This window comes from Beta vulgaris, chromosome 4, assembly GCF_026745355.1.
Source record: "Beta vulgaris subsp. vulgaris cultivar EL10 chromosome 4, EL10.2, whole genome shotgun sequence".
Lineage (NCBI taxonomy): Eukaryota > Viridiplantae > Streptophyta > Magnoliopsida > Caryophyllales > Amaranthaceae > Beta > Beta vulgaris.
In genome coordinates this window covers 30,200,495-30,272,583 of record NC_079205.1, presented here as the reverse complement: position 1 = coordinate 30,272,583, position 72,089 = coordinate 30,200,495, and the positions used below count along the sequence as shown (strand labels likewise).

The 72,089-nt window shown below is 35.2% G+C and overlaps 1 protein-coding gene across 1 annotated transcript; it reads left to right on the top strand.

Moving 5' to 3' along the window:
• The first annotated feature begins 46,892 nt into the window (after positions 1 to 46,892).
• LOC104884399 (hypothetical protein) lies at positions 46,893 to 58,421 on the top strand. The gene is made up of 10 exons (XM_010669040.3): positions 46,893 to 47,193; positions 47,561 to 47,609; positions 49,895 to 50,017; positions 50,619 to 50,713; positions 53,327 to 53,411; positions 53,566 to 53,625; positions 56,539 to 56,594; positions 57,372 to 57,477; positions 57,563 to 57,631; positions 57,917 to 58,421. The coding sequence occupies exons 1-10, from the start codon at positions 47,042 to 47,044 to the stop codon at positions 57,977 to 57,979; spliced, it is 858 nt and encodes a 285-aa protein (XP_010667342.1). The 5' UTR covers positions 46,893 to 47,041; the 3' UTR covers positions 57,980 to 58,421.
• The last annotated feature ends 13,668 nt before the right edge of the window (positions 58,422 to 72,089 follow it).

The window sequence follows — 72,089 nt, the reverse complement described above, 5'->3', positions numbered from 1 at the left end:
GTGAACTTCACATGGCTATACTCTTCCCTAAGTCTTCAATTCAGTAGGAGGTGGCACCAAAAGCAGCAAAAACCTTCCTAAGCTTGCTTAGAACCGGATTACAATGAAGCTAAACTAGCTTAGCTCTTAAAGCATGATTAACTTAACTTAAGTATGTAATTAGGCTACTAATCACTTACTAAACTTGATTACCAATACATAATGATGATTAAGGTGTCATTAAGTATTAACTAATCTTGCTTAAGTAGAGATTAACATAGGATTAGCCTAATCAAGTGTCTTAAGTAAGGTTTTAGATAAACCGAGCTAGTTAGGCTAGAAATTGAACTTCCTTTACCATGTTCTCCTTTTGATCATGTAGAAGAAGACCTTGATTGTTAAGCTAGATGCCCTGCATCATTCTCCTCAGGTTCGAAAAGGTCTTCTTGTAATTCAAAATCTTCAGCAAGTATGGAGCTAAATCACCAACATTGAATGTAGCAGAGATGTTCAGCACTTTGAAAGGACCATCACTTCGTGGCATTAGCTTGTTCTTCTTCCTTGTAGGAAATCTTTTCTTCCTTAGATGTAACCACACTAGATGTTCCTGTTCACTTTGACTATACACAAGAATATCACCAAAATAAACAACAACAAAGATACCAATGAAGAGCCTGAGTACCTCGTGCATAAGTCTCATGAAGTAAGAGCATTGTCAAACCACATGGAAGATCAATAGGAAAGACATCACCAAACTCCTTCACTAAGCTTAACCATTTCGTGCACTCCATCAAAATTCTCATCATTTCATCCCATAACCTTCCCCTTTTCTACAGCTTTGTCAAGTTTGGGTTTAGAAAGGATTAAGGTTTTTTTGTTTTGTGTTTTAGGTGGTGTTGTTTTTGGTTTTAAAGTATTCGGCCATGGACTAGGACTAAGCACAATTTTTCTCTTATTATGCATGAAAGTGTATGTATTAGTCCTACCATTATGTAAGGCTTCTTTATCAGATTGCCAAGGTCTACCTAAGAGTACATGACATGCATCCATAGGTAATACATCACATAAAACTTCATCTTATAAGAATCAACAAAAGAAAAGCTAATTAAAGCTTGTTTTGTTACCTCCACACAATTGCCATCATTAAGCCAATGAAGCTTATATGGTTTTGGATGTGAGAAAGTAGCATGATTGAGCTTGTCCACCATAGAAGATGAGGCAACATTAGTGCAGCTCCTCCATCAATGATCATCGAGCATATCTTCCCTCCAATCAAGCATTTGTTTGAAAGATTTGATCCCTTTGAGAAGGAACCAATTCAGCTTCTTTGGCATGAAGAACTCTTCTTAAAACAAGGCTTAAATGATCACCTTGAGTCACCTCTCCAACCTCCAAAGCATCATCACTTTCGGCCTCCTCTTCATGCTCCTCTTCTTGGTTTCTTCATGTTCAAGTGATTCTTCAATGTTTTTAATGTCAATTAAAGTCATTACTCTTTTATTAGGACATTGAGCTTGATAATGACCATAACCATGACACTTAAAGCACTTTACATCAGATTTTTTTGAGGTTTCATCCACTACTTTCTTCCCTTTATCAATACCTTTCAACCATCACTTTTAGGAGTGTAAGGAGATGTGTATGGTGTGTTAACATTAGAAACTCCCTGAGGATAGGTAGTTCCCTTCACAAAAGGTTTCTTCTTCTTCTCCTTAATGTTTTTTCAACTTTAAGAGCTAACTTAAAGAGTTCATCTAAGGTAGAATAAGGATGTAACTCCACCTTCCTCTTAATGTCTTTTTCTAAGCCTCCTAGAAATCTAGACATTGTTTGCTCCTCTCTCTCTGTACATCAATTTCATTAACAACTTTTCAAACTCATGGATGTAATGTTCTACCCCTTTATGGTCTTGAGAATTTCGGCCAATTGGTTATACAAATCAAGGGTGAAGTAGATGGTAAAAACTTCTCCCTCATTTTCTTTTTAAGCTTACTCCAACTCTTGATTTTAGGCTTTTGTTTTCTATCCTAGCTAATACAACATTCTCCCACCAAAGGGATGCATACCCCTTTAGCTTAGCTACAGCAACTTGAAAGATTTACATCATCATACTCCTTAATTCAAAAAATTGAAACCCACTCCAAATAAGCATCTGGATTAAGGTTTCCATCAAACTCAGGAACTTCTAACTTAATGTCTCTAAAATCATCTTTCTTTTGTGGTTTTCTCCTAGTTCTTGAAGATTCAGAAAGAACCTCCTCACTACTATCATAAGCTACACCTTCATCCTCCACATTTTCTCTCCTTAAAGGTCCTCTATACCCTTCTCTAACAACAGTCATCAAATTAGCCATTTGTTCACTAAAGTGGCTATTTGATTCTCCACTCCTACCAACCTTGCTTCACTCAAGTTCATGCCCTTCTAAACTGATTTTCTTCACCTCCACTCATGATTGATTCAACCTCAATGAAATATAGGCTAGAAAGAAGAAAAGAAGTGTGTTTGGCTTAGAATTAGGTTCGGTTTTGGGGGGATTGTGTTTGGGTTTTGTATGTGTGTTTAATGTGTTTAAGGGATGAATTAGAATGCTCTTAATCAACCTACAGCTCTGATACCAAATGATACTATGATTAAGATAATCAAGAGCATTCAAAGAAAGAAGCAAGAACAAAGAAAGAGAACATAAACGTTTGTTACAAACCGGTTCAATTAGATTGCACAACCACCACTTTCACTAACCAAATACCACCAATCTAAGATCAAGTTATAACAATAAGCTTCTAACTTGCATCACTTTGAGTTTCATTCACAATTCAACGATTAAGTGAAAGAATTAAGCAAAGATTTGATAATGGTCAAACTGACCGGAAAGACAATAAGCACACAGCTTAGTGTTTCAAGCATAAAAGCTTCAATTTTCATTCAAATGACTTATTCCAAAAGGAGTACAAAGCTAACTTATATTCTACCTTGTGTCCAAAATCAGCTGATTTGGACCACAAGAGCTACGCCAATTAAGCTAATAAAATACATGAAACAAAAATTACAAACTGTTCAGCACACTTTCTAAAAACTAGCTTAATTCCCTATTGGAAGTTACAAAACAGAAAACTACCAATGGAATACTAAAGTAAACATATTAAACTATAACTCCTCAAAAGCTTGTCCATTTGCAGCTCAAATGATTGCTGCCCAAAAGCTTCAAAGTGAAGGCATGCTGACGCTGTGAACGGGCAGTTAGATCCTTGCCATGAAGTCTCCTTGCTCATTTCTATGGCTTCTTTTGCCCATGTGAACTTCACATGGGCTTTTCTCTTCCCTAAGTCTTCAATTCAGTAGGAGGTGGCACCAAAATGCAGCAAAAAAACTTCCTAAGCTTGCTTAAGAACCGATTACAATAAGCTAAACTAGCTTAGCTCTTAAAGCATGATTAACTAACTTAAGTATGTAATTAGGCTACTAATCACTTACTAAACTTGATTACCAATACATAATGATGATTAAGGTGTCATTAAGTATTATAATCTTGCTTAAGTAGAGATTAACATAGGATTAGCCTAATCAAGTTGCTTAAGTAAGGTTTTAGATAAACCGAGCTAGTTAGGCTAAGAAATTGAACTCCTTTACCATGTTCTCCTTTTGATCATGTAGAAGAAGACCTTGATTGTTAAGCTAGATGCCCCTGCATCATTCTCCTCAGGTTCGAAAAGGTCTTCTTGTAATTCAAAATCTTCAGCAAGTATGGAGCTAAATCACAACATTGAATGTAGCAGAGAGTTCAGCACTTTGAAAGGACCATCACTTCGTGGCATAGCTTGTTCTTCTTCTTGTAGGAAATCTTTCTTCCTTAGATGTAACCACACTAGATGTTCCTGTTCACTTTGACTATACACAAGAATATCACCAAAATAAACAACAACAAAGATACCAATGAAGAGCCTGAGTACCTCGTGCATAAGTCTCATGAAAGTACTAGAGCTTGTCAAACCACATGGAAGATCAATTAGGAAAGACATCACCAAACTCCTTCACTAAGGCTTAACCATTTCGTGCACTCCATCAAAATTCTCATCATTTTCACCCATAACCTTCCCCTTTTCTACAGCTTTGTCAAGTTGTGGTTTAGAAAGGATTAAGGTTTTTTTGTTTTGTGTTTTAGGTGGTGTTGTTTTTGGTTTTAAAGTATTCGGCCATGGACTAGGACTAAGCACAATTTTTCTCTTATTATGCATGAAAGTGTATGTATTAGTCCTACCATTATGTAAGGCTTCTTTATCAGATTGCCAAGGTCTACCTAAGAGTACATGACATGCATCCATAGGTAATACATCACATAAAACTTCATCTTTATAAGAATCCCAAAAGAAAAGCTAATTAAAGCTTGTTTTGTTACCTCCACACAATTGCCATCATTAAGCCAATGAAGCTTATATGGTTTTGGATGTGAGAAAGTAGCATGATTGAGCTTGTCCACCATAGAAGATGAGGCAACATTAGTGCAGCTCCTCCATCAATGATCATCGAGCATATCTTCCCTCCAATCAAGCATTTGTTTGAAAGATTTGATCCCTTTGAGAGGAACCAATTCAGCTTCTTTGGCATGAAGAACTCTCCTTAGAACAAGGCTTAAATGATCACCTTGAGTCACCTCTCCAACCTCCAAAGCATCTTCATTTTCGGCCTCCTCTTCATGTTCCTCTTCTTGGTTTTCTTCCTGTTCAAGTGATTCTTCAATGTTTTTAATGTCAATTAAAGTCATTACTCTTTTATTAGGACATTGAGCTTGATAATGACCATAACCATGACACTTAAAGCACTTTACATCAGATTTTTTTGAGGTTTCATCCACTACTTTCTTCCCTTTATCAATCTCTTTCAACCATCACTTTTAGGAGTGTAAGGAGATGTGTATGGTGTGTTAACATTAGAAACTCCCTGAGGATAGGTAGTTCCCTTCACAAAAGGTTTCTTCTTCTTCTCCTTAATGTGTTTTTCAACTTTAAGAGCTAACTTAAAGAGTTCATCTAAGGTAGAATAAGGATGTAACTCCACCTTCCTCTTAATGTCTTTTTCTAACCCTCCTAGAAATCTAGACATTGTTTGCTCTCTCTCTTGTACATCAATTTCATTAACAACTTTTCAAACTCATGGATGTAATGTTCTACCCCTTTATGGTCTTGAGAGATTTCGGCCAATTGGTTATACAAATCAAGGGTGTAAGTAGATGGTAAAAACTTCTCCCTCATTTTCTTTTTAAGCTTACTCCAACTCTTGATTTTAGGCTTTTGTTTTCTACTCCTAGCTAGTACACATTCTCCCACCAAAGGGATGCATACCCCTTTAGCTTAGCTACAGCAACTTGAAAGATTTAACATCATCATACTCCTTAAGTTCAACACCTTGAAACCCACTCCAAATAAGCATCTGGATTAAGGTTTCCATCAAACTCAGGAACTTCTAACTTAATGTCTCTAAAATCATCTTTCTTTTGTGGTTTTCTCCTAGTTCTTGAAGATTCAGAAGAAACCTCCTCACTACTATCATAAGCTACACCTTCATCCTCCACATTTCTCTCCTTAAAGGTCCTCTATACCCTTCTCTAACAACAGTCATCAAATTAGCCATTTGTTCACTTAAAGTGGCTATTTGATTCTCCACTCCTACCAACCTTGCTTCACTCAAGTTCATCCCTTCTAAACTGATTTTCTTCACCTCCACTCATGATTGATTCAACCTCAATGAAAGTTAGGCTAGAAAGAAGAAAAGAAGTGTGTTTGGCTTAGAATTAGGTTCGGTTTTGGGGGGATTGTGTTTGGGTTTTGTATGTGTGTTTAATGTGTTTAAGGGATGAATTAGAATGCTCTTAATCAACCTACAGCTCTGATACCAAATGATACATATTGATTAAGATCAAGAGCATTCAAAGAAAGAAACAAGAACAAAGAAAGAGAACATAAAGTTGTGTACAAACCGGTTCAATTAGATTGAACAACCACCACTTTCATACCCAAATACCACCAATCTAAGATCAAGTTATAACAATAAGCTTCTAACTTGCATCTACTTTGAGTTTCATTCACCAATTCAACGATTAAGTGAAAGAATTAAGCAAAGATTTGATAATGGTCGAAACTGACCGGAAAGACAATAAGCACACAGCTTAGTGTTTCAAGCATAAAAGCTTCAATTTTCATTCAAATGACTCCTTCCAAAAGGAGTACAAAGCTAACTTATATATCTACCTTGTGTCCAAAAATCAGCTGATTTGGACCACAAGAGCTACGCCAATTAAGCTAATAAAATACATGAAACAAAAATTACAAACTGTTCAGCACACTTTCTAAAAACTAGCTTAATTCCCTATTGGAAGTTACAAAACAGAAAACTACCAATGGAATACTAAAGTAAACATATTAAACTATAACTCCTCAAAAGCTTGTCCATTTGCAGCTCAAATGATTGCTGCCCAAAAGCTTCAAAGTAAGGCATGCTGACGTGTGAACTGGGCAGTTAGCATCTTGCCATGAAGTCTCCTGTGCTCATTTGCTATGGCTTCTTTTGCCCATGTGAACTTCACATGGCCTTATACTCTTCCCTAAGTCTTCAATTCAGTAGGAGGTGGAACCAAAAGCAGCAAAAACTCCTTCCTAAGCTTGCTTAGAACCGGATTACAATGAAGCTAAACTAGCTTAGCTCTTAAACATGATTAACTTAACTTAAGTATGTAATTAGGCTACTAATCACTTACTAAACTTGATTACCAATACATAATGATGATTAAGGTGTCATTAAGTATTAACTAATCTTGCTTAAGTAGAGATTAACATAGGATTAGCCTAATCAAGTTGCTTAAGTAAGGTTTTAGACTAAACCGAGCTAGTTAGGCTTAGAAATTGAACTTCCTTTACCATGTTCTCCTTTTGATCATGTAGAAGAAGACCTTGATTGTTCAAGCTAGATGCCCCTGCATCATTCTCCTCAGGTTCGAAAAGGTCTTCTTGTAATTCAAAATCTTCAGCAAGGTATGGAGCTAAATCACCAACATTGAATGTAGCAGAGATGTTCAGCACTTTGAAAGGACCATCACTTCGTGGCATTAGCTTGTTCTTCTTCTTGTAGGAAATCTTTTCTTCCTTAGATGTAACCACACTAGATGTTCCTGTTCACTTTGACTATACACAAGAATATCACCAAAATAAACAACAACAAAGATACCAATGAAGGCCTGAGTACCTCGTGCATAAGTCTCATGAAAGTACTAGACATTGTCAAACCACATGGAAGATCAATAGGAAAGACATCACCAAACTCCTTCACTAAGGCTTAACCATTTCGTGCACTCCATCAAAATTCTCATCATTTTCATCCATAACCATAATCCTTCCCTTTTCTACAGCTTTGTCAAGTTGTGGTTTAGAAAGGATTAAGGTTTTTTTGTTTTGTGTTTTAGGTGGTGTTGTTTTTGGTTTTAAAGTATTCGGCCATGGACTAGGACTAAGCACAATTTTTCTCTTATTATGCATGAAAGTGTATGTATTAGTCCTACCATTATGTAAGGCTTCTTTATCAGATTGCCAAGGTCTACCTAAGAGTACATGACATGCATCCATAGGTAATACATCACATAAAACTTCATCTTATAAGAATCCCAAAAGAAAAGCTAATTAAAGCTTGTTTTGTTACCTCCACACAATTGCCATCATTAAGCCAATGAAGCTTATATGGTTTTGGATGTGAGAAAGTAGCATGATTGAGCTTGTCCACCATAGAAGATGAGGCAACATTAGTGCAGCTCCTCCATCAATGATCATCGAGCATATCTTCCCTCCAATCAAGCATTGGTTTGAAAGATTTGATCCCTTTGAGAGGAACCAATTCAGCTTCTTTGGCATGAAGAACTCTTCTTAAAACAAGGCTTAAATGATCACCTTGAGTCACCTCTCCAACCTCCAAAGCATACTTCACTTTCGGCCTCCTCTTCATCTCCTCTTCTTGGTTTTCTCTCATGTTCAAGTGATTCTTCAATGTTTTTAATGTCAATTAAAGTCATTACTCTTTTATTAGGACATTGAGCTTGATAATGACCATAACCATGACACTTAAAGCACTTTACATCAGATTTTTTTGAGGTTTCATCCACTACTTTCTTCCCTTTATCAACTACTTTCAATCATCACTTTTAGGAGTGTAAGGAGATGTGTATGGTGTGTTAAACATTAGAAACTCCCTGAGGATAGGTAGTTTCCCTTCACAAAAGGTTTCTTCTTCTTTCTCTTAATGTGTTTTTCAACTTTAAGAGCTAACTTAAAGAGTTCATCTAAGGTAGAATAAGGATGTATACTCCACCTTCCTTTAATGTCTTTTTCTAACCCTCCTAGAAATCTAGACATGGTTTGCTCTTCTCTTCTCCTGTACATCCAATTTCATTAAACAACTTTTCAAACTCATGGATTGTAATGTTTCTACCCCTTTAGCGTCTTGGTATGATTTTCGGCCAATTGGTTTATTACAAATCAATGCGCGGTGTAAGTAGATGGTAAAAAACTTCTCCCTCATTTTCTTTTTAGCTTACTCCAAACTCTTGATTTTAGGGCTTTTGTTTTCTATGCTAGCTAGTACAAACTTCTCCCACCAAAGGGATGCATACCCCTTTAGTTTAGCTTACAGCAACAAAGATTTACATCATCATACTCCTTAAGTTCAAATTTGAAAACCCACTCCAAATAAGCATCTGGATTAAGGTTTCCATCAAACTCAGGAACTCTAACTTAATGTCTCTAAATATCACTTTTCTTTTGTGGTTTTTCCTAGTTCTTGAAGATTCAAGAGAAGAACTCCTCACTACTATCATAGCACACCTTCATCCTCCACATTTTCCTTCCTTAAAGGCCTCTAACCCTTCTCTAACAACAGTCATCAAATTAGCCATTTGTTCAATAGTGGCTATTTGAATTCTCCACTTCCTACCTACCTTGCTTTCCACTCAAGTTCATGCCCCTTCTAAACTGATTTTCTTCACCTCCACTCATGATTGATTCAACCTCAATGAAAGTTAGGCTAGAAAGAAGAAAAAGAGTGTGTTTGGGCTTAGAATAGGTTCGGTTTTAGGGGGGATTGTGTTTGGGTTTTGTGTGTGTTTAATGTGTTTAAGGATGAATTAGAATGCTCTTAATTCAACCTACAGCTCTGATACCAAATGATACATATTGATTAAGATTACAAGAGCATTCAAAGAAAGAAACAAGAACAAAGAAAGAGAACATAAACTTTTGTTACAAACCGGTTCAATTAGATTGAACAACCACCAACTTTCACAAACCAAATACCACCAATCTAAGATCAAGTTATAACAATAAGCTTCTAACTTGCATCCACTTTGAGTTTCATTCACCAATTCAACGATTAAGTGAAAGAATTAAGCAAAGATTTGAAATGGTCAAACTGACCGGAAAGACAATAAGCACACAGCTTAGTGTTTCAAGCATAAAAGCTTCAATTTTCATTCAAATGACTTATTCCAAAAGGATACAAAGCTAACTTATATTCTACCTTGTGTCCAAAAATCAGCTGATTTGGACACAAGAGCTACGCCAACTAAGCTAATAAAATAATGAAACAAAAATTACAAACTGTTCAGCACACTTTCTAAAAACTAGCTTAATTCCCTATTGGAAGTTACAAAACAGGAAGAACTACCAATGGAATACTAAAGTAAACATATTAAACTATAACTCCTCAAAAGCTTGTCCATTTGCAGCTCAAATGATTGCTGCCCAAAAGCTTCAAAGTGAAGGCATGCTGGACGCTGTGAACTGGGCAGATTAGCACCTTGCCATGAAGTCTCCTTGCTCATTTGCTATGGCTTCTTTGCCCATGTGAACTTCACATGGGCTTTCCTCTTCCCTAAGTCTTCAATTCAGTAGGAGGTGGCACCAAAAGCAGCAAAAAAACTTCCTAAGCTTGCTTAGAACCGGATTACAATGAAGCTAAACTAGCTTAGCTCTTAAAGCATGATTAACTTAACTTAAGTATGTAATTAGGCTACTAATCACTTACTAAACTTGATTACCAATACATAATGATGATTAAGGTGTCATTAAGTATTACTAATCTTGCTTAAGTAGAGATTAACATAGGATTAGCCTAATCAATTGCTTAAGTAAGGTTTTAGATAAACCGAGCTAGTTAGGCTAAGAAATTGAACCTCCTTTACCATGTTCTCCTTTTGATCATGTAGAAGAAGACCTTGATTGTTAAAGCTAGATGCCTCCTGCATCATTCTCCTCAGGTTCGAAAAGGTCTTCTTGTAATTCAAAATCTTCAGCAAGGTATGGAGCTAAATCACCAACATTGAATGTAGCAAGATGTTCAGCACTTTGAAAGGACCATCACTTCGTGGCATTAGCTTGTTCTTCTTCCTTGTAGGAAATCTTTTCTTCCTTAGATGTAACCACACTAGATGTTCCTGTTCACTTTGACTATACACAAGAATATCACCAAAATAAACAACAACAAAGATACCAATGAAGAGCCTGAGTACCTCGTGCATAAGTCTCATGAAATATAGAGCATTGTCAAACCACATGGAAGATCAATAGGAAAGACATCACCAAACTCCTTCACTAAAGGCTTAACCATTTCGTGCACTCCATCAAAATTCTCATCATTTTCATCATCATAACCTTCCCCTTTTCTACAGCTTTGTCAAGTTGTGGTTTAGAAAGGATTAAGGTTTTTTTGTTTTGTGTTTTAGGTGGTGTTGTTTTTGGTTTTAAAGTATTCGGCCATGGACTAGGACTAAGCACAATTTTTCTCTTATTATGCATGAAAGTGTATGTATTAGTCCTACCATTATGTAAGGCTTCTTTATCAGATTGCCAAGGTCTACCTAAGAGTACATGACATGCATCCATAGGTAATACATCACATAAAACTTCATCTTTATAAGAAAAGCTAATTAAAGCTTGTTTTGTTACCTCCACACAATTGCCATCATTAAGCCAATGAAGCTTATATGGTTTTGGATGTGAGAAAGTAGCATGATTGAGCTTGTCCACCATAGAAGATGAGGCACATAGTGCAGCTCCCTCCATCAATGATCATCGAGCATATCTTCCCTCCAATCAAGCATTTGGTTTGAAAGATTTGATCCCTTTGAGAAGGAACCAATTCAGCTTCTTTGGCATGAAGAACTCTCTTAAAACAAGGCTTAAATGATCACCTTGAGTCACCTCTCCAACCTCCAAAGCTCATCACTTTCGGCCTCCTCTTCATGTCCTCTTCTTGGTTTTCTTCTGTTCAAGTGATTCTTCAATGTTTTTAATGTCAATTAAAGTCATTACTCTTTTATTAGGACATTGAGCTTGATAATGACCATAACCATGACACTTAAAGCACTTTACATCAGATTTTTTTGAGGTTTCATCCACTACTTTCTTCCCTTTATCAACTCCCTTCAACCATCACTTTTAGGAGTGTAAGGAGATGTGTATGGTGTGTTAACATTAGAAACTCCCTGAGGATAGGTAGTTCCCTTCACAAAAGGTTTCTTCTTCTTCTCCTTAATGTGTTTTTCAACTTTAAGAGCTAACTTAAAGAGTTCATCTAAGGTAGAATAAGGATGTAACTCCACCTTCCTCTTAATGTCTTTTTCTAAGCCTCCTAGAAATCTAGACATTGTTTGCTCCTCTTCTCTCTGTACATCAATTTCATTAACAACTTTTCAAACTCATGGATGTAATGTTCTACCCCTTTATGGTCTTGAAATTTCGGCCAATTGGTTATACAAATCAAGGGTGTAAGTAGATGGTAAAAACTTCTCCCTCATTTTCTTTTTAGCTTACTCCAACTCTTGATTTTAGGCTTTGTTTTCTATTCCTAGCTATACAACATTTCCCACCAAAGGGATGCATACCCCTTTAGCTTAGCTACAGCAACTTTGAAAGATTTTAACATCATCATACTCCTTAAGTTCAAAATTGAAAACCCACTCCAAATAAGCATCTGGATTAAGGTTTCCATCAAACTCAGGAACTTCTAACTTAATGTCTCTAAAATCATCTTTCTTTTGTGGTTTTCTTCCTAGTTCTTGAAGATTCAGAAAGAACCTCCTCACTACTATCATAAGCTACACCTTCATCCTCCACATTTCTCTCCTTAAAGGTCCTCTATACCCTTCTCTAACAACAGTCATCAAATTAGCCATTTGTTCAGTTAAAGTGGCTATTTGATTCTCCACTCCTACCAACCTTGCTTCACTCAAGTTCATACCTCTCTTAAACTGATTTTCTTCACCTCCACTCATGATTGATTCAACCTCAATGAAAGTTAGGCTAGAAAGAAGAAAAGAAGTGTGTTTGGCTTAGAATTAGGTTCGGTTTTGGGGGGGATTGTGTTTGGGTTTTGTATGTGTGTTTAATGTGTTTAAGGGATGAATTAGAATGCTCTTAATCAACCTACAGCTCTGATACCAAATGATACATATTGATTAAGATAGCAAGAGCATTCAAAGAAAGAAACAAGAACAAAGAAAGAGAACATAAAGTTTGTTACAAACCGGTTCAATTAGATTGAACAACCACCACTTTCACAACCAAATACCACCAATCTAAGATCAAGTTATAACAATAAGCTTCTAACTTGCATCACTTTGAGTTTCATTCACAATTCAACGATTAAGTGAAAGAATTAAGCAAAGATTTGATAATGGTCAAACTGACCGGAAAGACAAATAAGCACACAGCTTAGTGTTTTCAAGCATAAAAGCTTCAATTTTCATTCAAATGACTTATTCCAAAAGGAGTACAAAGCTAACTTATATTCTACCTTGTGTCCAAAAATCAGCTGATTTGGACCACAAGAGCTACGCCAACTAAGCTAATAAAATACATGAAACAAAAATTTACAAACTGTTCAGCACACTTTCTAAAAACTAGCTTAATTCCCTATTGGAAGTTACAAAACAGAAAACTACCAATGAATACTAAAGTAAACATATTAAACTATAACTCCTCAAAAGCTTAGTCCATTTGCAGCTCAAATGATTGCTGCCCAAAAGCTTCAAAGTGAAGCATGCTGACGTGTGAACTGGGCAGTAGCATACCTTGCCATGAAGTCTCCTTTCTCATTTGATGGCTTCTTTGCCCATGTGAACTTCACATGGCTTATACTCTTCCCTAAGTCTTCAATTCAGTAGGAGGTGGCACCAAAATGCAGCAAAAAACCTTCCTAAGCTTGCTTAGAACCGGATTACAATGAAGCTAAACTAGCTTAGCTCTTAAAGCATGATTAACTTAACTTAAGTATGTAATTAGGCTACTAATCACTTACTAAACTTGATTACCAATACATAATGATGATTAAGGTGTCATTAAGTATTAACTAATCTTGCTTAAGTAGAGATTAACATAGGATTAGCCTAATCAAGTTGCTTAAGTAAGGTTTTAGATAAACCGAGCTAGTTAGGCTTAGAAATTGAACTCCTTTACCATGTTCTTCCTTTTGATCATGTAGAAGAAGACCTTGATTGTTTCAAGCTAGATGCCCTGCATCATTCTCCTCAGGTTCGAAAAGGTCTTCTTGTAATTCAAAATCTTCAGCAAGGTATGGAGCTAAATCACCAACATTGAATGTAGCAGAGATGTTCAGCACTTTGAAAGGACCATCACTTCGTGGCATTAGCTTGTTCTTCTTCCTTGTAGGAAATCTTTTCTTCCTTAGATGTAACCACACTAGATGTTCCTGTTCACTTTGACTATACACAAGAATATCACCAAAATAAACAACAACAAAGATACCAATGAAGAGCCTGAGTACCTCGTGCATAAGTCTCATGAAAGTACTAGGAGCATTTGTCAAACCACATGGAAGATCAATAGGAAAGACATCACCAAACTCCTTCACTAAAGGCTTAACCATTTCGTGCACTCCATCAAAATTCTCATCATTTTCATCACCCATAACCTTCCCCTTTTCTACAGCTTTGTCAAGTTTGGTTTAGAAAGGATTAAGGTTTTTTTGTTTTGTGTTTTAGGTGGTGTTGTTTTTGGTTTTAAAGTATTCGGCCATGGACTAGGACTAAGCACAATTTTTCTCTTATTATGCATGAAAGTGTATGTATTAGTCCTACCATTATGTAAGGCTTCTTTATCAGATTGCCAAGGTCTACCTAAGAGTACATGACATGCATCCATAGGTAATACATCACATAAAACTTCATCTTTATAAGAAAAGCTAATTAAAGCTTGTTTTGTTACCTCCACACAATTGCCATCATTAAGCCAATGAAGCTTATATGGTTTTGGATGTGAGAAAGTAGCATGATTGAGCTTGTCCACCATAGAAGATGAGGCAACATTAGTGCAGCTCCCTCCATCAATGATCATCGAGCATATCTTCCCTCCAATCAAGCACTTGGTTTGAAAGATTTGATCCCTTTGAGATGGAACCAATTCAGCTTCTTTGGCATGAAGAACTCTTCTTAAAACAAGGCTTAAATGATCACCTTGAGTCACCTCTCCAACCTCCAAAGCATCTCACTTTCGGCCTCCTCTTCGAGCTCCTCTTCTTGGTTTTCTTCATGTTCAAGTGATTCTTCAATGTTTTTAATGTCAATTAAAGTCATTACTCTTTTATTAGGACATTGAGCTTGATAATGACCATAACCATGACACTTAAAGCACTTTACATCAGATTTTTTTGAGGTTTCATCCACTACTTTCTTCCCTTTATCAACTACCTTCAAACCATCACTTTTAGGAGTGTAAGGAGATGTGTATGGTGTGTTAACATTAGAAACTCCCTGAGGATAGGTAGTTCCCTTCACAAAAGGTTTCTTCTTCTTCTCCTTAATGTGTTTTTCAACTTTAAGAGCTAACTTAAAGAGTTCATCTAAGGTAGAATAAGGATGTAACTCCACCTTCCTCTTAATGTCTTTTTCTAACCCTCCTAGAAATCTAGACATTGTTTGCTCCTCTCTCTCCTGTACATCCAATTTCATTAACAACTTTTCAAACTCATGGATGTAATGTTCTACCCCTTTATGGTCTTGAGAATTTCGGCCAATTGGTTATACAAATCAAGGGTGTAAGTAGATGGTAAAAACTTCTCCCTCATTTTCTTTTTTAAGCTTACTCCAACTCTTGATTTTAGGCTTTTGTTTTCTACTCCTAGCTAGTACAACATTCTCCCACCAAAGGGATGCATACCCCTTTAGCTTAGCTACAGCAACCTTGAAAGATTTAACATCATCATACTCCTTAAGTTCAAATTGAAACCCACTCCAAATAAGCATCTGGATTAAGGTTTCCATCAAACTCAGGAACTTCTAACTTAATGTCTCTAAAATCATCTTTCTTTTGTGGTTTTCTCCTAGTTCTTGAAGATTCAGAAAGAACCTCCTCACTACTATCATAAGCTACACCTTCATCCTCCACATTTTCTCTCCTTAAAGGCCCTCTATACCCTTCTCTTACAACAGTCATCAAATTAGCCATTTGCTCACTCAAGGTGGCTATTTGATTCTCCACTCCTACCAACCTTGCTTCACTCAAGTTCATGCCCCTTCTAAACTGATTTTCTTCACCTCCACTCATGATTGATTCAACCTCAATGAAAGTTAGGCTAGAAAGAAGAAAAGACGTGTGTTTGGCTTAGAATTAGGTTCGGTTTTAGGGGGGATTGTGTTTGGGTTTTGTATGTGTGTTTAATGTGTTTAAGGGATGAATTAGAATGCTCTTAATCAACCTACAGCTCTGATACCAAATGATACATATTGATTAAGATAAGAAGAGCATTCAAAGAAAGAAACAAGAACAAAGAAAGAGAACATAAAAGTTTGTTACAAACCGGTTCAATTAGATTGAACAACCACCACTTTCACTACCCAAATACCACCAATCTAAGATCAAGTTATAACAATAAGCTTCTAACTTGCATCACTTTGAGTTTCATTCACCAATTCAACGATTAAGTGAAGAATTAAGCAAAGATTTAATGGTCGAAACTGACCGGAAAACAATAAGCACACAGCTTAGTGTTTCAAGCATAAAAGCTTCAATTTTCATTCAAATGACTTGATTCCAAGGAGTACAAAGCTAACTTATATGTCTACCTTGTGTCCAAAAATCAGCTGATTTGGACCACAAGAGCTACGCCAACTAAGCTAAAAAATACATGAAACAAAAATTACAAACTGTTCAGCACACTTTCTAAAAACTAGCTTATTCCCTATTGGAAGTTACAAAACAGGAAAACTACCAATAGAATACTAAAGTAAACATATTAAACTATAACTCCTCAAAAGCTTGAGTCATTTGCAGCTCAAATGATTGCTGCCCAAAAGCTTCAAAGTGAAGGCATGCTGACGTGTGAACTGGGCAGATTAGCATACCTTGCCATGAAGTCTCCTTGCTCATTTGCTATGGCTTCTTTTGCCCATGTGAACTTCACATGGCTTATTACTCTTCCCTAAGTCTTCAATTCAGTAGGAGGTGGACCAAAAGCAGCAAAAAACCTTCCTAAGCTTGCTTAGAACCGGATTACAATGAAGCTAAACTAGCTTAGCTCTTAAAGCATGATTAACTTAACTTAAGTATGTAATTAGGCTACTAATCACTTACTAAACTTGATTACCAATACATAATGATGATTAAGGTGTCATTAAGTATTAACTAATCTTGCTTAAGTAGAGATTAACATAGGATTAGCCTAATCAAGTTGCTTAAGTAAGGTTTTAGATAAACCGAGCTAGTTAGGCTAGAAATTGAACTCCCTTTACCATGTTCTCCTTTTGATCATGTAGAAGAAGACCTTGATTGTTCAAGCTAGATGCCCTGCATCATTCTCCTCAGGTTCGAAAAGGTCTTCTTGTAATTCAAAATCTTCAGCAAGGTATGGAGCTAAATCACCAACATTGAATGTAGCAGAGATGTTCAGCACTTTGAAAGGCATCACTTCGTGGCATTAGCTTTTCTTCTTTGTAGGAAATCTTTTCTTCCTTAGATGTAACCACACTAGATGTTCCTGTTCACTTTGACTATACACAAGAATATCACCAAAATAAACAACAACAAAGATACCAATGAAGAGCCTGAGTACCTCGTGCATAAGTCTCATGAAAGATAACTTGTCAAACCACATGGAAGATCAATAGGAAAGACATCACCAAACTCCTTCACTAAAGGCTTAACCATTTCGTGCACTCCATCAAAATTCTCATCTTTCATCATCTCATAACCTTCCCCTTTTCTACAGCTTTGTCAAGTTGTGGTTTAGAAAGGATTAAGGTTTTTTTGTTTTGTGTTTTAGGTGGTGTTTTTTGGTTTTAAAGTATTCGGCCATGGACTAGGACTAAGCACAATTTTTCTCTTATTATGCATGAAAGTGTATGTATTAGTCCTACCATTATGTAAGGCTTCTTTATCAGATTGCCAAGGTCTACCTAAGAGTACATGACATGCATCCATAGGTAATACATCACATAAAACTTCATCTTTATAAGAATCTCCAAAAGAAAAGCTAATTAAAGCTTGTTTTGTTACCTCCACACAATTGCCATCATTAAGCCAATGAAGCTTATATGGTTTTGGATGTGAGAAAGTAGCATGATTGAGCTTGTCCACCATAGAAGATGAGGCAACATTAGTGCAGCTCCTCCATCAATGATCATCGAGCATATCTTCCCTCCAATCAAGCATTTGTTTGAAAGATTTGATCCCTTTGAGAAGGAACCAATTCAGCTTCTTTGGCATGAAGAACTCTTCTTAAAACAAGGCTTAAATGATCACCTTGAGTCACCTCTCCAACCTCCAAAGCATTCACTTTCGGCCTCCTCTTCAGCTTCCTCTTCTTGGTTTTCTTCATGTTCAAGTGATTCTTCAATGTTTTTAATGTCAATTAAAGTCATTACTCTTTTATTAGGACATTGAGCTTGATAATGACCATAACCATGACACTTAAAGCACTTTACATCAGATTTTTTTGAGGTTTCATCCACTACTTTCTTCCCTTTATCAACTCCCTTCAACCATCACTTTTAGGAGTGTAAGGAGATGTGTATGGTGTGTTAACATTAGAAACTCCCTGAGGATAGGTAGTTCCCTTCACAAAAGGTTTCTTCTTCTTCTCCTTAATGTGTTTTTCAACTTTAAGAGCTAACTTAAAGAGTTCATCTAAGGTAGAATAAGGATGTAACTCCACCTTCCTCTTAATGTCTTTTTCTAAGCCTCCTAGAAATCTAGACATTGTTTGCTCCTCTCTCTCTGTACATCAATTTCATTAACAACTTTTCAAACTCATGGATGTAATGTTCTACCCCTTTATGGTCTTGAAGATTTCGGCCAATTGGTTATACAAATCAAGGGTGTAAGTAGATGGTAAAAACTTCTCCTCATTTTCTTTTTATGCTTACTCCAACTCTTGATTTTAGGCTTTTGTTTTCTACTCCTAGCTATACAACATTCTCCCACCAAAGGGATGCATACCCCTTTAGCTTAGCTACAGCAACCTTGAAAGATTTAACATCATCATACTCCTTAAGTTCCAACACCTTGAAACCCACTCCAAATAAGCATCTGGATTAAGGTTTCCATCAAACTCAGGAACTTCTAACTTAATGTCTCTAAAATCATCTTTCTTTTGTGGTTTTCTCCTAGTTCTTGAAGATTCAGAAAGAACCTCCTCACTACTATCATAAGCTACACCTTCATCCTCCACATTTCTCTCCTTAAAGGTCCTCTATACCCTTCTCTTAACAACAGTCATCAAATTAGCCATTTGTTCACTTAAAGTGGCTATTTGATTCTCCACTCCTACCAACCTTGCTTCACTCAAGTTCATCCCTTCTAAACTGATTTTCTTCACCTCCACTCATGATTGATTCAACCTCAATGAAAGTTAGGCTAGAAAGAAGAAAAGAAGTGTGTTTGGCTTAGAATTAGGTTCGGTTTTAGGGGGGATTGTGTTTGGGTTTTGTATGTGTGTTTAATGTGTTTAAGGGATGAATTAGAATGCTCTTAATCAACCTACAGCTCTGATACCAAATGATACATATTGATTAAGATTAAGAAGCATTCAAAGAAAGAAGCAAGAACAAAGAAAGAGAACATAAACGTTTGTTACAAACCGGTTCAATTAGATTGCACAACCACCACTTTCACTAACCAAATACCACCAATCTAAGATCAAGTTATAACAATAAGCTTCTAACTTGCATCACTTTGAGTTTCATTCACAATTCAACGATTAAGTGAAAGAATTAAGCAAAGATTTGATAATGGTCAAACTGACCGGAAAGACAATAAGCACACAGCTTAGTGTTTCAAGCATAAAAGCTTCAATTTTCATTCAAATGACTTATTCCAAAAGGAGTACAAAGCTAACTTATATGTCTACCTTGTGTCCAAAAATCAGCTGATTTGGACCACAAGAGCTACGCCAACTAAGCTAATAAAATACATGAAACAAAAATTACAAACTGTTCAGCACACTTTCTAAAAACTAGCTTATTCCCTATTGGAAGTTACAAAACAGAAACTACCAATGAATACTAAAGTAAACATATTAAACTATAACTCCTCAAAAGCTTGGTCATTTGCAGCTCAAATGATTGCTGCCCAAAAGCTTCAAAGTGAAGGCATGCTGACGTGTGAACTGGGCAGATTAGCATACCTTGCCATGAAGTCTCCTTGCTCATTTGCTATGGCTTCTTTTGCCCATGTGAACTTCATTGGCTTATACTCTTCCCTAAGTCTTCAATTCAGTAGGAGGTGGCACCAAAATGCAGCAAAAAACCTTCCTAAGCTTGCTTAGAACCGGATTACAATGAAGCTAAACTAGCTTAGCTCTTAAAGCATGATTAACTTAACTTAAGTATGTAATTAGGCTACTAATCACTTACTAAACTTGATTACCAATACATAATGATGATTAAGGTGTCATTAAGTATTAACTAATCTTGCTTAAGTAGAGATTAACATAGGATTAGCCTAATCAAGTTGCTTAAGTAAGGTTTTAGACTAAACCGAGCTAGTTAGGCTTAGAAATTGAACTTCCTTTACCATGTTCTCCTTTTGATCATGTAGAAGAAGACCTTGATTGTTCAAGCTAGATGCCCCTGCATCACTATCAATGCAAGTTGGCGTTGTCATAAATGTAGGGTAAAGCAAAAGCACTACTATGCACATGAAACTAATGAGAAAAGGTGGGAAAATCATCCAAAAACAGTTTTCGGTTCTGAATTTAAAGATCTTTTGGAATACTGGAATTGTTCACTAATTGAGGTATACGATTTTATGCTCTATGTAATTTTGTTCGTCTACTGTTGAAATTGTATATATTTTTTTTTTCTATTACAGAAAGAAGCAAAAATTAATAAGGGCAATCGTGGATCACTAGATGATATGCATACTATGGGTCCGAAGTCATACACAATGTTACGTCATAAGTTGGTAACAACTCAGTAGCTTCATTTATAGTTCTTATTGTTCTATCCTTCCATACTCTTAGAAAGTTATTGAACTACTAATTTGTATCACTAAAGCAACAAGAGGATCCGGATAAGCAAGAGCCTTCACAAGAAACGGTCTACAATGAATCAAGGAAAAGAAATCCTGAAAAGACATACCTCACCAACAACGAGAAATCTATATCCAATATTGTGAGTTGGCATGTTATTATTTGCATATTTTCTGACTTAACTTAGTATATGTAATAACTTAATCTTCTTTGAATAAGCCAAGATGGATGCTTTACAAAGTGAAAATGGAGAAGATGGTAACGTTAAGGATCATTACTCTGAAGTCATACAAGATCCGGTACGCAAAAATCGTGTACGCCTTTATGGAAGAGGTGTAACGAAGACTGATTTGAAAAAAAAAAAGGATAAAAATTCAGGTTTCATATTTCCACAAGAGTTTTTACAAAGTATGGAGACTCAATTGGTGCAAAAACTAGCACCAAGCGTGGCATCTGTCATTCTTTATCAAATTCAAGCCGCTAATCTAGGATTAGATCTTGTGATTCCTGATTTTTCAAGTGGTACAATACCAAGGGATGCATCTAGAGATCAACATCCAACTAGTGACTCAAATGGGCAAGCTTCTAATGGCCCGCAACTATTAGATCATGAGGTACCGTTCTTAGATCTTATATCTCTATGAGCATATCTGCTTTAGTTGTCACATGGATTAAATCTTCAATCTCTTTTTTAGTGAACAAGTTGAATTTATTTATACATCGATGATTGATCTGAAGAGTGATAAACTGTCATAGGAGCCCCTAACATTGTATAGTTTTTCTATGTTAGAATGTTTTTGAGATGCAAAGAGAAGAAAAACACTTCCTCTAAGCAATCATGAAGATATGAGAACTCCAAACTCTCTAATATTAGCACACCTATAGGGTAGAATGAGTTTTCCAACTTCACTTAGCTCGACATGAGTTTTCCAAGCTTCTAAAGACTGAAGTATGAAACTTCTATATATAAATACTTAAAAAAATAGATAAATGCCCAAAAAAATACAGAATTGTTAAACAAGTGTGACAGGCAAAAAAAGAAAAAGAAATAAAGCACAGAATTGGATTCAGAACTCAGCAATAGAACAAGACAACCCTTTACATTAACAATTCCCTAGAAGATGCAATGTTGAAGGAGATAGTTACCCTTCATGTTAGTTACCATTTCCAAGTACCTCATGGTTTTTACCTCAAGACTTCCTTTTAAGCAATAAATTCAAGGGTTTTCACTAGATATCTCCTAGATGCCATGGTCATATGCTGCAAAATAAGCTTTTAAATGCCTCAGATGGAGAATTACCTGTACCATCGTATTTATATCTTCATCTGGGTCATGATTATAATGACCATGACAAGCTTCTGTGATGAAGACCAAACTCTTCTCGCAAAAGTTCCGTGGCTGTTATTGAGAACTGACAACTACTTTTTCCCTTCTCTTTATTTGATCCAATCATTTGGGCAAGAATAATTTAAATTATTTCCTGAAAAAGTAAACATAACAACCCTCTGCAACCTCTGATTTCCACATGCATTTTCCATACAGGTAAAGGTCGTGCATCCAAAACTTTGCAAGTGTTAGTCTTTAGACTATAGTTTTGCAACTCACAAGAACACTAATTACTGTCGACACCTCACAAAACATGGACAAATCTGGTCCAACTATGTCAAACCTTAAGTGTTCCCGGTAATACCGTGATCCTGTTATGTAACATTGTCATGTACAGAGCATCTGACCTTTTATATATGAGAAGGATCATCATGTTCCCCAAATTAAAACATAATAGACTAACTGGTCAGATCAGGTATACCTTCATTCCATGACATACTTTCTGCCAATCATCATTAACAATATCTATTATATAAGCCAACTCTCGAGTAGGTTTGGTGTCAACCTAAAATACCTTAAATATACTTTTTTTTTACTATTTTAAAATTTCATATTAATATATTATAACTATTTTACACGTTTTTATAACTTAAAGCACACATTGCGTCCACTTAAATCTAGTACATGTCTAAGTTAAGCATCTGACTTGGACAACATCAACTGTTACTGGAGAAGTGGTTGGATTTTATCTATATATGTCGACTATAGATAGTTACCCTTCATGTTAGTTCCCCTTCTTTTTCCCCACGGGGAAGAGTTTTTTTTTTTTGCTTGATTTTCTTTGTATGGCTGATTGTGGTATGTAGGATGTTAAAACTACTTGGAATCTTTACACTTGGAATAACAAACAGCAACGGGTGGCTAGAGTTTATTCTAAATTGGATAGAGTCTTAGCTAATCAGGCTTGGCATGATTGTTATGAGTCTACTGAAGTAAATTTAATAAAGGAAGGAGATTCATTGTCCTAGTCTTCTCACTGTCTATCCAAGAAATCAGTGTGGGAAAAACCTTCAAATATTTCACAATGTGGAGAATGGCCTCTTAGTTTCATGAGATAATAAGGAGATGTTGGGATGCTACTGTTTCAGGAACAAAGATGTACAATATAGTGAGTAGACTGAAGCTCATTAAAAAGGATTTTAAAAAATTGAAGACTGGTTTCAATGATGAGCCAGTAGCCACCCTTTGCTAATCTGCTATTTGCTTGACTCAACATGTTAGAAAACTTCTTAGACTCCAAAAGATTTGGCCTTAAGGCTGCTGGGTAAAAGGGTAGTGGCTAGCTTCAAACCACATCCATAACAAATATTTATTAGTTCGGTTTGATTAAGTACATTAATTTTCGTACTGTAATTTTGTCTCTTTTATATTGTCATCTTCATCCCACATTATTCTTATTATAGCAATAATGCAAGGTACTGTAATTTTGTCTCTTTTTTTGTGTTGTTGATGGGTACGTTTACTAACTATTACAATGTTTGAATTTTTAGGTGAATGATGAACCAACTGGAGGAGATCAAACGTAGACGTCTCACTATACATACTATCAGCCAGATTTAGCTAGCTATATTATAGTGATGCGGTACTTGGTGGTTAGAAGGAAAATGATTTATATGTACTTATTAGAAGTATTTGGGGTACTAAAACAAATATTTATTAGTTAGGTTTGATTAAGTACATTAATTTTCGTTAATTAGGATTTTTCATGTATACTCTTAATTTAATTAATTTTGGAAATTATAATATAGATATGACAATTATTTTTGGCATTTCAAGAGTATTTTTGCATTTGTTGCATCGTTACTAATATATATCCAGGCTGTAATATTATAGGTTTTCGGTAGGCATCAGGAGGGGTTTTAAAAAAATTCCGTCATAAAGGCGTTGCAATAGCTATATGATAGTGTTGTAATATATTGAGAGGCGTTGCTATAGAAGCCAAAATGGGACACAATATGAATATTAGGGTCGTTGCAATAGTTATCGAATGGTGTTGCTATAGATATAGAGGCGTTGCAATAGACCTTATAGATGACGCAACGACTCTTTACATCTATTGCAACTGCTTTGTGGTAGCCGTTGCAATAGGTCCCAAAAGTCGTTGCACTAGGCCTATTGCAACGTCTCCAAATGCAATGCTTCAAAACCGTTGCAATAGGTCTACTGCAACGACTTTTGGGCCTACTGCAACGATTTTTGTGTGTTGCCTTTGCCTTCTAATGTAGTAACTAACCCGTCGCTAACCCGCGACAACCACAACAGCAACGAGAAGGAAGAGAGAGTTGAGAATAGAGTATATTCTCCGGCAAACTCGACAAATCACCAGTGAGGCGACGACGCCGGTGAGCGAGAGAAATGGAGGGGTTTACTGGGAGGAGACAGAAAAGGGTGAGAGATTTTGGGCATTGGGGTTTCCCACGAGAAGAGAGAGAAGCCCGGGTTTTGGGTTTCGCAGGTTGGGGGTTTAGAAGACAAGAGAAGGTTTGTGTTTAATTCCTCAATTCAACGACACAAAGGATTGTCGAGGTTTCCACATTTGGTAAAGAATGAACATAAAATGAGATTCTAGCTTAAGTTTCCTACTCAACCCAAATATCGTTTAACATATTTTAAATAGCTAAAAATCCATATTATATGAAATAATAAAATCTTTATAAAATTAAATTAATAAAAGCATTACATCTCAATTAAAATTAATATTCCAACTTAAATAAAATAAGATTTTCTGAAACATAACTAACTTAATAATTACAATTAGCTTTTAATAAATGCTTTTAAAAACAAGCCTGTTATAGATTCCCCAACAATTAACTATAAATGTTCAAGAAGTGATTACTAGAACCACTTCCCTAACTACACCGCACAATAGCAGATAGTTCAATACAATGAAGTCCCCCCCCTGAAAGTATGGTTCAACAAACTTTAATGGAGAATATTTTTTCGCTCAACTATTATGCTTATTTCAATTGTATCTTAGGGTTTGTAAGAAGTGCAAGAAATTTTTCAAATTACTTTGAATTTTTCTCTAGAAAAGCTCACTAAATTTCTTGTAGTATATTCGCTTAAGTAGGCCTTGAGTTGTAAAATAGGAATTGTCCTCATATAGAAATATATTTGTCTAAATTTCTATTCACAATTTTTTGCAAATATATTTTCCTTGACTTTATTCTGATTTATAATAATAAAATCAATAAGACAATTTCGATTTACAACTCATACTTAACTAGCAATACACACACGCGCAAAGTCCATCTTTGGAAACAAAATTTATGAAATTATCTTGATAGAATCTTTCCAAAAATATAACAGGATTTCGAAATTTAGAATGTAGTATAGTCAACTGGTCTAACATTAATCTCAAAAAAATTTACTAACTACATGGAAATGTATTTTATGATATCAAGTTTGCAACTTAACAATAAATTCCATAAACTTCTTTTCACACCTTATAATACACCTAATATTAGTTTAAGATTCACATAGACATTACATCATAAAGACCTAATAACTAAGTATTACAATCTTCATGATATCTTCAAAAGACACTTGTTCTAAGACTTCACTTGATTGACTTGGAAGCATTCTTGAACTAACCTTTTACAACCCATTGGCTGCATGAACATGGTTAGAAACACACATGCATATATCATATTGAACAAAACAAAGGATTAGTTTGTCATCATTCGAAATACAAGTTTAGGAACCCAACAAATTCCCCCTTTTTTTTTGATGATGACAAACAATAAAGTGTCACTAAGCAAAACAACAATTGGTTAGGAAAAAACTTATAAGAAATCCCTATTATTACAAGGAGCTTATGAACACCTGCAATCTTTTATATCTATATTGACATTCCTTTTCAATAGGAACAGAGAACCTGCAAGCATCATACATAGAGAATCCCCAACAATAAAGAATCAGTTCAAGCTAACTGACTAGTTTCAAAAGCTCTAAGCATTCTCCCTAGACTTAGTCTAGACACAACTGCTATCAGAAGGATCTTCCCTGCTTGTCAAGGAGTTAGAGAGCAATTAAAAAACAATTATAAAATTTGATATTAGAGAGGAAAACCAAAAGGAGTTTGATATTATAGAGTAATTATAAAAATATAGGCAGGGGAAGTAGATTATCATTCAGCATAGTCATCCTTAGTCTCATTGCCTTGATCATCATCACCATCATCTTGCTCACTTGCTTATTCTTGATCAGTCTTCTCTAGAGAACCCTTGTCCTTAGAAGTAGACTCTAATGTAGATGCTTGGGTAGCAGAAGAAGCCTTCAACTTTTTCTCAATCCTAAACGCATGAGCTTCCAACCTTTTCTATTTTTCCCCAAAGGCATTGAACAACTAGGTGACAAAACTAAACATTTGCTGCATCATAGAATTTTATTCATTGATCTGCTCACCATATACAAGGTGGCTTTCAAATTTGCAGTACTGGTCTCAACAATGGTTTTGCCACCAATTTCTTTCCCATCTTTCATCCTCAACACACCAGCAGCAAAGGTCATTTAGTGTTGACCTAACATCTGATTTGAGAAGGTGGGCATCTTCATTCTGTAGATAACTTTATTTGCTTTTTCTTAAGAACCAGGATCAACCAACCTTCATAAGGCAATCCATGATTAGCCTTCTCCAAATAGCCAACCATGTAAGCCAACACAAGTGTAGGGAGGTTAATTTAAATTCTTTCCAGAAGGAAATACATGACAACAAAATACATAATCCTACAATGAATCCTACCATAACCCCTAGATAATACAATCTTGAAATCCACAAAATGAAATACCTTGAACATAGGGTCTTTAAGTTGACTGATAAGATAACCATCCTTGTCATCAGGGGGAGCTGTAAACAACTGATCTCGAATATCTTGAGCAATGATTCCCCTACCGGTTGGCTAGCTATCCTTAGAGTAAAGATACACTCCTTCTCAAGGCATTCCTAGTGACTTAGCCAGGTCAGATTCAGTTAACATAAGAACAAAACCGTCAACTATTATTTTCACAGAACCATCAGCCTTATCATAAAAACTCTCATAAAACTCAACCACAATAGATTCATAGACATTCACACTTTTGGAAAACAAACCCAGCCAGTTTTGAAACCTAACATCTCTTTGAATTTAGACAGAAATCCTTGAGTTAACCAATCACCAGGATAAATAAACCCATATAATATGATATGGTCAGTCAAATCATACCTTCATGAGAAGAAGAAGCAACAAATTTACCTTTCTTGGGGGATTGGACTCTGTGCCTTTCCAAGGGTCCCTTCCCGACTTTCTCCAAATCAGAAGGAAGAATATTAACCAACATCTTCCTCTTTTCGTCCTTCTTTTTCTCATTTGTCTCCTTTTCCTCCTCCACAAGGTCTTCATCACCAGTTTCTTCTTCAACCGATTTTTTAGTAGTGGCATTCTTCTTTGGTTTAGGGGTGGAAACAATGATTTTAGGTTTTGGAGAGGGAAATTTTATGGGTTTGGTTTTACTTGATTTTCCTCTAGAGGACTTCTAAACCACTTCCTTTGCAATTCTAGAAATTTCTAGGTTTAAATCAGTTGAGGTTTCAATTTGCACACACTTCTTAGTTTTTTTCTTCACTTTATTCTCCTTTGGAAGAGAGGGTTTTGGGGCCTCAATTGTGAGTGGAATTTTTGTCTTTGGTACTTTTAGTTCCTCTTCTTTAGCGTGATGAGAGGAAACTGGTTCATATTTCTCAGGTTCATCCTCCTCTTCAGAGCGAGAAAAAGTGTGAGAAGGATCAGAGATTTTTGATGGGAATGAGTAGGTTCTTTGGGTTTTTTCTTTTGAAAGGTAGTTTTTGTGGTGGATTTTAGAGGTTTGGTTGCAGGAATATTCTTTTAAGGTGTATCAATTTCTTCCTCAACAATATATTTTGGTTTCCTCTTCTTCTCCAGAGATGGAGAACTGATCTCCTGAGATTCTTCACCCACATCCTTATGCAGACGAGTGTTTCTTCTTTTTAAAATTTTTGCAAACGAGTGAGAGACAATGAGACTAAATTCATCTCTGTGAATGATTATCAAGAGCACAAGAAATATGAGAATTAGAAAGAGAATTTTAAGAGAAGAGAATTCGGAACTGAATAAAAGAGAAGAGAGAGAAAGTTTTGAGGGTTTTATCAGAGAAGAAAACAAAATGATCAGGAAATCTTCTAGGACAATATAAAACCAAATAGCAACCATTACAATAAGGCAAATCACGATTATGGAAGATGGGAAGTGAATAACCGTCATTATGGAAAGTAAAGAACCGTCTCTTTTTAGCTGCCATAATTAAGTCTACAATTGTTAAATCACACAATTGATCTGCTACCCTATGCAATATTTTCCAAAAATAAAATACTTCTAGAGATTTTAGATTTCAAAAAGTAACCGCCTCAAAGGAGTGGTCTTCATGTGGTTTTCAATTATTCTGCGCAAAAATATAAATTAGGGCATTAACACTTGGCAACTTAGAGTATCAACAATAAGATTAACATCTAATGAGAACTTTATGAGTCCCTAACATAAAAAATATGATGCTAGATAATCACACAGCTATATACACAATACATGATCAATTTTCTAATCATAAGAGAAAAATGAAGATTTATACAATTACTCATCTAATCTTAACTAACCCTAAGAGAGTACGAAGCCTGACAAACACTTCCCCAGATAAGGGTTCTGTGAAAATGTCAGTCAATTGATCCTCTAATCTGCAAAACTCTAACTCAACATTACCTTACTCCACATTATATTTGAGAAAGTGATGCCTTATCTCAATATGTTTTGTCCTTAAATGTCAAACAGGAATATTAGAGATATTAGTGGCACATGTGTTATCACAAAGGATGAGAACATTGCTAAACTCAATTCCAAAACCCTTCATCCGAGTCTTTATCCACAACAATTGTGCATAACATAGTGGAACAACAATATATTCAAATTCAACTGTGGAGAATGTAACAAAATTATGTTTCTTTGACCCACCATGAAACCAAACAAGGGCCTAAGAAATGAGCTATGGCAGACATTCTCTTTCTATCCACAATAAAACCTGCAAATTCAGCATCAGTGTAACCAATCAAACAAATACTCTCACCTTTTGGATACCATAGGCATACATCATTTGTCCCATTGAGATATTCGAGAATTCTCTTCACAGCCTTAAGATGTGACTCTATAGGGTTATTTGAAATCTAGCACACAACCCTATAGAGAACAATATATCTAGTCTGCTGGCTGTTAAATAAAGCAATGACCCAATCATTCCTCTAAACAACTTACCCTCCACATCCTTTCCTTTTTAACCTAAACTCGACTAGGTTGAAGTACGAATGGGTGTGTAATAGGATTCACTATCTTGCATATAATACCTCTTAATCAGCTCATTAAGGTACTTTTGCTGATGGATCGTAATTTCATCATTACTTTATTGCCTTTGCAAACCTCGTAACCTAAGTTCTCATATCATGCTCATCTCATATTCACTCTTCATAAGATCTGCAAACTCATCACATACGATAGAATTAGTATCACTAAGTTAAACAATATATCATCAACATATACTTGGACCACTAACAGATCTGATTCCCTATTTTTTTAAGAACAAGGTTTTGTCAATTGTACCTCTATTGTACCTATTATCAATGAGAAGACGAGAAAGTCTCTCATACTAGGCTTTAGGTGCTTATTTTAAGCCATAGAGAACTTTGTCTGATTTGTAAACAAGATCTGGAAATTCAATGTTGTCAAAACCAGGGGGTTGCTCTACATACACATCCTATTGCAAATAGCCATTGAAAAGGATCCTCTTAGAATCCATTTGGAAGAGCTGCACATTTTAATTAGTAGCAAAAGCAATTAAGATCCTAATTATTTCAAGTCTAGCTGCTACTGGTGTAAAGGTTTCTTCAAAATCAATACCTACCTATTGATTTAACCCTTGAACTGCTACCCTGGCTTTATTTCTTACTACAATTCTTGAGTCATCTAATATTGTTTCTGAAAACCCATTTAGTTCCAATAACTAATGTATCCTTGGTTCTAGGTTCAAGGTGCCAAACTTAATTCCTCTCAAACTAATTTAATTCATCCTGCATAGCTAGAAACCAATCAAGATCATAGTAACTTTATGGTTAGTTGGTTCAATATCAGACAAGAAAGAGTAAAAGGCATAAAATTTTTGCAAATATTTCCTTGTTTGAACACCCTTTAAAATATCACTAATTATCAAATCATTAGGGTGAGAAGATTTATACTTGAAGGATATATTAAAGTCGAACTTATTTGTGCTAACTCTCTTTCTTCATTTGAGCCACTTTAAATGGTGATTCCCCCTGAGTTGATGGACTTATTTCTGGGAGAAGCAAATTGAATAACTTCCTCTACAGAGACATCGTTAGCTTTTTTCAGTAGAAGAGTTATTCTAGGGAACATTACTTCCATGATTTTCATTTTTAACTACTTCTTCAGGTTGAACCTCGTCAAAAGAGGAAGGATTTTGATTTGGCTTTGGTTCCCCCTCTAGCCTTTAAGCATTCTCGGCATTAACTCCAGTGTAATTTATCATGCGAATCTCACATTACTTTCTTGATTTTCTTTTTCAAATTCTTGTCAAACATGTTAGTTTCATCCAAAGGACCATGGATACTCTCTTCAACACACAATGTCCCCCTATTGACGACTCTATATGCTTACTGTGAGTGGATCGGAGTACCTAATAAACACAACTTCATCACTTCTAAGATTAAATTTATCAAGATTATCTTTCCCATTATTATGCATATAACAATTAAGCTCAATGATTTTTTGATGCACAATGTTATATGTTTCCTTCCTCTAAGGAGTTTATAAGGTGTCTTCTTCAATACTGGTCTTAAGATAACTCTATTGAGTATGTAACACGCCATACTCACAGCTTTAGCCAAGAAAGCTATTGGCAGACCACTTTCTAGTAACATGGTCCTTGCCATTTCTTCCATTTTATTATGGAAATCTAGGTGCTGAAAATTATGAGATACTCCATGATCCCGACAATACTCAATGAAGCTACCATTATCAAATTCAGAACCATGATCATATCGTATTGTTGCCATTTGAAGATTAATCTTATTCTGGACCTGTTTCACCAAATTTTCAAATTCATTAAAAGTTTCATTCTTAAACTTTAGAAAAATAGTCCAAGTAAAATGAGAATAATCATCAACTATAGCAAATACATAATAGTAACCACTTCTGTTGTGTACATGCATAGGTCCACACAAATCCATGTGGGTTAGGTCAAAGGGTCTATAAGTTCTTATCACATTCTTTGGCTTGAAGGAAGAATTAACATGGTTACACTTAGCACATCCATCACATATACGGTATGCGTCAAAATTTTTATTTAGCAAGCCAATGAACGGGTATTGAGACCTTAATTTATTCAACAATTATGTTAAACTTACATGACCAAGTCTCCCATGTCAAAGCCATCGATCATCCTCAACAACACTAAGACAAGTTGCATTATGTTTGGGAATATTACTCAAGTATGTTATATAAACATTATTATGTCTAGTTCCCTGAAAAACCCGTTCCTTGTCTCATATTTCACTACAAGATAAAGATTTCATTGAATTCAAGTTAATTTCCTTTGTCACACAGTTATGAAATATTCAAAAGGTTATGCTTTAAACCATCGACATGATAAATATTATTAATTGCTTGAGAAAGTGACTTACTTACCTTACCTATTTCTTTAATAAATGCTTTGGTGTTATCTCCAAGGGTCACGCACACTCCCTCCTTCAAAGGTTGTTAGTGAAAGAAATTGACTTTTATCTCTAACATGTTTCTTGACCAACCACTATCCAAATACCATAAATTTCTTCCTTTCATCATAACCTGCAAAAAACAATTAATGGTTAAGCTTAAGAAACCTAAACTTTTTTCGGTTCCTTATTCTTAGCAATATAGATTCATTTTTCATAACATTTATGATTGTTGAACCATATAACAGTTGGGTTTTCAGAACCTAGACTTGTTTAAATCTCTTCTTCTTGAGAACGGGCTTATTTTTTACACCGTTCTTAGCTGTTGGACCAGTTGACAATATGGTCTTAGGAACCCAGACTTTCTTTACATATGCTCTATTCTTTTTATCATGTTTATTCTTGGTCCAACATGTTTTAATTTTGTTAACATTTTTACCACAATAGCTACTTACCCCTCTTGGATTATGTTATCCAAGTGTTATCTCTACCCAAACCTGTCATTTGTGATGAACACTCACCTGAGTACCCTACACCAAACCTCTTAGGGTTTCAAGTTTGTGATGTGAGAGTAACCTGTTCAAGTTCCTCATACAATTTAACAAATCCCCTTACTTAGTTTCAAGATTCTTCAATTGAATCAATTTGGTCCAACTTGAATTTGTCCAATTCATATTGAAGGCTTATAACTAAGTTTGCATCAATTCTCCTAGTGTTCTCACAATCTTTTAATTTTAAAAGATGTAACTCTGAGTGAATATCACATAATATACCATCATATTCATTGTGAATCTCTTGAGTATTGACAATAAGTACACTAGGGGAACTGGTTGCAGTAGAGGCTTTCAGAGCGACAACTTCGATGTACAGGTCTTTGTTGTCATCCACAAGAATTCTAAAACATGTTGGCAAATCAAATCTGACAATGTATTTTCAATCCTTTTAATTGAATCAAAATAAATATCACAAGTTTTGGACTTACTTAATTAAATTGATAAATCATTTGTGTTCTATATCAACAATGTTCTCATTTACTTCAAGATTTTCAAACTTTATCAACTAAAGTTTAATTTCAGTAATGTCTAGTTTAATTAACTTCCAAATCTGAAAGTTTTTCTTTCATTTTATTACACATTAGTCCTAACTCAGTATTTTTCTTTTCACTTGTGACAAGATTTTGTTTCAATGAGTTAGCCTATCTTTTTTACTATCTAGCTTTAAGTAGCTCCAACTTTTATACTTTGACCAATAGCAGTTTCAAGACAATCAAGCAATTAATCCCTTTCAAAGAAATACATGTAATATTTGACTTTATCAAAGCTTACCTTTGAGTCACTAGATGAACTGTACTACCAGCTATTAGACACAGAATAATCTCCATGTTAGCACTGATCTGGGACTTGTTCACTTCTTCTATAAATTCGGTTAAAACCAAGTTTGCTCCTTGTGACTCCTCTTCATCATCTGAGTCAGAGTCACCCCACACAGAGGCTAATGTAGCCTTTTTAAGCACCTTTGTCTCTCCAAAATATCCTGACTTTGATTTTTCCTTCTTTTAGTCAGGACATTCCTTAATTTTATTACTAGGATCACCACACTTGAAACAACCAGAATCAGGAAGATGAAATTTTTTCTTTGGATTGAGACCTTAGGTACTTTTCAAATCGTTTTGCAATGAGGCTCACTTCATCTTCCTTATCGGACTCTTCTAGCTTCAGCTCAATACTTTTGGTCCCAGCACTAGTTTCTTCTTTAGAGTCAACCAACATCTCATGAGTCATGAGTGATCCAATCAATTGTTCCAAGGATAGAACTGACAAATCCTTGGCCTCTTGTATAATTGTTACCTTGGGTAACCATTTTCCTGAAAGACTTCTCAATAATTTTCTAATAGGATCCTAGTGAGTAAAACTTTTTCCAAGATATTTCATTCATTAATAATAGTCATAAAACGAGTAAACATATCACGAATATTCTCATCTGTAGGCATATTAAAAGACTCATATTTAGTCATAAGTAAATCAATCTTGGAACGTCTTACCTCGCTTATTCCTTCATATGCCAATTTTAAGGTATCCCAAATCTCATTGCCAGTTGAGCATGCCAAAATTCAATTTACCTCATAGTTAGTAATGCCTTGTTATAGAAGGGACATTGCCTTGGCAGTCTCCTCCATTATCCTGAAGTCTGTTAAGGAGTAATCATTCTCCTTTTTGGTAGACTTGTTTCCTTTGTCATTTGTTATCTCAGTGCTCAAGGGACCATCCTTTAATATCTTCAAACAATCATATTCAGTACCTATGATGTAATTCTTCATGTAGTTTTTCCACCAAGAATAGTTTTGGTCTATTGAACTCGGGCAGCCTTGAACTCGATCCTCTAGTTAAATGCTCAGCCATCTATTGATCCTTCTATAAGGCTTAAGCTTTGGAGTAGTTAGGCTATGATACCAAAAAAAGGCCGATATTTTACTTAATAGGAAGTGAATTGAGTATAAGAATAGATTTCACTTTTTCAATTTGAAGTGTTAATAAAAACAAGACTAGTAATCGATTTGATTTGTGGTAGCTAAATAAATATTAACACACATATTTTACGAGGTTTAGATTAACTCAATCCTACTTTCCATTACTCTAATCACTCTTATTAATCAACTCGGATAAATAAAAGGATTACACTCAATCCAAGTCTCCACCTATGAAGACAATGATCCTCAATAGTTAGCTATAAGTATTAAATGAAGTGATTCCCAGAATCACTTCCTCAACTACACTACGCGGTAGTTCAAGAAAATGAAGTCCCCTTGAAAGTATGCCTCAACAAGATTTAATGAAGAATAGTTTTTTCTCTATAATGTTGTGCTTATCTCAATAGTGTTTTAGGGTTGGTAAGAAGTTTACTCGGAATTTTAATTCTCTAGATAAGCTCACTAGATTTCACGTAGTATCTTCGCTTAAGTAGGCCTTGAGTTGTAAAATATGAATTGTCCTTATGTGGAAATATATTTCCCAACATTGTTATTCACAATTTTTAGCAAATATATTTTCCTTCACTTTATTCTGATTTATGAGAATAAAATCAATAAGACAATTTCTATTTACAACTCATACCACTAGTGGAAAAAAACCTTATATGTCACTTAGTAACAGATGCGGTTTTTATAAAACCGCATCCGAAAAGCAACAAAAAAATGAGAGGGAAAATTTGGCAAAAAAAATCTGACGCGGTCCCCGAAAAACCGCATCAGATTAAAAAACTGCTGCGGTTTTTTAAATCTGATGCGGTTTAGAGACCGCATCAGTTTTTGGTCTTATTAAATCTTCTAAAATCCCCGCGTCCCAGGTCCAGGCCCAATTCACTTATGGCGCCCATTTCTCTCTAACCCCCACCCCAACCCCTCCCTTATAACCCTAACCCTAAACCTTCAAATTCTCTCTCCTCTCTCTCTACTAAACGTTTGACTTTCTCTTTCATCCCTACTCCCTTCTCCCTACTTCCTTCTCCCTACTGAACCACCACCACGTACGTCGATCCCTCCTCAATCCTCCATCATCCTCTGCTCCTCAATCCTCACACGCGGCTGAAGAACCCTAATTCGCTAACGACGGAAACGCGAATCCAGCAGACGTGCGCGGCTGAAGAACGCCACCACAACCGCTACCACCTTAATCCTCTTTCTCCTCTACTCATCTCTCACAGATGAAGAACAGAAACGAAGAAGTGAAGAACGAGATTTCGGTTTTTTCATTTCTTTTCGATCTGAATTCCACTTTTATTTTTTTCGGTTTTTTCAATTTTTTTAGATCTAAACTCCTCTTTTAATTTTCTTTTTTAATTTTTGTTTTTTTAAATTTGTTCATTTTATGAATATTCTGTATTTTAGTTTGTTTTCACTCGTAATAGTTTGTTTTATTAATTTTCTGTATTTTATATTTGTTCGTTTTTTAGTTTTTTTTTCATTTTCTGTATTTTATTAATCTGTCATTTTTTTTGTAATTATCGTTTGTTTTCATGGTTGGACTGGAATTGTGTATATATGTGTTACTATGGTATATATGTATATATGATTTATTTATGGTTGGATTGGAATTTTCGTTTGTTTCATTCGTTCGTTTCATTTCGTCTGTTTTTTGGTCCGCTGGCCTGCTAGTAGCTTCTTTTTTTTTTCAAAAACCACAATCTAATGCGGTCATGTCAAGAACCGCAACAGATTCTTACTGTTCTGATGCGGTTTTTACCCGCATCAGATTTTTTTGTTAGCTGCTGCGCGTCCATCTGATGCGGCCCAAAACCGCATCCGTAAGCCCGGTTTTGACCGCATCATATGGGTTTTTTCCACTAGTGTACTTAACCGGCAATACACACGCACAAAGTCCATCTCTGAAAACAAAGTTAAGGAAAGTATCTTGTTAGAATCTTTGAAATTCATAGTGTAGTATAGTGAACTACTCTGGCAATCATATCAAAACAGTTTACTAACTACTTGGAAATGTATGTTTTGATATCAAGTTTGCAACTGATCTCATAACAATACATTTCATACACTTCTTTGCACAACTTGTAATAGACCTAAAATTAGTATAAGATTCACACAGACATTACATCATAAAGACATAATCACTAAGTATACAATCTTCATGATATCTTTAAAACACACTTGCTCCAATGACTTCATTTGATTGATTGTAAGCATTCTTGAACTAACCTTTTACAACCCATTTGCTGCACGAACATGATTAGAAACACGCATGCATATATCATACAGATCCTAATAATGGATTAGTTTGTTATCATTCAATATACAAGCTTAGGAACCCAACATTTTTCCCTTTGCATTTTTTCTGCATTTTCTTTCTCTTTGGAGGGAATCCTATTGCTATTAATTCAAATTCTAGAGGGCTCTTGTTAACATTTGGAATCTTACTTGTAAACCGGGAGATGGAAGCAGGAGTGGGATTTTGATTGAAAGATAGGGTTCTTGTGATATTTTCGGCTAAAAACCCTAATGGGGACCAAGGCTTGACTATATCATTTTCATCTCTACTTCTTTTTTGGTTTCTAGTATAGAAAGGGAAATAAGGATCTTCTGTTAGATATGAGTTTGGTGAGGTAGGAGCTTTGGAAAGATCATCAAGGATATCCATGAAATCCAAGTCTTCTAAAGTGGGGAAAGTCAGAATTCGCTGAGATGAAGGAAATTTATGAGCTGGGAGAATTTGGTGATGGTGGTGTACTAGCTTAGTTAGGGATAGGAGGCTGATTTTGAAAAACGTTATCTTAGAATTTTTCTTCAAATGAGCTTTGTAGATGTCAAAATCTTCTTGTTTCTCGTATCTGAAAATATGGCCTACCTCATCCTAGGAGTCAAAGGAAGGTGAGTTAAAAATCTCTTATTCTTGGGTTAGAAAGGTTGGGCTTGTGTTCGGATTAGCGTGTATGGGCCTCGAAGTTGGGACATTTGGGTGAAGACATTGCTGATTTCCAGGTAGTCTAATGAACTAAAATAATAAATGGGTTATCCAAGGGATTAGAAGGAAAGTAGAGCATGTCTCCCCTATTGAGATTCACTGAGGTGAAATGGTTAGCTTGGCGTGGCTGATTATTGTGCGTGTGGTCCATGTATGGATAAACATTGACTGAGGTGAACAAAAAACAAACAATCCTTTATATTTGTAGTATACCCATTATGACTCCCCATTCACGAAAATGAAAAAGAAGCTTGTAACCAAGGGGTCGGGTTAGACGATTTGGGTTATGACTTTGGCCCTTAAGAAATCCTTAATGCCAGGGAGGAGTCGCTATCAAAGTATAGGATTTTTCCTATTCTTTTTAATTAGAGGTCTTCTTACTCTGTGAGTTTTATTAAAGATTAAGGGCAACCCTGCAACCTTGATCCAAAGTGGTGCTATCAGGAAGGTGAATGATCTAAAATAGGATTTGGATGACATTTAGTGAATATAACTAATGCTCCTTGAAAGTTCAATGAGCCAAAAGTTATTAGATTTGCTCTATCTCTAGCATCTGAACATAGAAATAAGAAGAATTTTCCTACTTTTCTTACTTAGATTTCGTCATAGAAAGCCAATGTAGATTGATCCAATCTCTTATGTTTGTCTCTAAGAATTATCTTAGGTCTTGGACTTTCCCTACTACGGCATTGTAGAGTGAGTAATCTTCTTGGAATATTTCTCCTTCTTTCGGGGTTAGTCTTAGTCCCATTCGTCTAAGGCTTCCATTCTCTTCATCAACTGGAAGGTTGAGATTAATGTTTTGGTTGAGTGGAGTGTTGGCCATAACGATGGAGGGGAGGAAATATGGAGAGAGGTTATGGTTTGTGTGATACAGTGGGGTTTTATGAATTGCTTAGTCTCTTTCACTTTAAGTAATTAATTGATTAAACATCAACCAACAATTAAAACCAATAATAAAACACAACCAAATATTAAAGAATGCATTTTATCTATAATTAATATAGTGATCACAGAATAACTAATTTCATAACCATTAATCCCTTGAACCAAACTGTTGAATAAAATCAACAATAACCAGTGTCATTAAGACATACCTTTACACTTACTCTATCACAAATTTGCGATTGTGAAAGAATAATAAATAATAAAGTATAGAATAGAATACTATAATTAATTCAAGTTTACCTCACCACGGGTAATAAATATTAAACATAGATTAATACATAAATTAAATTCAATAGCCACCTTTACCTGTCAAAGGAATAAATAAAGATGATTAAGTAGAAAATCAAACCTCATAGATGCTTTGTATCAACAATGCATACAACAATACATTAAGTAATATTCACATGTTCACACACACAACAAACACATAAACATGATATTTTATCGCATACAATCTTGCCTAAGAATTATCAGAGTTCCTGAAGCATGACGCTAAGTACCGCAACCAAGTGCAAGATGTTATGTCCAAAATTGTTAGACATTCACGTACCTTGTATAAACTTTTGTTTGTGCCAATAGTCTTCTCCTACATGTAATGAAAATAACTATTAATCACCATCATAATAAAATTCTAGCACTTATAACAATATTTAAAAGCTCTCTGAAACATCTCAAAACTATATATTCCTTTAAAATTAAAGTTTGAACCTTCAAAATCACAAACATAATTGTAAAGTTAACTCTTTGCTAACTCATAATTCAACACTTTAGAAACCATAGAGTTTAAACCTTTAAATCTTAATTATAAAATATTATTGTTATAATCTATCTGATACAATTATAATGTTAATCTACTCTAACCAATAGTTCAACAATACTATAAATCACAACAACAATAACAACAACAATAATAATTTTGATAAACTCAAAAAAGGAAAAAAGGGAAACGAATGAAGGAGAGTGAGATAACCAAAGAGGGAGAGAGAGAGGAAAGGAAGAGCAGTAGTGGGAAGTGTTGCGGTGCGGCGCGCGACGGTATGCATGACTAGCGCGAGGAGGAGGAGAGAAAAGAGGAGAAAATCGGTAAGGGAGAAGAGGAGAGAGAGGTGAAAGAATGTGAGAGGAAAGAGAGAATTAAGGGTTGTAAAATTATTTAATGAAACAATAATCCTCTATATATAGTTTTTAGGAGATCTAGATACACCAAAATTCCTAAATACTTTTGAAAACATTATAAATGCTCTCCTAAGAATATTTAAATAATCTTTGACTTAAAAAAGTCAAAACTTATCAACTTCGAATATTTGAACTCCAATAAATAATAATAATAATAATAATAATAATAATAATAATAATAATAATAATAATAATAATAATAATAATAATAATTACATTTCTCATTAAATGAAATATAAATATATATATAAATACTCCTTCTGTATTTTTTAACTTTCTCATTTGAAATCTTGACATTATTCACAACTGCTTATATGTAAGCTGTGTGTGGTGACATTTTTGACTCAGTGTTGTTATTCGATCATAAAATAACATAAAATCGTTTGGTTGATTATAATTATAATTGAATCTTTATCATAGACATGTATGATTTCACCCACTTTATGTACGACTTTAAGAATTGTTACTTTTATTTTCTTTCTTAAAAATTGCATTGATTTGAATTATTTATAAGAGAAGTTGCACTTACATAACACTTTCTTGTAAAATTATAGTTCGTGTTGTCATCTGATCTCTTTGATTTTATGTTCAAAATCAATTAGAAAACTTTGTTTTCATTTCTTGATAATTCAAATTTTTTTCTCTTCGCATTATGTATATTTTTTATATTGAATATTATTTTATAGCCTAAAGTGCAAATTTTTTATTGTAATTTTACATTGCCTTTTGAAGACTATTGTGTGTTTATAGTTGTGAGTAATACTCATTCTTTTGAAACTTTTTTACTACTTATCTTTATCTAACATAATACTGGTTTAGTAAATCTATACTAATATATTAAAAGGCGCGCGTAAACGAGGAATGGTGCCACGTGGCGCTCTCCTTAGGGAGTTTTAGTTCATGTAATCCATGTACAATAAAAAAAAATTAGAAATTGCATAGTATAGGTTTTGATCCCATGACCTCATGGTTCATGTACTAAAGTTTTAACCACTAGACCAAGTTGTATTTAGTGGTATCATATCAAAATACAATATTAATAAATGAAAATTTTTCTTACCCGGGGCATAGCCTGGGCCTAATAACTAGTTTAGTAGGAAAACATGTGTTGTATACCAAGATAAACAAATTGCATATATACTTAATTGAAAGTATATAACGCGTCCGCAAATCGTGAAATTTATGATGTTCCAAAGCTCTTGTGTTTTTTCCTTATGTCATTGTAATTGAAAAAGGGATTGTTTTTTGAGATAAAAACATTCTTGAGATTGTAGTATTTCAATGTTTTACTTCGTATTTTGTATATTGTGTATGGTTTAATTAGTACATCATAACTTTTCATCTTAATTTTCTTTGTCAAATGTGATGTCCAAGTCCAATATGCCTTGATTGTGCTTGAACTTTAAGTAAGTTGTTTGATATACATGAAATTATTTAGGTAAGAGAAATTCCCATGATTTTCTTATTTGGATAGTTGTTTAATTGACAGGAAGTGGGGAAAATGGGGGAAATGAAAATTCATGCGGAATTGGAATTCCCACAAAACGTGGGAATTTATTTACCCACCCCTTGGTCATTCAAAATCTCCACATTAATTCATGGGAAGTACAAATGTCAACCAAACACATTAAGTACATTCCCTAGGAATAACATAAGGGAAATAACTTCATAGGAAATGAATGGGAATTAAAGTCCCATGTATGCCAAACAACCACTAAATTTGTTGATATGCATTGGTTGAGGAAGGTTTTGAGTTGATTAAGAATTTATTAGTGTTTTTTGTATATAATTATTATGTATGATGTTATTATCTCTTATTATTGAGGGTAGCTTTGTATTATAATAGGGGGGACATCATTGCCCACCTTCACTTATACTTCCTCCATTTAGAAATAGTTGCACCGTTTCTATTTGGCACATTTCTGAAGGAGGTATGGTGGGGTCATGAGAGGGGTAAGTTAATGAGAAAGATTAATAACAAAGGATAGTATTTAATGACAACTATTGTGGGGTCAATTGATGGGTTTTCTACTTTGCAAAATCTGATGAGAGAGAAAATCCAAAATGTACATTTATGAAAAAGCAACTTTAACTTAAAGTTTCACACTCCCTCCAAAATTTGAATAGCTGTACATGAAACACTCCCTCCAAATTACATATGATAGTGTAAATTTAATGAAAATTTCAAACTTCCCTCCAAACATTTAACGGCCCGTTTGGTAGTCGTTAATAAATTGCGGTAATGGGAATGAATTTTAAGTGTAATTTTATTAGGGAAGCACCCTTAAAATCTCCATGGGGAGGCATTTTTTCTCCATGGACAAACAATCTCACCCCTAAACTTGTGTTTTTGTCTCCAAGGGGAAGCAATTTTCATTACCACTCATTACCACCCTACAAGGTGGTATTGGATGGGAATGAAAATTCAAGAAGGAAAGTGGACACTTTAGGATAAATTAGCATTACCATGGTAATGGACAATGATATTTTTCACAAATTTACACACAAATTCATTCCCATTACCACCATTTATGACCAACTACCAAACGGGCCGTAAGAGCTTTAGAATTACAAAAAAAAATTCACTATAAAGTCTACAACAGTAAGTCAGTAACGTTGATGAAGCTTTAAAAAAAGTCTTCCAACAAACAATTCTCAATCACTCTGTACACACACTTCACAGTTAATTTTTTCTTTTGCAACACTTCTTTGATGGAGTTTGAGGTCGGATGAGTATGACAGATGGCTTGAAGATTTAATGTCTGGTTCTGATGAAGACATAACATTACATGAACTCATCCACATTGAAGAGAAGATGAACAACATTGAAGATTTTGATAATGACGAGCAGATGAACAACAATTGGTATGTTACTGATTCTGATGCTTCTGATAATGAAGAAGAAATAAATAATGCTGAAATTAATGAACAAGTTAATCTCAGGAAGAAATCGAAATTAGGGAGTAGACAAAAGGCTCTAATAGTGACTAGTTTGTTAGAAGTTGCTAAGAATTTAGTTATAGCAAGGGGAAAATTCAAATAAATTGCAACACGTTTTGGGGTTAATAGAAGCACAATTTATAGAATCTGGACAGAAGCTAAGAAACAAGCGATACAAGGCACTGAAATTAATATGCAGACAAAAAAAAAACAAGTGTGGCAGAAAATCAAAGTTCACTGATGATGAAGCATTAAGATTAGTCCCATTAGAGCAGAGAACAACGCTCAGGTCTTTTGCATCAGCACTTATGTGCAATCCTGCAACGATGTATAGGCTCGTGAAAAGGGGAATTTTTGGGTCTCATACCAAATCAATCAAGCCTAAAGTCACACACATTCACAAAATACAAAGGTTGCATTTTGTACTCAGCAAAACCTTACCAAGAATAGTGAGAGAAATCTCTAAATTCTCTTATTTATATAACATGGTCCACATTGACGAGAAATTATTTTACATGAGTAGAAGCACTCAAAGTTTTTATCTCATGTCAGATGAAGAAGACCCATACAGATATGTCCAATCAAAAAACTACATCATCAAAGTGATGTTCATGGGTGCTATAGCAAGACTTATGATTACTAGTGATGGAGTGATCATATGGGATGCAAAATTGATATTTTCCCATTTATTGAAGTTGTGGCAGGTGAAAGGTGGAGTGTGAACAGAGATAGAGGGACTTTAGAGAACAAAGCAATACAACACATCAGAAAGGAAGTGATCAGGAACATGATCATCACAAAGTTATTACCAACAATCAGAGCTAAATGGCTATCTTTTGGATGTAAAACTATTTGGATTCAACAAGATAACACAAGGCCCCACATTCAACCAAATGATCCATAATTTCTAGAGGAATCAACAAAGGATGGGTTTGATATGCATCTAATTTGTCAGCCTCCTCAATCACCTGATCTTAATTGTTTGGATTTAGGTTTTTTCAAGGCTATATAATCTCTACAACATCAAAAGTTCCCAAAAATCGTGGACAAGTTAGTTGAGAGTGTGAAACAAGCATATGAATGTTATGATCCAAGACTCATAAATTACACTTGGCTACAATTGATGTATGTGATGGTTGAGATTCTGAAGGTAAAGGGTGGAAACAACTACAAAAGTCCTCATAAAGGAAAGAAGAAGCTAGATAGATTGGGTCTTCTACCAACTGGAGTCACAATTTCTCTCGAGTTGGTAGATGACACAATCTCATACCTAAATGAGGGCGTGGTTACTATTAGAAGGAAAGTTTGTGAAGATGTATGTGGCTCAAATTCAGCATCTACAAGTACTGCCATAACATAAATGGTCAGACAGATTTCACAAGATACATGGAGATCACAAAATTCTCTAACTTGAGCAAGGTAAGGCTCCCTTATTTTGTTAATCATAACTTTTGTAACTTGAGCAAGATAGGCTCGTTTATTTTGTAAATCATAAACTGTTGTAACTAACTTGAGCAAGATAGGCTCATTTATTTTGTAAACCATAAACTGTTGTAACTAACTTGAGCAAGATAGGCTCATTTATTTGGTAAATGATAAATGGTATGGACCTTTTTTTTGTGGATAGAGTAATTAAGATCCAATATGCAAAACTACTGTGGTGAAACACTTTTTATCATAAAAAATCTAGCAACAATATTTTTGAAGGCAACTAGCAGTCAAGCAAACCAATTCTCAAAGCAACATTTTCAAACCCAAAACAACATTTTTTTATTATCAAATGCACGCTAGTAGTCAAGCAAACCAATTCTCAAAGCATGAAGCCAAATTTCTAGAAAACGTCTAACAACATTCACATCAATTTTCTCCATATTATAGGACTCACAAATTACTGTCCCAAAAAATTATGCTCACAACATTATACAACAACATAAAGTTCCAACAAAACCATATCAAAAACAACCAAAATAATCCCAAAATCATGAGCAACTTTATACTAAAACTGAGAAATAGATAGTAGATGCTTATCAAGTTGAAGATTCTGGCCAATTGTCAGGGGCTTGCATTTCATGTGAGTCGTATCCAATTGTTGGTGAAATGGTGGTGGTGGATATTCGGTTGGAGAGGGGGGATGAAAATACCTTGTCCTCTTGTTACTAGTGTCTCTTTCATGCTCATGTGTGTCAGGGGCTACTTCACCCACGAAACCCACTTCAATTGGTGATATTTTTGGGACACATTCTTCAACGTCGCTACTACTTTCATCTTCGCCATCAGATCTCCAATTATCGCAATAACGACAAAGTCTTTTCTCTCAAATAAGAAAAATCATCATTCTTCATGAGCAAGATCAAAGTCGTCCTCCTCTTTGAAGCTAGATCGATGTCGCATATGGTGCTTCAATTTCATCAATTATACGTATTCCTCATCACTTTCAGAAGAATAATGACTGTAGTAGGGATCCATAGATGAAAATTTGACAGAGAGAATGAGAGAGAAGATCGAATTTTTTTAAAAAAAAACTGACGGTTTCTAGGGTTCTTGAAGAGTGAATTGAATAGATCGAAACTCATAACAATGACGCATAACGAATTGAATAAGTAAATTCTCCATAGATCGGAAGAGAAAAGATCGAAATGGAGAAGATCAAAGTTTTAGGGTTCTTGAAGTTGAAGAACCGAGACTAGATGTTTCTAGATTTTAGTAAATTGGGGGTAAGGGGGGGTAAGGAAATTGGTTCATCTGATTTTCTTTTTAAAAGGAACAGGTAATGGGGAGATAGGTTGGTAGATTTAATAATGGTTGGTGAAATTAATAAATGGGAGGGAATGGTTAGTAGGTGAATAATTAATATTAGAAGTTAATAGTAAGGGAAAAAAGGTAATTTCATGCAATGAAAGCTTACCAAAAAAGGAAATGGTGCAACTATTATGAGATTTTCGAAAAAGGAATGCGGTGCAACTATTTTTAAACGAGGGAAGTATAATAGAGATTAGAGAGATCTCTTCTAAATTATTTTGAACATATAGGAAAAATTATAGTCTTGTGGGGTCTTGTTTAATTCCTCTCAATCAATACTTTATTAATATTCAATTATTAAACTTTTCACTAATACTCCCTCCATTTTTAAAATACTCAGTTACCCATTATCATAGATATGCACTTAAGGGCAAATTGGAGAGAGTGTGTGTAAAAAGTGGATTCCCTTGATTTTTTTAAACTTTTTTTTTAGGGTGGAGAGGGGGAGTGTGGGTTTATCATATTTGAAGGGAGGTACTGAGCATGGAAGAGAGAGAGTGTGGGTCAAAAATAATTAAATTCTTACATATATTTTGCCAAATGATACTTAATCTTAAATATTAAAATCACTTTCTTATTCCATCCGTTTTTTAAAGTTCTACTCATAATTATGTTCATATAATTAGGTAACTTTTCATAAGATTTCGAGTTCATAATATATAATCAAAATGACTTTAATATTTGAGATAAATAATCAAAATGACTTGACTTTAATATTTGAGATAAATGATCTACAATTCAGTGATGTTCACGCAGGTTTTTTTTCTCGCCCCACAATATCAACATGGCCCCACATCTTTTGCTTGTGCAAATTAGCTAACTTTAGCCAAGTTGCTAAGCAAAAAAAATTTCAGCAACCTACTCCAATGGTTAAGCTAGTTGCCCCATATTTTTTTTTTAATTGCTAGCAAGTCCTTCACCCCAACCATTGGAGTTGCTCTTAGAAACTTTGTGTAGGATATGTGGTTGTTGGATAATTGATGTACTTAGGTGGATCATTCGTGTATTTGAGTGATAACATTACTAATAATAAATGAAAATATATACATGATTGCATTGGAACACTTCGTGTATGGCATTATAAACAGTTTTGTCCTCACAAAGCAAACCGTTTATACACACAAAAGACACAAAACTCCTATCTCAGGATCCGTTTGTTATCGTTTTTTGTTTTCAGTTTTTAGTTTTTTTAAAAAAACTAAAAACCAAAAACAGGAAACCAAAAAAAGTGATTTTCACTTTTTAGTTGTCAGTTTTCAAAATCATCATGTTCCCAATAAATTTGACTAATTTTTTATTCATTATAGGACATATATCATATTACTTTGAAAATCAAAAAATCAAAAAACAGAAAACCACAGTAATACCGAACGGGCCCTCAATTGTCCGTTAAATCCACAAAATTTGTTATATGAGTATGAAATTTCTTTTAAAAAAATCAAAAACAACTACACATTAATTTTTTAATTATTCAAAATATACTTCTTCCATTTCATAATAAGTGAAACACTTATTATTTTAGAACGTTTCAAAATAAGTGAAACATATTTTAAATGGAATAAAGAAAGTAACAAAATGACAAGAGTACCCATTACAAACTTGTGTATTTTGTTTTTTTCTCTCCTTCTTTTGATAATGAAAAGAGTATTTTATGACTTTTTGCCTTTTGAAAGTGATGTTTATTAAATCTTATGCTTAATCTTTATATTTCACTTATTATGAAATGGAGAAAGTATGACAAATATTGTACCCCGCCATATATCGTGCTCCTCTAGTGTATTGACATGGTACAAGTTTTTTCTTTTAATCGTGACATGGTACAAGTTGGGCTAAAAAAAAAGTTGACACAAGTTGCGAGTTGTCCAATTGGCACAAAAGAAAAGATTATTCCCAAGACCAAAGATGAAAGACCACAACAACTAACAAGTAACAAGTGAAAGAAACGTCACTCCCTAAAATCAAAAATAATACTGGTGCTCCATTCATCTCACTCTCTTCTTTTGTCATCATCATTTTCTACCAATCCGCAACTTCAAGCTCATCGCAAGCAGAAAAAAATTGAGGCCATGGCTGCTACACATTCTTTCCTAACACCCACCATTTCTCTTCGTCGAGCCAGCTTGCTACATTCTCTACCTCGGATTTCTCGATTTCAGACTCACAACAAATGTTCTTTGATTCCCTTTTTTTCTGGTGGATTATCTCTCTCCAAAAAACCGTAAGTTTATCATATTATCTACCATTTCTTAGATTCTTAATACCTCAAAAAATAAATATTAAGAAAGATAACACATTGCATGCTGAAATCGCAGTGATTTTGTAGGCTAATCGTTGACTTGCTGTCAATTCTCTAAAATTAGTGACCTTTATTTTTTGTTTTATAAAAAGGGTATTGCGGATTTTCTTGTTTGCAAGTTCAGTGTTTTTGAGGTTGAATTAGAGTTTGTAGATGAATAATATATGCAGAACAATATAATGGATTTTCTTTTTTGGTTAAATAAAAATTATATTGCAAAATAATGGGTTTCCTAATAACTTCAAATTCATATCTTTGTTAACTTATTGTTTCCTGGGTGTTGGGATAGGAGTGTATGGCAGGCTTCTCCTAACAGTACAAATTCTACAAGTTCATTGGTAAGTTGCTGCACTTATATTTCCTTGCCTTGTTTTTTATGACCATTTTGTTAGAAACCATACATTATAATGAGATATTGCTGTGAAGAAATGATCAGATATGCTACTAAATTGGTTGTGAATATTCTTCGTTAGTATTTGGATGATTGAGGTCATGATTTTATTGCATCCTTTTTTGGAGTTTAATGAATTTTCTTTTTTCAAAGATACAAGGAAAGTTTAAAATTTCCTTCTCTCGTTGAGTTTGATGAAATGTTCTCCTTATCTTTAAACAATTGGATAAATGACCAAGATTATACTGATTATGTCATGCCGCAATTCGCCTTGAGAAAATCTTGGCCCTGTTTGGCAAATAGTGTTTAGAGTTTAGTGGTTAGAGTTTTGAGTTTGCTGTTAGAGTTTCGACTTTTTGTTCAGCAGATTTGACGGCTGATTTGACAATTTTTTTTATAAATGTGTTTGGTAACAATTAATTGATTGCTAAAAGCTTATTGCCATCTGTTTGTGTGAAATGACATTTATGGACATTCTAATACATATAGGTAGTATTATTTTTAGAGGGAAAAAAATCATTGAACATATTTTTACCTAATCCTTCTAAAGAAAAAGCTCATATTAGGAGCTTTTTCATTTTGAGAATTTTTATTCCAAAACTCTCTCTAAAACCCTCTTTTACCAAACACCTCTTTTAGAGTTTTTGACTATTAAAAACTCTAAAAGTGGTCCAAAACTCTCTTTTTGCTCCAGAATTCTAATTGTCAAACACCCCCCTTATAAGGTCTTTCACCGGTAAGACTAAACTTGTTTCAAGAATAAATTTAAAGTTGAAATATTATTCAGATATTCGTTGAATGGATGTATAGTTTTTTGGGCGTTAATATAGTGTATAGAAAGAGTTGTGAATTGTCCAAGGTTGTTGTGTAGTTTTTGGTTTCCGAACTCATGAGATCTTTGGTTGTCTTGCACCATCATATCCTTTGTATTCTATTGGCCATGATTTGTTTTTGGTAGTAGTATGATCTTGAATCTTCTTGTTGTCTGTAAAAACTGTTTATGATGTACCAAGGGCCTGTTCTCCCCAGTTTATATTCAGTTCAATTCAGTTCAGATCACATCAGTTCAGATCAGATCAGTTCAGTTTAGTTCAACTCTTGACAATACTTTTACTCTCACATATCACTATTCATTTCAGTTCAATTTAGTTCAGTTCAATTCAGTTCAGTTCAGCTGTTTTATGCCGAAGAGAAGAGGCCTTAAAACATCAGATTCCTTTTATAACATTTTATGCTTAGATAAGAGTTCTGATTGGAGGCTGAGTTACTTTGTTCCATTGTCTAAGCTCTTTGTTTTTTTGATGAAGGAATTCACAGCGCTGAAAATGGCCTTGTTAGATATGATGTTCTTTGTTGTAGTGTAATTAATATTGTCTGTTACAATTAGCACTTCCAAGGGATGGCAATGGGCTGTGTCAGACCCTTATATTCACTAGTTCCAGCTGGTTCAGGGTATAAAATTGGTTGAAAAATGACGCATTAAATTATACTTCCTCCGTCTTTTTTATAATTGTAACTTTTTTACTTTCACGCTTGCCAACACATGATTGTGACTATTTATATCTTTGATCTCCTATTAGTAAAAATCACAAGAGTTGATTAATTTGGAAATTGTAACATTGACGCTAACCCAACAACATATGACATGATAGGACTTACTCCAAATATATTAACAACAACCTATAGTCAAAGTTAGGATATAAATAGCGTAAAAGTCAAAGTGTTGCAGTTATAAAATAATCAAGGAAATATATTCTCAATTTTTCTGTGTCTCCTTGATCCTGCTATTTATTCCCTATCTCCCAATTTCATGTTTTCCCAATTTCTATGGCTCCTTGATCTTTCTATTTACTACCTCTATTCCAATTTTATTCCAACAACACTATAAGACATGGAACCACTACCTTGTTTAGTTCTGTAGTGTTCCTCACTCTACCACGACATGTATAAGACCATTATGGGTTATTATAAGATAGCTTGCAGAAACCGGGATTTTTGCTTTTCTATGGTTCCTAACAGATACTATTATTCAGATTATGATGTATATTGGCATCAAATTGCATTCTAGGCCCTATTACGTAGTTTATTCTACACCTTATGTTGTAACGTATGAATTTCTTTCACAATCCCATCTCAGATGCTTCACATTAAATGCTTCTAGCGTCCTCAGAAGTTGAGAAATAAGCCTGAGGTGTCAAGATTTACTGTATCTGCTCTGACTTACTTTTGCAGATGTCTGATGGGGAGTCTGATCCTATCCCAGTTCCCGTAGTTCTAATTGATCAAGATTCAGACCCAGTTTCAACAATTGTGCAGCTCAGCTTTGGGGATCGCCTTGGAGCTCTCATTGACACGGTGAACTTACATGCTTTGCTTCTATGCTCTTGCTTGAAGTGATATATAGGTCTTTCTCTTCTAGAGCCTCGAGCCTTCGAAGGATGTGTTGTTGAATGTCTTCTTTTGGTTTGTGATGGTAGATGCATATTTTTCTGGTTACATTCTATTGTTCTTCAATACCACTCCTGCAGCAAACTAGTTGTTTCACTTCTTGTTATTCTTATCTTTTTTTTATTGTGCTAAATAATATCTTAATGTGTTCATTCTTCATAGATGTTCATGGGAGTAAGATACCTTTTTTTATTCTGTCAGCTCCTTATTTTTTAACTTATATATTTTTTTATTTTATAAAAGACCTTCACTCTGGCAGCATATGCAATGATATATTCTTTGTTAGTGCTACTTTTAATTTGTAAAATTGCAACTGCAATGAGAAACTATTACAAGCAACTGTCTAATAGAAAGACTTATAGATGATTTTTCGTCAAGTTTAGTTATAATTTTTTCTTGTTAAGTGCTTCTCAATTGGGCTCGTTTATGAAAAGAGAAATTTGTATTTTTTATTTGTTTAATTTTATTGTGTTGACTTTTGACCTATTCTTTGTAATCCTTATTGCAGATGAAGGCGTTAAAAGATTTAGGTTTAGATGTCTCAAAGGGTACTGTTTCTACTGAAGGAGCTGTCAAGCAGACGAAATTATTCATAACACGACTGTACGTTATGGTTCTGACTTCTGCACAATACTGATAATTGCTAACTCCAACTCTGTTTTTGAGAGTTCAAAGAGCTTATGATGATGATAGATATCTTATCGTTGTTTAATTTCTGCCTTTTTCTAAGACAGAGATGCTTTTGTTACTTAAGAGTTTCGGTGACAACACTCTTATGGTGAGAAGCATGAGAACTACTTATCTAACGCAAAGTTAACAAGTTTAATAGTTGTAATCAATGTCATTGTGTAAATATACAATTTTCTTTAAGTTAAACCTAGTTTAGTGCCTTTATTTCTTTTTTGAGAAAATCTACAATGTATAGGTAACAAAGGGTTGTTGGTTATTGGTCAAATAAACATGGTAGATCCAAACACCTAGAATGATTGATTCTAGCTTATTTTCATCAATATAGATATAATATAACTTTATAACACTTAGAAAAGTCAAAAAATAGATTGACAATTAATCATTAATTCTCACCATAAGCATGGTTCTCTTATATATATATAGAAGTGAGTTCATATGAGAATGCATAGTTACATGAGAAACGAGAATGGATTTTACGCGTTATAACTCTAATGAACAAGTGATGTAACTCTAATAAAAAAAGTGATGTAACTCCCAAAAAAAAAGTACTAGAAAAAAAATTACAAAAAAAATATTTTTTTCGAGGCTCGAAGTTTTTTCGGGGGTATAATTCTAATGAACAAGTATTGTAACTCTAATTCAATCGTGTGGTTGAGATTTATTCTCATTTCTCATGTAAGGAGGCATTCTTATGTGATCCTACCCTTATATAGATATATATGTGTTAAAAGTATGAGATCCCCTCATTAAGCTATTACAGCTATTTTGTAAGATCCTAATATTACGGATTGCTTCATTCTACAACAGGAACGGAGTATAACTAGGATAATTTCGTGGAATTTTTGGTTACTATGTGACTTCACTATTACATCTATTTGTATTTTGGATGCAATTTTTATGTGGTTATCATTTTTAGATGCTATCAGATGCGCATTTCTTGTTGGAAACATAGTTTCAAGCTTATGATGAAATATCTAACAGTATTAGCCAAGTCTAGTCACGAGGCCTTTTTGTTTCTTAAAGAAATCTATAATTTTCTTTTATAGAGCTAGACACTGAAATATTGTAAGGACATGACGTAACATTAAGGCGACACTATGTCAGTGACTTTGAGGATAGCCGTCGAAGGAAAATCATAAAGTGATGGGATATGGACCTGACGCTAAATCGCCTGAATGTTAACACTGGGGAGCATAGCTCAAACTTGTTGGCACAAGCTTAATCAGGGGTAATATTAGTCTAGCTAGTTCGCAGGTTATTTGAGCTCAGCTTGAGATTTTCATTAGCCGAGCAAAGTTAAGTTTTATCAACAGGTTTATGAGCACGAGAGGTTATTGCAAAGTCTTGGAGCAGCTCTCCCCCTATACACACAAGCTCAAAGTGCTTCAAATCATTCTATATTACTAATTCTAACGTTTTAGTAAGCTTATTACTAATAGGAATGTTATAACCTAAAAGAGTATTTACATGACAATTTTCGAACCAAGTGAAGTTTTAAGTTTAGATGAACTTGAAAAGTTTCAAGTTCATACAAGCTTGACCCGAGATTAGATGTAAGCTAGAGTTCGGCTCATTATTACACTACCCTGTGTGCTCAATGGTTCAACACATCCGAAGGCTATTTGCTTACTGAAATAACTCACAACTGATATCTTAAGTCTAGCTGTCTACTAGTATAAGAGTTGGAATCTAAAGGGATATCATTTTTTTTTTCTAAAGTTTATATGTATTCAATGACGAGCTACTTATCTATATAATTCCAGAAGCTCAATGCTCCATGTTACTAGTGGTTCAGCTCAAAGATGTAAAAAATAAGCAACTGAAAGAAAGGGATATGAATGATTTTTTTCTTGTAGTGTGAACTTGAATAGCCAATTAGAACTAAGTTTTTGCTTCAATTAGTCTCCTTTGGAGCAGCTAACCTCCTTCAATTATTAAAAAGTTATCTGTCATTTCTGCTTTACTAATTCATGGTTTTAGTCAGTTTGGATAGTGCTGAAGCTACTCTCCTAACCATGAAGAATAACCTCTAAGCAGTGCGATCTTTACTCCTAACCTTGCCAACTAGTGTTTAATACTATGTGATTAGCTCTTGATTAAGAATATCCTCCCAAAAGAATAAAATGAGTAAAGTCTTCGAAATATCTTGCTGAGACGGATTTAGTTCCAGTTCTGCAAAAGGAAGCATAGTAGCACAGTACCAGCCACTGGGTGACTGATTATATCTTGAGCTGCTTTTTTGAACATCAGTGACGCATTCCAGCTTCATAAATCATGTTGCTCCCTAGTCAGACCTACATTAGGCCATTAGCATCTTGTTAAATGTTTTCTGTGCATCATGAGATTTAGCCTATTGTCTACAAAGCTTTGACTGGTAATTGACACTTTCGCTTGAAACATCTGTGGTGAATTTATTGCTACAGATTTCTTCTAAATTGATTACTGATGTTAGATAGGGGGATCCCTTTTTGCACTATGAATGACCTCACCATTTATAGAGTATTTTTTTTTGTTTGAATATGTTAGTGATTCTGGGCGAAAAGTTGAGGATCCTGATATGCTGGAGATGATCCGCCTTACCATCATTGACAATCTACTGAAGTACCATCCAGTAAAATTTCACCCTGGTTCTGCACATACTTTTGTATCATTTATGTGGGTGCTTAGAATTGTGGGATTGGTGGTGTCACATTTCTGTGTGTCATGGGCTTAATTCTTTGTCTTATTTCTATTATTCAGTTTCTTTTATTATTATATCTTCCTAGGAATCTAGTGAACGACTTGCAAGGGGAGAAGCTTTCGGTGTCAAAGCTCCAGTGGCAAAGGTGATAATCTTGAAAAGCCTAATCTTTCTGTTCTGATAATCTGTAGCATGTAAATGCTAGCATGCTGTATCTACTCTAATCAAGCATAAATTTTCTTTTTGTAACGAACACCTAGGTTTTGACTTATCCATTCTTTTTTGCTTTTTTTTGTCAACTGTCATTGCATTTTTAACTTATGTTTCACAGCTGTACTTTCTATCTTTACTTTCACAGCTTTACAGGCGAACTTGAAAGATCTTAGTTTTTTTTTCAACATGTTAAGGTCAACATGTGAACTCAACTACATTGACGATTTCACGTCACATTCAAAATGATTTTGATGGTGTTGGTGGTTTATCTATTCAAGGGCATTATATCTACCTTCTATCTTTTCATATGTCCAATTTAATGCAGCATATTACCTGCTTGAGTAGTCAGTGTAGATACCTTACAATGAATCGGTTGCATTATGCCAAAATCCCGTCATTTGTTATTTGGGTTGGGGGGGATGGATGAGGATTTCTGCTCTCCTCTTAACTATGTGTTTTGTTGTTAAGCTTTTATATTTGCATATACATCCTCTGTCTATTTTCTATTGCAACGATTTCGTTTATGGAGTTTCAATATTAATTGCAACATTACTAAAGTTGGGTAAAAGTTCTCTTTATCTCTCTCCTATCACATGGGTCCCTCTTTTTATCTCTCTCCTCTTCACATGGTTTCGTTAAATTTAGTGCCAATCCATGATGTTGCAATATAAAAGCTACTGAGGAAGTCTATCCTGCCAATCCTTGACCTTTGCTCACTTCTCTTTGATGGTCTGTTCGGCAAACTTAGTTGTTCGTTAAAATTGTAAATTGCTATCCTAAACCACCAAAAGCTAGTTTTGATAACTTTCCACAAACACAACTTGGAACTGCTCCATACATACAACAAGTAGTTGCGCTAACCACTAACCTCTCCTGCAAAACTCTAGTACGGAAGAGGTTTCATTTGATTTTGTAGATTTGATGATGAGAAATTTGCAAGCTACAGCTAAAGGGCTTATTAATCTTGCCAGTCACTTATGCCTATTTCATAGGCATAACAGCATAAGGTGCAAGAGATGTCATAAAATGGTTGTAGGGAGACATCAGGAGGATTACTTTCACTTATTTACTCTCTTTTGCTTTTCTTCAAATTCCATCTGTACACATGTACATACGAGTTCTTCCCCTTTCTAGTGTATCTATCCTGCTTGGAATAAAACGGGACCTCATCGATGAGATCTAGAACAGACTATTTGACTTCAATTAACGCTGCGTTATGATCATCGTCAAACACCATCAGCTCTTGGTACCGTGCAGACCACCGGAGTGAGATGGTATGCTGGCATATACAAGTCAATACAGTCAATGATCTGCTGCAAGCAACTTCAAGAACTTGTAGATCTGTGCTTACCTCCAGCTGTTTCTCTTTTTTTGGGTATCAGACCAACAAAAAGACTTACATGGACCTGATAGTGTTGATTGTGGACCAAAAGCCATACACGTGTGAAGTCAAGATGCTTTATCCAGCCCTCCAAAACATAGTGACCCTCTTTTTCCATACAGTACCATTTTTTTTTTTCTATAGTTACTCATCTTTTATGCATGCTATTTTCTAAAATAGTGATCCTCTTTCTTTTTCCTTTTCTGGAAAATATGGTCATGCTAGTTACCATGTAAAAATTTACCGTTTCTTACATAGTAATAATTTTTCTTATATCCATCTAGTCACTTTCTTTAACATATAAACTCTTCTTGTATATCTATTGTTTTATAACATAGTGACCCTTTTTTTTTTCATATAGTCACCATTTTCCACCTATATTTACTCCTTTTTATATCTGAAATTTGTAAACATAGTTATCCTGTTTTTCATATAGTCACCATTTCAAAAATAAAATGCAAAATCATTGAATAACTTTTAAAAAAATTATGAATTTTTGTGATTTTTGTTTGCGTATGATTGTTGTCAAAAGCATAAAGGATGGATGTTGTTAGAAATGTGTTGGGAAGATGGGGGAACTACTGTCAAGCAGGGTTTTGAGAATGGTGAAGTTTCCCCGTAAAAAAAAGGCAATACAGGAATAATCATTTTTGGTACGGGGGGGGGGGGGGGGAGGTTACACGTGCTAGTATTAAGTCCACATGAAATATTTAATTTTTTTTAACCAATCTTGTCCATAGTGCGTACTGCATGATATAGAAATTCAAGGAAGCCTATTTTCTCCTATTTTCTTGTAAGTAATTTATATTTTATGCATCGTTCCTCTTCTAATTTCTCACTTATTACTACTTTTCCCTTTTTGGCTCGTTTGTTCATTGAAAATTTGTGAAAATTGTTTCGAAAACTGGAGCGGCTCAGATTGAAGACCACCATCAAGAATGTGAAAATGCTTGACGGGGTTTAAAAACCCAGTTTGTATTTTAATGTTATGCTCTGAATATTAGGGATGAAATGATTACTCACTTTAGAAGCTTGTGAAGATTTTGTGCAGAGGTCTACTGCACAAACTTGCAGCTGACATTGTGGTTGACTCTGCTGCTACGTGGAGGCTTTCGGATTCCCTATTTTCTCTCTGGAAAGAATTTTACTCTGTTGAAGCAGGAGCATTTCAAAATTGTGCTAGTCGTAATACTAATACATGTGCAACCTAGAGGAATATGACATGAAGATTTGTGTTTTGAGTGCTTGATGATTCTTTAGTTATATAGATCCTTCCCTCTTTGTGTGAAAAGGGATTTAAACATGATAAGCAACATTTCTGAAATTCATGAGAAGAACCATCAACAAATAGCTTAATGTAAATGAAAAATTGCTCAATATTCTTACAATGTAAGACTTCTCTGTAAAATATTTATTAAAGTTCTACTATTAACTAATCTCTTCTTTTACTGAATCATATTGCAGCCTGATGTTGATGTGGCAACTCATATCCATGTTCAAGAGGATGGACCTAAGAGGAGGTTCGACATCTACCCATGACGGCATTGCTATTCTAAGCCAGCCCTTTTTCCTTTTTGTGCATTTGTGCTTTATGTAAAGTTATTAAAGTTTAAACTTGTGTAAGTCATAAATTCTTGTGCATCACCAGTACAAATATAGAGGCATTGATCAAAGTTGTTTGCTTCTTATGTATTATTAGCTGTATAGTTTATATGGAGAATAATTCTGAAGTGGGAGCTCCTATAAAGATTAGTTGGAGACCAAGGGGTAGTAGAGCTGCATATTGCATGCGTTTTTAAAGAATATTTACTGGTAGTTAAAATCCTGGCGAAAGTAGGAGTCTTGTTTTAGGAAATTTGACAAGTTTAGATAAAATATAGGGCTAAAAGATTTACTTAGATTTAGATTGTATATCTTGTCGGGATTAGTGTAAATACAAACTAAATCTGGAGTGGTTTTTGAATTCAGATTTGTTCTAGGAAAATATTATAATCTTTATCGAGTTGTGAGATTGATTTGAAGTTGCTGTAGGATTATATAGCTGCTTTAGTTGGCGGAGAATCAAATTAATTCCAGAAATTTGTTTATGGCTCAAAAACATGCCTTCAACTGTGACTACTGCATGTCTCATTGTGTTAGCTGGTGGTTTAAACCTTTAGGCTCTGAAAAAGAAACACCTAAATATTTTAATCTAAGATGAGCTGTAACACCTTTTCTTTGTGTTGTCTCACTAGCTAAAATTGCTCTGGGAGATGTACAGTAACAATTTCTAACATGCTGTTTTTTCTGTTTTATAGTTTGCTCTGTATAGAAACGGCAGATCGATCTGGCCTGCTGATGGAAGTCATAAAAATTATGGCTGATATTAATGTTGATGTGGAATCGGCAGAGATTGACACAGAAGTATTGGCTGTTTGCCTATCTTGTTCATTGTTGATTTGATGTCTTTTTGGTCTCTTTTGTAGTCATTATTTTTTCTTTCATACAGGGACTCGTAGCCAAGGACAAGTTTCATGTGAGTTACCGAGGGGCAGCACTGAACAGTTCTCTGTCTCAGGTGAGTCTATTTGCAGGTTAATCTTGATGCTAAATTTGTTGCCAGCTTTCTTTATGCAATAGTAGGGGACTGCACCTCTGTATATATTCATATGAAGGATGTGGCTTATTGTAAATTTGTATCCTCGAGTGATGGAGTATTTTTCAGTTGTGGTAAAATATTTCTTGGGATTTTCAGTCTTCTCGTGGCGAACCCTTGCTTTCGCATCGCTTTGGACATCTGTTTCATACTTGCATTGTATGAATTTAATAATTTTTGTTTGACTTAGTACAATCAAATTTGCAGGTTCTAGTTAATTGTCTCCGTTACTACCTACGAAGGCCACAAACAGATGAGGACAGTTACTGATCACAAGAGCTTAAAGTACCTCTATTGAAGTTGTGACCGTCGTTACGTTACTGGAGGGTGGAGCCGCCTGCTGTACCTGCTGCAAATTATCCCCCCACCATCTTATACGAGGAATGGTAGCTTCCCTGTTGAATTTGAAACAAAATTTGTAAATAAGCTCAATGCCTGAAACATGTATCCGGTCAAAGTTGTTTCACCTCTATGAAAGTGTCATGAAGCTTATGAATGGATAATCAACACAAGCAAATTTGCACAAGCGGTGTGTTGTGTCATTTTTATATTTTTTAGTCTTCTTCTGTGATGTATTGTGGACAAGGCGCATGAATGTGCTGACAAGCATAGGTCCATATTTTCTATAAGAGCATGTATCATGAAATTCTTAAAAGAGCTTTCCGATTAGCTCTCCGAAGAATGAGAAAATTGAGAGCTACTTTTTATCCAACATTCGGGATTTTTGGTGTCTTGGTGTATTTCTATGGAGACACTTTGAAAAGTATTTTGGAGGAGATACCATTTGGGAGAAATAGGAAATCCCTCTTCATTTCCCCAACGAATCAATTGGTGACACATGGCACAAAGGAATGAGTATGTTAAATTGACACGGGGACCATTACATAGTGAAAAGGAACGGAGAGTTCTTTAACGAGCTTTATTGTTGTTGAGTGTTTTTTAAATATAATTTTTCAAGAGTAGATTGAAGAGAGAAAATAGTGGAGAGTTAAATAGAGAGCTTTTATCATTGTATATGCTCTATGTGTTTTCAAGGATCAATAATTATTAGATATTCTTCTTTTTTCTTGAATACTATTTCCTCTGTTTTTATTTAGATGCTACATTTTTCGAAAATATAAATGTCATATTACTTGCTACATACCATAGATGGATTCCTTTTCACCTTAAATATTTTAAAATAGGATTATTTGCCTAGAAAGGGCTCAACTATTCCCCATTTATTTTAATAAGTCCCACCTTTTGATTATTCCCTGTAGGACCCAAGTTTCACATATTGTAACTTTTACAAGACCCAGCAGGTAACCAAACTGCTATAGCAGGTTGAATGTCATGTGCTCACAGCTTAATGAGAGCACGTGAGTTCCCTTTCATTCACTTCTCCTCCACTGCATCAGCTGGCCGGAAACAGGGGCTGAGCCACCCCTGTCGCCGCCTTCCTAACCCGACCCATAATCTCTCTCTTCCTCTCTCCACCCAACCCACCCCAAGCCACACCCCTCATTCTGCCACCCTTGCCGCCACCTTCCCAGCCCCCTCTCTCTCTCTCCCATGAAAAAAAACTCAAACCCAAACACCCACACTTCTGCCACCCTTGCCGCCACCTTCCCAGCCCCCCTCTCTCTCTCTCCCGTGAAAAAAAAAATCCAAACCCAAACACCCACACCCTTCTCTCTCTCTCTCTCTCACCCCATCACCTTTCTTTCTTCCTCTCGTCGATGAACCCTTGCCTATGTCGCACTGACGCCTAGCTCCCCTTTTTCCTTCGCTCTCCTCCTCTGCGCTGCTGCTCCATCACCCCTTGCTTGCCGGAGTTTTCTTCTCCTCTTTCCTTCGCTCTGTTCCCCGATTCGTCTGTGTTGTTGCTGCCGCTGAACTCGCGCCGTGAAGCCGTCGCCCACTGCCTTGTCTCGTCGGTGTTCCATTACCACTCGCCGGAGCTCTACTCTCTCAGCCATGGTGATGGGGTGAGAGAGAGAGAATGGTGTGGGTGTTTTGGTTTGGGTTTGGGTTTTTTTTCACGGGAGAGAGAGAGAGGGGGGCTAGGAAGGTGGCGGCAAGGGTGGCAGAAGTGTGGGTGTTTGGGTTTGGGTTTTTTTTTTCATGGGAGAGAGAGAGAGGGGGCTGGGAAGGTGGCGGCAAGGGTGGCAGAATGAGGGGTGTGGCTTGGGGTGGGTTGGGTGGAGAGATTTAACCTTCTTAACAGGTTTTAAGTAAACCGGGACTTATAAAAGTCACAAGATGTGAAACTTGGGTCCTACAGGGAATAATCAAAAGGTGGGACTTATTAAAGTAAATGGGGAATAGTTGAGCCCTTTCTAGGCAAATAATCCTTTAAAATACTAATAAAAAGTTAGTGATCTCCTACCTTCTCTTTTAAAATATCATATTTTTTTTGAGAGGTTTAATATACCATACTTTTTCCATAACAAATGTTTTTTTTATTCAAAAAGTGATAGTCTCCCACTTTCTCTCTCTATCATTCTTAGAAAGGTTAATTGGCTAGAACAACACGAAATATGCCTCAAGTGCACTAGCAACACAACCTTTGACGGGTGCAGTGCATAGCACAAACTTTAATACGAGGTGCAACCGATAGCATATATGTGACCAAAGCACGGAGATTTTGCCGAAGTTATAGAATTTTCATTATTTTATTAGTTTCTTTTCTTTTTTCTTTTTTTTTGCCTCTATCTTCTTTTCCCCCCTCTATCTTCTTCTTCTCTCTCAATCCTTTGTATTCCTCCTCCCCAACTCACCGGAAAACCTCCATTCCCCCACCCTACCTAAAGAAAACTACTACTTTCCTTCCCCACCCCTGACACCAACCCCATCTCATTCCCCAGCCCCCAAGAAGCCAAAAGCACCCCCACCCAACAAACCTTCTGTAACAACTCTCTTTTTCACTCCTCCCCAACCTTTTCCATTAGAAAAGAAAACCCACCTCCCCACCAAAAAAGCCCACCCTTTCACCCCTTTCCACCCACTCTTCCTCACCATCATCATCACAACACTAACCATATTAGAATCTCACCTCTCGACCACCTGAAATGTGAGTTGGATTTGTCGTGTTGGCAGGGCCGTCTTGAAGATTTTGGGGCCCCGGTTCTAACATGAAAATTGGGCCCTAATTTATAGAAAATAAAGATAGAAGGTTAGAGTTCTAAAGATGGAAAGTTGAAAATCTAAAAATAAATCATTAACAAATTTATTAAGGGTGGGAAACAAGGGATGATTTTTTCAAATATGAAGTAAAATTTTCAAAATAATATATTTTGGGGCCTTTATAATTTTGGGGGCCCTGTGCTGTTGGGCTCCTTGCACACCCTCATCTACCCCTCTGCGTGTTGGGTAGTCTTGGGGGCTGGGAAGGGAAGGGGATTGGCGTCGGGGTGGGCAAGGGTTTAGTGGTAGTTCTGGTGGGTAGGGGTGGAGTAGGTGAGGTTTTCAGGTGGGTGAGGGAGGAGGAATTGAAGAGAAGAAGAAGAGAAAGAAAAAAAGGAAAAAAAGAAAAAGTATTGAGGGCGGAAAAAGGAAAAAGAAAAATAAATAAATAATGAAGATTCCATAGCTTCAGTGGAATCTTCGTACTCCGGTCACATTTATGCTATTGGTTGCACCTTGTGTCAAAGTTCATGCTACGCATTGCACCCATCAAAGATTGTGCTTCTCAGTGCACTTGAAGCACAGTTCGTGCTATTCTAGCCAATTAACCCTTCTTAAAAACTCCCCACTTCCTCTATGTAGCATTGAAAAAAAAAAGCACAGGAAGTATCATTTTAGGGACTTATGACAATCAAGCATTGATCTATGTTATTTGATGCTTGAGTATTTCTAAAAGTTTTTATTTTGTTGTACATGCAAAAAGAAAAGGGCCAAATAATACTTCATCTGCAACAGCCCGCTCTTCCGAGCTACTAGCGGAAACACACTCAACATCCATAAACTAGAATTAACTCTTAAATAAATTCACTGGCAGCGGGAAAATATCCTTAAATACACAAATAACTCAACTAATATTCCCAAATATTATATACAACGAAATATAAATAACTATTCCTGAATCAGCTATTTAAATACAAACTTAATCCATAATCTACGACGACATCATAATCTCGCTTCACTTCCAATTCCGAGCTCACAATACCAAAACCTGCAAATTCAGGGAGAAATACAAAACAAACAAAATTCCAAAATGAGTGGAAAACTCGTAACCTTTACTTCAGCCCGTTATAAACATTTTATTTCTCAAATCATTTTCATCTCGTTACACCGCTGGCATAGTTCACTCTCTTAAACAATTTAGTGACAAGTACGAGCTTCAGACAAAGGACAAACGCTGCCTCCAAGATTCGTTATGGAGCTCAGCAATACTAACCCCCAAGGTTTGTTATGGAGTGTAGCCGACCGTATCAGGTCAAAGAGTAACCGTCCTCCACCCATACCTTGCCGACTTTCTATTTTCAGTTCACAAACTAAGCCAGTAAAACAGGTTTCGCATTCATATTCATCGAATACCATTTCCATAATCAACTCATAACATCACATTAATAACTATGGCCATAGTACACACTTAAGTATCAAAAATAGAATAGAGATCCAAACACACATGGGCATGAGTAAATGATTTTACTGAACATAAAAGTTACCTCATACGCAGAACCATTCCCTAGCTACGACATAATAGAACTTTGAGAGCTTCATAACTCCATAAATTCTCTTCAACTCCTAACAATCCTTAACCTCAACACAAATGATAAAACTAATTACTAAAACCATTGTCACAAAATCTCAATTAAAGAAACTATTCTCATTAACCTTTCTTGAAACAACCTACTACACTGATTAAACTAAATCCCAAAATAAAACCTAATGAAATCCATTTTTGTAACTGTTAAACTTAACATCAAACACAACTACTCCAACATCAACACAACATCAACAACATAACAACTCCACCAACACCACCACAACACCCACCACCACCACCACAACAACAACAACGGCGCAACAACAACATCAACGCCCAATAACACCTACTATAATAGAGTAGCAACAACAACAACACCTCCACCACCAACAACAGAACAACGTAACTATAACTCTAAATACCAACTAGTCTAAGAATTTAATACAATAACAATAACAACGACGCAGGAACAACAACAACAACAAACCACAACAACTTAGGATTGAATTACGCATAAAAGGGGTCTAAATTAAGAACAAAGAGGAAATATACCTCTGCTCTACTAGGAGAAGCGAAGAATAGGGCATAGAGGGGGGGTGGTTTCGAGTCTTCGAAGACGACTGAGCACCGGCGAGAAGAGCAGAACAATGGCAACACCACCGGCCACGAACACCAGTAGCGCGACAAGATTCCAGCGACGTTCATCGAGCAACAACTCAAAGCAACAACAACAGCGACAAAACAGGGGAGGAGAGAGAAAAGGAGAACATCAACAGCGCCGACAAGGGGGAAACTCCGACGAGCCTGGAAGAATCGTCGGTGACGTGCAGACGAAGGTGAGCGAGAGAGTTTCACGGTTCTGGGGTTTTTGGGTTTCCTCAATTGGGGTTTGGGGTTTTTCAGTTTTGGGGTTTTGGGGATTAGAAGACACGGGGAAAGAGAGAAGTAATTGGGGTGGGTTTGGGGTTTCATTGAACCGACAACAAGAAGGGATGGGAGCCCGACTTTGGTTTCCTAATCGGGTAAATACAAATCCACAAATTGACGCGATATATAAAATAATATAATAACTCCATAAAAAAAATTAATATAACGAATATATTACAACAAGACAAATAAAAATAACACTCCACAACTCAAATAAAAATAAGAATTTTCGGAACATAATTAGCTTAATAAATATATTTAATGTTTACATAAACGCGCTTAAAAACAGGGCTATTACATCTTCTGTCTCATAATATAATTTACAAATTCTTTTTCATCCGTCTCATAATACTCTTCACACTTCTATTTTTGAATATGACCCACTAGTATTTTAATCTTTCTACCTTTTAACACATTGGCTCACACTCTCTATACTACAAATAAAATAATATAATTTCTACTACATACCAACTTTAACCATTGGCTCACATATCTCTTAACCAAATAAAACAATACTACTAGTCTTACTTATTAACTTTATTTCAATAAAATAATATTTCGTCCTTTTCAAAATAAATGACAGTTTGACTTTTGCACTATTCACACTATCTCGTTTGACCATAGTTTGTGATATCTACGTAAGGGAAAATATAGTCGTGCGGGATTATGTTATATTTATCTCGATATATGCACTTTCTAAATATCAATATTTTATAATTTTTACATGTAGGGGATTAGAGATAATAATAGTAAAAGTTATTTGTTGGCAAACGTGCTCGAAAAAGTTTGTCAAAGTATTTTGACACAGAGGATGTAATTAATAACCAAACAATAACTTGTCATCTAAAATTACAAACCGGGCGAAAAGTGTCAAAAGTACTCTGGAACGAAGCAGGGACAGAGCCAGCAGGGGGGACATGGGGACAAACGTCCCCCAACTTTCAAAAAATAATTTCACGGTGTTTAAAGAAAATGAAAAAACAAAAAAAAAAAAGGAAAAACAGACGAACTGAGTCTGGACACATGAAACAAACACTAACAATCTAACATACCGCCTTTGAGAGAATTTGAGGAACCAAGGAGATAAAGTTTAAAATCCTAACTCCCACCACGAGCCGTCCAGTCGCTTGTGAGGAACAAAAAGGAAGAAGATTTGGACTCAGAGACATTGTCTCTTTTTCCTCACTCAATCTCTTCCTGATCTTCAAGGTGAATTCGTTTCTCTCTCTCTTTCTTCGATTACACAATTTTAGGTTTCGAGTTTTTGTCTGTGTCATACAACTGAAACTTAAAGGTTTATTTGTGAAATTACAGTGTGGTTTGTGGAAACCACTATTAGTTAACCAATCTTGTTCCTTATGTTCTTTCTTGTGCACAAGAGAAAATACAGTAAGGTGGAATCTGGTTTGATTCGCCTAAACGTGTATGTTTATTAACTAGTTGTTTATAACTTATGAATGCATGTAGTCAAAGAAATTTATAATCCAAGTGGTGCACTGGATGATGTGCAAATATAAAGTGTAGCAACTAAATAATAATGTAGAATATATAATCAAAGGTGATGCATACTTGTGTCAATTCAGTTAACCGGTTCAATTGACTTCAGTTCAGTTAATTCAGTTCGTTTTTCCCAACTTAATTGATTCAGTTTAAATTTTTTCGGTTTCTGTTTCAATCCATATAGTTAATTCAATTTCAAGTTTAGTTATGCTCATTTTACTTTACATTTATCTTTTGGTTTGACCTGTACAGTTTAGTTAAAAGTTAAAACAGTTGACTATTTACCTATTATTATCGGTTAATAGTTATTTTCAGTTTGGATTTAGTTAATTTCAGTTTATTATGGAGACCCCCATCAACTTGGTTGAAATTCGATATCGGTTATGCGGTTATGCCATATGCGTCTTTTTCCTTCGGATCGCACTTCAAATCAAAGATTTGTTTATTGCAGAGAGTTTCAATTCCTTTGGACTTTTGCCATATCGGTTAAATCTATCAGAAACAATGATACCATCAAGAGCATGTCTATATTTCTCTATAAAAGCGCATTTTGAAGTTGCTATGTTTACTGTTAAATTATTTTATTAAAGGTTCAACATTTGGCTGATATTGAAATATTCAATTACAAATTCTTCATTATAGAATTTCTAATTATTGTTCATTTGTGTGTTAATTATAATTACGTTAGTGATGCTAAAACATCTAATCCGATTGATGCAAGTTGTTATATGAGATAAAGGAATATACCATCAATCAGTGACTTGTGTAAGCTGATAGAAAGTACCAATACTACATTCAAGTTAATAGTCTTTAAATTAAATTCATTTCGAAACTGTAAACACGTTATTGAATTAGATTAATATGCATCAATAATGTAAGTCGATAAGTTTGTTCAATATAACAATACTCCATTTAAGATAATCGTCAATAAGCTATATTCACTTTGAAACTCAAAAACTCTACTTGAATGAAAACAAGTTGTTATCTAGTAAGACCAATGAAAGGCCTATAACAATACACTTATATGCTATAATAATAATCTTTACTTTCTTCCTTAACTTTCTACACATGTGAGTAAAAACAAGTTATTTTTATCAATGGGCTTTATATACATATTAATATAGTTCTACGAATATACGATCAATTACTAATTTTTTATAAATGGCTACGCATGGGAATTTTTTAGGTGAATCACATATATGAATATTTTTAGGAAAAATTCCGTTATTAAGCAGTTTAGCTGGTGGGAAAGCTTTTCTTTGTATACCACAATATTGATTGTTGTGTATTCAAACGTAAAATAGGAATGTAATACTATATCCATTCCTAAATAATAGTTACACTTATACTTTTCATGCATGCCAATGCAATACTTTGAGTCTTTACATCAATAATATGTATTTGTAAAAAAATATAAAAAAATTGATATTACAAAGTACATATGAGACAAATCAAATAAGACCCGACATGACTATATTTTCTCTTACCCATAAATCACAAATGATAGTCAAATTGAAATTTGTGAATAGTGTGAAAAGTGAAAGTGTAACAATTATTTAGGAACATAGGTAGTGCAATACAAGTAACAAGTCTACTTTAGATTTTTTAAAGTTGGTAAGATGAATGATACCAGTGAACTGACACGTCGCACAAGTATAACCAGCCAGATTTGCAGGTCCAACTACTTGGAGGGAGGCACAATGATAAGGGAAACCTCACCCCAAGAAGCCTCTAGTGGAATTTGATCCCATTACCTTGAAGTCATGAGGCCAAACGTTTACCACTAGGCCAAGCCTTGTTTAGTACAAGTCTACTTTATATTGTGTTTGCAACAAATTTGCATATCATTCATTATATAATAATTGAATGTTTTTCTTATAAAATTACGAGTTATATTAGATGAATTTGGGATATATTAGCCGTCATGTTATTAACAAAATAAATAAAATTAGTTAATTAGTTGTATTTACAATAGTTTCAAAATAGTTTTCAATTGACTATAATTCAGTTCAAAATTATTTTCAATAGATTTCAGTTCAATTTAAAATAGTTTCTCATACAATCAATTTCAATTCAGTTTGTATTCAATTTGTATTCAATTCAGTTAAGTTTTGTTTACTTTAATTCAGTTGGCTTTTTTTTTTTACTTCACTTTTCAATTATGGGTCTCTTTAGTTCACTTTATTTGGTTCAGTTGATAATCAATTTGCAGTTTAACCAATAGTTTTCAACCAAACTGACAACTCTAGTGATGCATGAAACTTACTATCCAAATTTGTACGTCCATGCTACCGTCTTGAACTTTAGGAAAAAATTGATTTAATCAATCCCAACTATGAGCGTCGTCCTAACAGAAACAACCCCAACTTTGGGAGGTATTTTACAATAGTAGTCCAGGTCAACCAGTCACTTGTATAAGAGGTAAAACATTTTTTTATTTAAAATTTTTTAGTTTTTTTAGATTTTATATATAATTTCTTATCTTTTTTTTCTTCCTCTCTCCCTCACCTCCTTCTTTACCTCCCCGGCCATCCATCCCTTCTCCTGAGGCTGCCACCCCTCCGCGCCACACATCCCTTCCCCTGCCACTCCACAACCGCCTCCCCTTCCTCTGCCACCCCACCCCACCCCCTCTGCTATTTACTAAATTCTCAGCAATGGATGTTGTGGTCTTTGTGCGGGACATCGTTGAGACTAATCCTAAATTACGGGTTTCCATCATAACATGGCTTTTAGATACCTTCTATCTAATCTGTGCTGCAAGTGTTTATTCTTGTGCTCTGTGGATTATCGGGGAGTATTGTCTTTCACTCTCGGAGGTTGGGAGTGGGATAGCAACTATCAAGCAAGGAGAACTTCCATTTTACACCGCCGTCGAGGAAGGAGAGGCCCATGAGGTCCCCAGGAGTGATTAGTAATGAAGCTCACACATCAGTTTACACATCAGCATCAACAATTCAGTTTATTACTTAACAGTTAGTTACAAAGCTGTTAAAGTTTGTTAGAGGAATGTACACCTCAGCATTATTCTGTTATTGTGTACTATATATATCCACATGATACTGTAATCAGAGAATTAATGATGCAATAATAATTCTCCTTCTCTCTCTTTCTATTCTTTTCTCAAACTTTCTCTCTGTGAAAGTCTAAAAATCATTATGGTATCAAAGCAGAATTCCAATTGATCCTGGTGAAATTGTTGCCTTTTCAATCTTTCGCAATTTCAAATTGAAGCTAAGTATCTTCTGCATTTTCAGCTACAAATCATTTCTAAGATCTACAGAATTCAAGAATTGCAAAAATTGTTCAGGTTTTGCGTTCAATTTCTCAATCTAATTCTTGTTTGCTCAAGTTTTTCTTTAGTAAATAATCTTGTTTCAGTTTCTTCACTGATCAAGAATTCTGGAAATTCTGTGAAATTATTTTTCACAATTCAATTCAAATTTCCTATCATCTTCTTTAAATTCTCAAAAACTTGATTCATCAAGCCTCAAAGTACTCGAACCACTTCTGCATCAGATCCTTTTAGTCTGTATTATATTCATCGTAGTGAGAACATGCACTTCTCTTCCATTGATAGCTGAAAATTTTAATGGAGAATGTTATGGAGAATGGAAGAGAAGTATGAAAATTTCTTTTTCTGCTAAAAATAAATTGAGCTTTCTAGATGGAAGTCTGTCTAAGCCTAGTAGTACTGATCCTGATTACAAAGCTTGGGAGAGATGCAATGATGTTGTTATCTCCTATATTCTTAGATCTCTAGAACCTAACATTGCTAAAAGTGTAATATACTTGAACACTGCTGCTGAAATCTGGAGTCATATAGAGGAAAGATACTCACAAACCTCAGGTCCTCAGTTTTACACTTTACAACAAAATTTGTCTGAAATTTCATAAGGATCAGCTATTTAGGATGAACTAAGTGCAATCAGGCCTGTTCCCGCATGTTCATGTAATAAATGTACATGTAATCTCACGCAAAAATTTCTAGCACAACAAGATGAAGACAAACTAGTTCAATTGTTGATGAAACTAGATCATAAATTTAGAAATGCTAGGACTAACATCTTGATGATGCAACCACTTCCCAAGATTTCTGTAGCTTATAGACTTCTCATTCAAGATGAGAAGCAGAGAAAAGGTTTCTTCCTCCAATTTTGGTCAAGTCTATTCTAACTCAGCAAATACCAACAGAGTACACTAGTTACAAATACAAACAATCTCCTAAGTTTGTATTCCAAAATTCTGGCAAGAAACTAGGTGTTGGTGGTAGTAGTTTGCACAAGAGACCTTACTGTGATCATTGTAAGAGGCCATGTCATACAGTTGAAGCTTGTTGGCAGATCCATGGCTATCCATCTCAATTTCAGTCCAAAAGGGAAGGTAAAACTGTTGCTGTTGTAGTCCATAGAGAATTTCAAGGTGATGCTATTACAGAAGACATCACTCACATCTCTGAAGGACAGTTTCATAACATGATGAAACTTCTATCACAAGCTGATAACACTACAACATGTTCAACATCTTCATCATCTGCTCATATAGCAAGTACTTATCTTATAACATCCTCCATGTCTAGGTGGATCATAGACAGCGGGGCTACAAATCATATCTGTAATAATCTCAATCTTTTTACCTCTTTTGAACCTTCCCAAATGGTGCCAAATACTATTACTATTGCAGATGGTAAGCAAATAATAGTTGAAAATTTAGGAGAAGTGCAGTTTGGTAATGGTATTACATCGAAGAAAGTCTTACATGTTCCCAGCTTCAAGTTTAATTTATTATCCACACATAAGCTTTGTCAGGACATGGATTGTGAGATCACATTCAATGTTGATCTATGTTTACTTCAGGTTCCTTACCTCCACCATTCAGTGGTTCTTGGTAAGCTTCAATCTGGGATGTACACTGTCACTGAAGATATAACTATTGATGTTAAGCATTCTACTTCTCAAGATTTAGCTCTTGTGGTCAAATTAGACATTGTCAAGCTGTGGCACTTGAGGTTAGGTCATTTACCTTTCAATAAATTGCATCTTGTTCACCCTGATATACCTAATGGCATCATTTGTGATTCTATTTGCCAAGTATGTCCAAAAGCTAGGCAAACTAGACTCCTTTTTACTGCTAGTGTATCATATACAACAAGATGCTTTGAGCTTGTACATGTAGACACTTGGGGTCCATATAAAACTAAAACATATGATGGATTTTCTTGGTTCTTGACAATTGTTGATGATTTTTCAAGACATACATGGATATTTATGATGACACATAAATCTGATGCAACCACTATTTTGCAACATTTTCATGCTTTAGTTCATACACAATATCAATCTAATATTGCTTGTTTAAGAACTGATAATGCAAAAGAGCTCCGTGAAGGAGAAATATTGGAGTTGTTTAGCTCTACAAGCATGAAACACCAAAGATCTTGCACTGAAAATACTCAGCAAAACGGAGTTGTAGAAAGAAAACATAGGCATCTCTTAGAGACTGCCAGAGCATTATTCTTTCAAACCAATGACCCTGTCAGATTTTGGGGTGAATGTTTGTTGTGTACATTATTAACAGGATGCCATTAAGTAGTGTGGGTTTTCTTTCACCTTATAAGAAATTACATGGGAAAGCACCAATTCTTGAGCACTTGAGGGTTTTTGGCTGTTTATGCTCAGTTTCCACTATTAAAGCTCATAGAACCAAACTTGATCCTAGAGTAACATAATGTGTATTTCTTGGCTATCCACCTGATCAAAAAGCCTACAAATTCCTCTCCTTGGACACAGGAAAGGTTTTTATTTCAAGGGATGTTTATTTTCATGAACATCACCTACCTTTCCATCATTCTGAACAACCAAATTCTTCACAATCTTCTCCAATATTCTTACCTGCTACTACTCCAATTGATATAGCCATTAACTTCAATATTTCTGAACCTTTTCTTTTTCCTTCTGAATAAAATTCTCCTATGTCATCTTCTCCTACTTCATCTTCATCTTCATCTTCTCCTTCTACACCTAACACCCAATTTCATACATCTGTTCCTACACAACCCTCACCTACAACGTCCTCACATATACACCCTATCCCTAACCTGAGACAATCCACTAGAAATAAAACAACTCCAACTTATCTTGATAATTACATATGCTTTGCAAAACAAGTGTCTCCTCATTGGTGCAACATAGTATCATTTCAATAACTTCCTTCTACTCTTCAAGCTCTCATTTATACTACAAGTGAGCACACTAAATTAACCAGTTAATTACTGGGAGGCTTCTCAACATCCTGGCTGGGTTGAAGCTATGCAAAAAGAACTAGCTGCCCTAGATGCAAATGACACATGGGAGTTAGTTGAACTTCCTAAAAATAAGATAGCAATAAGGTGCAAATGAGTATATAAAATCAAGCTCAAAGCAGATGGCATAGTAGAGAGAGTAAAGGCTAGGCTTATCGCAAAAGGTTTCACACAAAAGTACGGGTTAGATCACAAAGAAACCTTCTCTCCAATCACTAATTAAGATGACTACTATCCGATGTTTATTGTCGGTAGCAGCTAGTAATAAGTGGCCACTTCATCAACTTGACATAAACAATGCCTTCTTACATGAAACATAGAAGAAGAGGTTTATATGAAGGCACCAGAAGGTTATGCTAATCCTAATCATCTTGTTTGTAAGCTTAGAAGATCCCTCTATGGACTCAAACAAGCATCTAGGCAATGGTTTGCTAGATTTCATAATGAGTTAGTCAAGCAAGGGTACACTCAGTCCAAGAATGATTATTCCCTTTTTTTGAAGAAAGATACTTCTTCTATTACAATTGTTGTTGTCTATGTGGATGATATCATCCTTACAGGGTCAAATGTAGCTGAAATTATGACCTTAAAGTAACATCTTCATGATACTTTTAGTATCAAAGATCTTGGGCTTCTCAATTACTTGTTGGGGATGGAAATTAATCACACCACTACTGGAGTTATTGTAACTCATAATAAATTTAGTAAAGAGTTACTAACTGATTGTGGCTTGGATGTTTCTAAATTGGCTAGAACACTATTACCTCCTGGAATTAAATTCAGTGTTGAAGATGGACACTCTCATTCAGATCCAGAGCAATATAGATGTCTTGTTGGGAAATTAAATTTCCTCACTCACACAAGACCTGACTTATCTTTTGCTGTTTAAACTCTTAGTAAGTTTATGCATCACCCAAGATCCTCTCATTTCAAAGCTCTCCATCATGTACTAAGGTACTTAG

What these genes read in the sequence shown, in the direction of transcription:
- LOC104884399 (XM_010669040.3), top strand. Translation starts at nt 47,042, where the DNA reads ATGGCTGCTACACATTCTTTCCTAACACCCACCATTTCTCTTCGTCGA. An exon ending in TTATCTCTCTCCAAAAAACC is followed by an intron (nt 47,194 to 47,560) that starts GTAAGTTTATCA and finishes GTGTTGGGATAG; the next exon opens with GAGTGTATGGCAGGCTTCTC. An exon ending in CGGCAGAGATTGACACAGAA is followed by an intron (nt 57,478 to 57,562) that starts GTATTGGCTGTT and finishes TCTTTCATACAG; the next exon opens with GGACTCGTAGCCAAGGACAA.